The 72,089-nt window shown below is 45.6% G+C and overlaps 1 protein-coding gene across 7 annotated transcripts; it reads left to right on the top strand.

The window, feature by feature from the left end:
• The first annotated feature begins 515 nt into the window (after positions 1-515).
• LOC141088655 (DPY30 domain-containing protein 1-like) lies at positions 516-43,745 on the top strand. 7 transcript variants are annotated; one of them, XM_073574802.1, is made up of 5 exons: positions 516-654; positions 24,286-24,454; positions 27,749-27,871; positions 31,931-32,035; positions 43,236-43,745. In XM_073574802.1, exons 2-5 carry the CDS (start codon positions 24,308-24,310, stop codon positions 43,542-43,544), a joined length of 684 nt encoding a protein of 227 aa, XP_073430903.1. In that variant the 5' UTR covers positions 516-654; positions 24,286-24,307; the 3' UTR covers positions 43,545-43,745. The 7 variants fall into 7 exon arrangements, with proteins under 7 accessions (XP_073430903.1, XP_073430904.1, XP_073430905.1 ...); XM_073574803.1 differs by having other exon boundaries at positions 517-654; positions 24,282-24,454; XM_073574804.1 differs by lacking the exon at positions 516-654 and adding an exon at positions 960-1,144 and having other exon boundaries at positions 24,282-24,454.
• Positions 43,746-72,089: the final 28,344 nt, after the last annotated feature.

The following is a 72,089-nucleotide window of genomic DNA, read 5'->3' on the forward strand; positions in this document are numbered from 1 at the left end:
CCAGGCCGCTGCTGCGATCATGAGGCTGTGAAAGGGGTGTAACAAGGGGGTATAACGAGAGGGGTGTAATGAGAGGGTGCAATGAGGAGGGAGTATTGAGAGGGATGCCGCCGCCGAACCCCCACCAGGACCCACCGCCTGACTACACATGCCGGATTCCGCCGCTGCCTGCCCACACACCTCCGTGCAGTCACAGCGGGCAGGAAAGACCGCGGCTTGAGGCCTGTGCTGGAGATTGGGTGCGGCCACCTTCTCCAGCACAGGCCGCAAAACACCGACTTTCCTGCCGGTTGTGACTGCACAGAAGAGGGTGGGCCGCCACCCCCAGCGCCACAAAGCTGCCCCCATCGTGATGTTACTGCCCTCCCGATGCGATAGCATCGGGCACACATCTAGCGTCCTATAATAATGACCACCATTCTGTAATAATCGCTTATCCTGGACCCTACCCAGTAAAAATGTCCTCCATCTTGGCCCCCAGCTGTCACATGTATTTCAGTCTCAGCCCAAATTCGTAGGATTCTGAGAGCCAGCGGATGGGAGTAGTCATTTCCCTGCAAGACTCGATCGTGGTAGCATCTGACGAGAGTCTGGGTGTCAGATTCATGCCTGCATACGCCAAACACAAACTCGCCAGAATCTAGGAGGGTCCAGGTATGCCCACCTAGGCACGCTGGTATTTCCCTATAATCCCACAAAATTATTAGTTACTGTTTAGCTTATTTAGAAACATCCGTGTGGCTTGAAGCTTATAAGATTGTGGAGCTGCATCAAATTTTATTCATGCCAATGTGGCATGGGTTCTTGGTTTACTATTATTACCACTATTTTACAAGCATTATTTCACTGTCTTGCAATATTACATATGTCCACGAGAGGGCAGAAGCGTCCAGTCCTCAGTGAGACACGCACACAAACACACACACACCTCAGCTTGTCGATTTGACTCCAACAATATGGCGGAGTATGGTTTGTTTTCTGATACTTGATGAACGAGGCATCCCTCACAAAATGGTTTCCCCTGCCGCCGCTCATGAGGCCGCGCAAAGCATTGATGAGACGTAGACACATTCCTCCACGGTTGCTAGGAGACAAGAGACGCATTCAGCTGCTTATGAGGATAATAACAACGAGGTAAGCGCCGGTAAGTGACTACTGATAAGACTAATGCCCGTCATGGAGCTGCTTCATAGGAGCCGCAGGAAGTGGCAGAAGTCACCTCACTACACTCAGTGCCAGCAAATGTGCCCCCACACATAGTGCCAGAGTGCCCCCACACACATAGTGCCCCCACACATAGTGCCAGAGTGCCCCCACACACATAGTGCCCCCACACATAGTGCCAGAGTGCCCCCACACACATAGTGCCCCCACACATAGTGCCAGAGTGCCCCCACACACATAGTGCCCCCACACATAGTGCCAGAGTGCCCCCACACACATAGTGCCCCCACACATAGTGCCAGAGTGCCCCCACACACATAGTGCCCCCACACATAGTGCCAGAGTGCCCCCACACACATAGTGCCCCCACACATAGTGCCAGAGTGCCCCCATACAGAGTGCCCCCACACATAGTGCCAGAGTGTCCCCATACAGAGTGCCCCCATACAGAGTGCCCCCATACAGAGTGCCCCCACACATAGTGCCAGAGTGCTCCCATACATAGTGCCCCCATACATAGTGCCCCCACACATAGTGCCCCCACACATAGTGCCAGAGTGTCCCCATACAGAGTGTCCCCATACAGAGTGCCCCCATACATAGTGCCCCCATACATAGTGCCCCCACACATAGTGCCAGAGTGCCCCTATACATAGTGCCCCCACACATAGTGCCAGAGTGCCCCCCCCCACACATAGTGCCAGAGTGCCCCCCCCACACATAGTGCCAGAGTGCCCCCCCACACATAGTGCCAGAGTGCCCCCCCCACACATAGTGCCCCCACACACACAGTGCCCCCACACATAGTGCCAGAGTGCCCCCACACACATAGTGCCCCCACACATAGTGCCAGAGTGCCCCCACACATAGTGCCAGAGTGCCCCCATACATAGTGCCCCCACACATAGTGCCAGAGTGCCCCCATACAGAGTGCCCCCATACAGAGTGCCCCCACACATAGTGCCAGAGTGTCCCCACACATAGGGCCCCCATACAGAGTGCCCCCATACAGAGTGCCCCCATACATAGTGCCCCCACACATAGTGCCAGAGTGCCCCCATACAGAGTGCCCCCATACAGAGTGCCCCCACACATAGTGCCAGAGTGTCCCCATACAGAGTGCCCCCCCACACATAGTGCCCCCACACATAGTGCCAGAGTGCCCCCACACATAGTGCCAGAGTGCCCCCATACAGAGTGCCCCCACACATAGTGCCAGAGTGCCCCCACACATAGTGCCAGAGTGCCCCCACACATAGGGCCCCCACACATAGGGCCCCCACACATAGGGCCCCCATACAGAGTGCCCCCATACAGAGTGCCCCCATACAGAGTGCCCCCATACAGAGTGCCAGAGTGCCCCCATACATAGTGCCCCCACACATAGTGCCAGAGTGTCCCCACACATAGTGCCCCCATACATAGTGCCCCCACACATAGTGCCCCCACACATAGTGCCCCCATACATAGTGCCCCCACAAATAGTGCCAGAGTGTCCCCACACACAGTGCCAGAGTGCCCCCATACATAGTGCCCCCACACATAGTGCCAGAGTGCCCTCATACATAGTGCCCCCACACATAGTGCCAGAGTGCCCCCACACATAGTGCCCCCACACATAGTGCCAGAGTGCCCCCACACACATAGTGCCCCCACAAATAGTGCCAGAGTGCCCCCACACATAGTGCCCCCACACATAGTGTCAGAGTGCCCCCACACATAGTGTCAGAGTGTCCCCACACATAGTGCCAGAGTGCCCCCACACATAGTGCCCCCACAAATAGTGCCAGAGTGTCCCCACACATAGTGCCAGAGTGCCCCCATACATAGTGCCCCCACACATAGTGCCAGAGTGCCCCCACACATAGTGCCCCCACAAATAGTGCCAGAGTGTCCCCACACATAGTGCCAGAGTGCCCCCATACATAGTGCCCCCACACATAGTGCCAGAGTGTCCCCACACATAGTGCCAGAGTGCCCCCACACATAGTGCCCCCACACATAGTGCCAGACTGTCCCCACACATAGTGCCAGAGTGCCCCCAAACATAGTGCCCCCAAACATAGTGCCCCCACACATAGTGCCCCCATACATAGTGCCAGAGTGCCCCTATACATAGTGCCCCCACACATAGTGCCCCCACACATAGTGCCAGAGTGCCCCCACACATAGTGCCAGAGTGCCCCCATACAGAGTGCCCCCACACATAGTGCCAGAGTGCCCCCATACATAGTGCCCCCACACATAGTGCCCCCACACATAGTGCCAGAGTGTCCCCACACATAGTGCCCCCACACATAGTGCCAGAGTGTCCCCACACATAGTGCCAGAGTGCCCCCATACATAGTGCCCCCACACATAGTGCCAGAGTGCCCCCACACATAGTGCCAGAGTGCCCCCACACATAGTGCCCCCACACATAGTGCCCCCACACATAGTGCCAGAGTGCCCCCACACATAGTGCCAGAGTGCCCCCACACATAGTGCCAGAGTGCCCCCACACATAGTGCCAGAGTGCCCCCACACATAGTGCCCCCACACATAGTGCCAGAGTGCCCCCACACATAGTGCCCCCACACATAGTGCCAGAGTGCCCCCACACATACTGCCCCCACACATAGTGCCAGAGTGCCCCCATACATAGTGCCCCCATACATAGTGCCCCCACACATAGTGTCCCCACACATAGTGCAAGAGTGCCCCCACACACATAGTGCCCCCACACATAGTGCCCCCACACATAGTGCCAGAGTGTCCCCACACATAGTGCCAGAGTGCCCCCACACATAGTGTCCCCACACATAGTGCCAGAGTGTCCCCACACATAGTGCCAGAGTGTCCCCACACATAGTGCCAGAGTGTCCCCACACATAGTGCCAGAGTGCCCCCACACATAGTGCCCCCACACATAGTGCCCCCACACATAGTGCCCCCACACATAGTGCCAGAGTGTCCCCACACATAGTGCCAGAGTGTCCCCACACATAGTGCCAGAGTGTCCCCACACATAGTGCCTACACACATAGTGTCAGACAGAGTACTCCTACACATAGTGTCAGGCAGAGTGCTCCTACACATAGTGTCAGGCAGAGTGCTCCTACACATAGTGTCAGGCGGAGCGCCCCCTACACATAGTGTCAGGCAGAGTGCTCCTACATATAGTGTCAGGCATAGTGCCCCCTACACATAGAGTCAGGCAGAGTGCCCCCACACATAGTGCCTACACACATAGTGTCAGACAGAGCGCCCCCTGTGCTCCTACACATAGTGTCAGGCAGAGCGCCCCTACACATAGTGTCAGGCAGAGCGCCCCTACACATAGTGTCAGGCAGAGCGCCCCTACACATAGTGTCAGGCAGAGCGCCCCTACACATAGTGTCAGGCAGAGCGCCCCTACACATAGTGTCAGGCAGAGTGCCCCTACACATAGTGTCAGGCAGAGCGCCCCTACACATAGTGTCAGGCAGAGCGCCCCTACACATAGTGTCAGGCAGAGCGCCCCTACACATAGTGTCAGGCAGAGCGCCCCTACACATAGTGTCAGGCAGAGCGCCCCTACACATAGTGTCAGGCAGAGCACCCCTACACATAGTGTCAGGCAGAGCGCCCCTACACATAGTGTCAGGCAGAGTGCTCCTACATATAGTGTCAGGCAGAGTGTCCCCTACACATAGTGTCAGGCAGAGCGCCACTACACATAGTGTCAGGCAGAGCGCCACTACACATAGTGTCAGGCAGAGCGCCCCCTACACATAGTGTCAGGCAGAGCGCTCCTACACATAGTGTCAGGCAGAGTGCTCCTACACATAGTGTCAGGCAGAGCGCCCCTACACATAGTGTCAGGCAGAGCGCCCCTACACATAGTGTCAGGCAGAGCGCCCCTACACATAGTGTCAGGCAGAGCGCCCCTACACATAGTGTCAGGCAGAGCGCTCCTACACATAGTGTCAGGCAGAGTGCTCCTACATATAGTGTCAGGCAGAGTGTCCCCTACACATAGTGTCAGGCAGAGCGCCACTACACATAGTGTCAGGCAGAGCGCCACTACACATAGTGTCAGGCAGAGCGCCACTACACATAGTGTCAGGCAGAGCGCCCCCTACACATAGTGTCAGGCAGAGTGCTCCTACACATAGTGTCAGGCAGAGTGCCCCCTACACATAGTGTCAGGCAGAGTGCCCCCTACACATAGTGTCAGGCAGAGTGCTCCTACACATAGTGTCAGGCAGAGTGCTCCTACACATAGTGTCAGGCAGAGTGCCCCCCACACATAGTGTCAGGCAGAGTGCTCCTACACATAGTGTCAGGCAGAGTGCCCCCTACACATAGTGTCAGGCAGAGTGCCCCCTACACATAGTGTCAGGCAGAGTGCCCCCTACACATAGTGTCAGGCAGAGCGCCCCCTACACATAGTGTCAGGCAGAGCGCCCCCTACACATAGTGTCAGGCAGAGCGCCCCCTACACATAGTGTCAGGCAGAGCGCCCCCTACACATAGTGTCAGGCAGAGCGCCCCCTACACATAGTGTCAGACAGAGCGCCCCCTACACATAGTGTCAGGCAGAGCGCCCCCTACACATAGTGTCAGGCAGAGCGCCCCCTACACATAGTGTCAGGCAGAGTGCTCCTACACATAGTGTCAGGCAGAGTGCTCCTACACATAGTGTCAGGCAGAGTGCTCCTACACATAGTGTCAGGCAGAGTGCCCCCCACACATAGTGTCAGGCAGAGTGCCCCCCACACATAGTGTCAGGCAGAGTGCTCCTACACATAGTGTCAGGCAGAGTGCTCCTACATATAGTGTCAGGCAGAGTGCCCCCTACACATAGTGTCAGGCAGAGCGCTCCTACATACAGTTGTGGCCAAAAGTATTGACACCCCTGCAATTTTGTCAGATAATACTCAGTTTCTTCCTGAAAATGATTGCAAACACAAATTCTTTGGTATTATTATCTTCATTTAATTTGTCTTAAATGTAAAAACACAAAAGAGAATGAAGCAAAAAGCAAAACATTGATCATTTCACACAAAACTCCAAAAATGGGCCAGACAAAAGCAGGGCTGTGGAGTCGGAGTCGGTGCTCATTTTGGTGGAGTCGGAGTTGGAGTTTGCATAAAAAGGACTGACTCCTAAAATATATAATAAATTGGGTACAGTAGTTCAATGCAGAATGTGCTGAATATTTTTTCATAGGAATTTGGGAAAGTTATGAAATGTCCTATAAATGACTGTTCTATTCCTGATCTAAGGTTACATTCACACACAGCGTTTTTCCTGCGTTTTTTGAGGATATGTTTTTCAGTTGCAAAAGCAGATCAGCTTTTTAAAAAACCACAATAGTTCAAAAGGTAGGGCGCACCAACTGTGTAAATAAACCAATATACAGTTGAAAGGTACAGGTGCCGCAACAGTGGGATACACAGTCAACAAAAAAAAGGGGAAAGACACCACTGCAATGAGCTGACACTGAACCAAATAGAATTTAATTTTATTGATGCAAAAGGTTATACATGATAAAACATGGTAAGCAACCCACAATGTATATAAAGTCAAACATGACATGTACAACATATCAGACCTGACACGATAATCCATATATAGTCCATATGTAGTTCAACCCCACTATAATAACCATACCCAATACCCTATAGTTAGGCTCATGGAGACCAGGGACAAATGTTGCACAATAATCACATGCAATAATCAATGCAACAAACCCTGCATACTGCCTAATAGTAAATGTATGCCACAAGCGGCCACAAAGCAAGGTGGCCCAATTAACAACCAACACTCAATTGTGCCCCATCAAACAGTCAAGGTACCGCTAGGGGAAAATGAGGCTGCAACAAAAAATATAGAAAGCGGGTGCTAACCCAGGACCATACCATTTACTATTAGGCAGTATGCAGGGTTTGTTGCATTGATTATACATTTATATATACATTGTGGGTTGCTTACCATGTTTTATCATGTTTTTAATGTATAACCTTTTGCCTGACACTATAAGTAGGAGCGCTCTGCCTGACACTATGTGTAGGGGCGCTCTGCCTGACACTATATGTAAGGGTGCTCTGCCAGACACTGTGTGTAGGAGCGCTCTGCCTGACACTATGTGTAGAGGCGTTCTGCCTGACACTGTGTGTAGGGGTACTCTGCCTGACACTATATTTAGGGGCGCTCTGCCTGACACTATGTGTAGGAGAACTCTGCCTGACATTATGTGTAGGGGCGCTCTATGTGTAGGAGCGCTGTGCCTGACACTATGTGTAGGAGCGCTCTGCCTGACATTATGTGTAGGAGCACTCTGCGTGACACTATGTGTAGGAGCGCTCTGCCTGACATTATGTGAAAGGGTTGCTCTGCCTGACACTATGTGTAGGGGCTCTCTGCCTGACACTATGTGTAGAGGCGCTCTGTCTGACACTATATGTAGAGGCGCTCTGCCTGACACTGTGTAGGAGCACTCCGCCTGACACTATGTATAGGGGCGCTCTGCCTGACACCATGTGTAGGGGCGCTCTGCCTGACACCATGTGTAGGGGCGCTCTGCCTGACACCATGTGTAGGGGCGCTCTGCCTGACACCATGTGTAGGAGCACTCCGCCTGACACTATGTGAGGCGACGCTCTGCCTCACACTCTGTGTGGGGGCGCTCTTCCTGACACCATGTGTAGGGGGTGCTCTGCCTGACACTATATGTAGGAGCAATCTGCCTGACACTATGTGTGGGGGGGCTCTCTGCCTTACAGTCGGTGGGAGCACTATGTTTGTGGCCCTCTGCCTGACACTGTGTAGGGGCGCTCTGCATGACATTATGTGTAGTGGACGCTCTGCCTGACACTATGTGTAGGAGCATTCTGCCTGACACTATGTGTAGGGGGCACTCTGCCTGACACTGTGTAGGGGGCACTCTGCCTGACACTATACAGTTGTGGCCAAAAGTATTGACGCCCCTGCAATTCTGTCAGATAATACTTAGTTTCTTCCTGAAAATGATTGCAAACACAAATTCTTTGGTATTATTATCTTCATTTAATTTGTCTTAAATGAAAAAACACAAAAAGAATTGTCCTAAAGCCAAATTGGATATAATTCCACACCAAACATAAAAAAGAGGGTGGACAAAAGTATTGGCACTGTTCGAAAAATCATGTGATGCTTCTCTAATTTGTGTAAATAACAGCGCCTGTAACTTACCTGTGGCACCTAACAGGTGTTGGCAATAACTAAATCACACTTGCAGCCAGTTGACATGGATTAAAGTTGACTCAACCTCTGTCCTGTGTCCTTGTGTGTACCACATTGAGCATGGAGAAAAGAAAGAAGACCAACGAACTGTCTGAGGACTTGAGAAACCAAATTGTGAGGAAGCATGACCAATCTCAAGGCTACAAGTCCATCTCCAAAGACCTGAATGTTCCTGTGTCTACCGTGCGCAGGGTCATCAAGAAGTTTAAAGCCCATGGCACTGTGGCTAACCTCCCTAGATGTGGACGGAATAGAAAAATTGACAAGAGATTTCAACGCAAGATTGGTGCGGATGTTGGATAAAGAACCTCGACTAACATACAAACAAGTTCAAGCTGCCCTGCAGTCCGAGGGTACAACAGTGTCAACCCGTACTATCTGTCGGCGTCTGAATGAAAAGGAGACCCAGGAAGACCCCACTTCTTACCCCGAGACATAAAAAAGCCAGGCTGGAATTTGCCAAAACTTACCTGAAAAAGCCTAAAACGTTTTGGAAGAATGTTCTCTGGTCAGATGAGACAAAAGTAGAGCTTTTTGGGCAAAGGCATCAACATAGAGTTTACAAGAGAAAAGAAGAGGCATTCAAAGAAAAGAACACGGTCCCTACAGTCAAACATGACGGAAGTTCCCTGATGTTTTGGGGTTGCTTTGCTGCCTCTGGCACTGGACTGCCCTACATATAGTGTCAGGCAGAGCACCCCTGCACATAGTGTCAGGCAGAGGGCACCTACTTATAGTGTCAGGCAGAGCGCCCCTACACATAGTGTCAGGCAGAGCGCCCCTACACAGTGTCAGGCAGAGCGCTCCTACACATAGTGTCAGGCAGAGTGCTCCTACATATAGTGTCAGGCAGAGCACCTCCTACACATAGTGTCAGGCAGAGTGTCCCCTACACATAGTGTCAGGCAGAGTGTCCCCTACACATAGTGTCAGGCAGAGTGTCCCCTACACATAGTGTCAGGCAGAGTGTCCCCTACACATAGTGTCAGGCAGAGTGTCCCCTACACATAGTGTCAGGCAGAGCGCCCCCTACACATAGTGTCAGGCAGAGTGTCCCCTACACATAGTGTCAGGCAGAGCGCTCCTACATATAGTGTCAGTCAGAGCACCCCCTAAACATTGTGTCAGGCAGAGCGCCACTACACATAGTGTCAGGCAGAGTGCTCCCCTACACATAGTGTCAGGCAGAGTGCTCCCCTACACATAGTGTCAGGCGGAGTGCTCCTACATATAATGTCAGGCAGAGCGCCCCCCACATATAGTGTCAGGCAGAGTGCTCTTACATATAATGTCAGGCAGAGCGCCCCCTACACATAGTGTCAGGCAGAGCACCCCCTACACATAGTGTCAGGCAGAGCACCCCCTACACATAGTGTCAGGCAGAGTTCTCGTACACATAGTGTCAGGCAGAGCACCCCCCACACATAGTGTCAGGCAGAGTGCTCCTACATATAATGTCAGGCAGAGCGCCCCCCACACATAGTGTCAGGCAGAGTGCTCCTACATATAATGTCAGGCAGAGCGCCCCCTACACATAGTGTCAGGCAGAGTGCTCCTACACATAGTGTCAGGCAGAGCGCCCCTACACATAGTGTCAGGCAGAGCGCCCCTACACATAGTGTCAGGCAGAGTGTCCCCTACACATAGTGTCAGGCAGAGTGTCCCCTACACATAGTGTCAGGCAGAGTGTCCCCTACACATAGTGTCAGGCAGAGTGTCCCCTACACATAGTGTCAGGCAGAGTGTCCCCTACACATAGTGTCAGGCAGAGTGCTCCTACACATAGTGTCAGGCAGAGTGCCCCCTACACATAGTGTCAGGCAGAGTGCCCCACACATAGTGTCAGGCAGAGTGCCCCACACATAGTGTCAGGCAGAGTGCCCCCCACACATAGTGTCAGGCAGAGTGCTCCTACACATAGTGTCAGGCAGAGTGCCCCCCACACATAGTGTCAGGCAGAGTGCTCCTACACATAGTGTCAGGCAGAGTGCTCCTACACATAGTGTCAGGCAGAGTGCCCCCTACACATAGTGTCAGGCAGAGTGCTCCTACACATAGTGTCAGGCAGAGTGCTCCTACACATAGTGTCAGGCAGAGCGCCACTACACATAGTGTCAGGCAGAGCGCCCCCTACACATAGTGTCAGGCAGAGCGCCCCCTACACATAGTGTCAGGCAGAGTGCTCCTACATATAGTGTCAGGCAGAGTGCCCCCACACATAGTGTCAGGCAGAGTGCTCCTACACATTGTGTCAGGCAGAGTGCTCCTACACATAGTGTCAGACAGAGCGCCCCCTACACATAGAGTCAGGCAGAGTGCCCCCACACATAGTGCCTACACACATAGTGTCAGACAGAGCGCCCCCTACACATAGTGTCAGGCAGAGTGCTCCTACACATAGTGTCAGGCAGAGCGCTCCCTACACATAGTGTCAGGCAGAGTGCCTCCTACACATAGTGTCAGGCAGAGCGCCCCTACACATAGTGTCAGACAGAGTGCCCCCTACACATAGTGTCAGACAGAGTGCCCCCTACACATAGTGTCAGACAGAGTGCCCCCTACACATAGTGTCAGACAGAGTGCCCCCTACACATAGTGTCAGACAGAGTGCCCCCTACACATAGTGTCAGACAGAGTGCCCCCTACACATAGTGTCAGACAGAGTGCCCCCTACACATAGTGTCAGACAGAGTGCCCCCTACACAGTGTCAGACAGAGTGCCCCCTACACATAGTGTCAGACAGAGTGCCCCCTACACATAGTGTCAGACAGAGTGCCCCCTACACATAGTGTCAGACAGAGTGCCCCCTACACATAGTGTCAGACAGAGTGCCCCCTACACATAGTGTCAGACAGAGTGCCCCCTACACATAGTGTCAGACAGAGTGCCCCCTACACATAGTGTCAGACAGAGTGCCCCCTACACATAGTGTCAGACAGAGTGCCCCCTACACATAGTGTCAGACAGAGTGCCCCCTACACATAGTGTCAGACAGAGTGCCCCCTACACATAGTGTCAGACAGAGTGCCCCCTACACATAGTGTCAGACAGAGTGCCCCCTACACATAGTGTCAGACAGAGTGCCCCCTACACATAGTGTCAGACAGAGTGCCCCCCACACATAGTGTCAGGCAGAGTGCCCCCCACACATAGTGTCAGGCAGAGTGCCCCCTACACATAGTGTCAGGCAGAGTGCCCCCTACACATAGTGTCAGGCAGAGTGCCCCCTCATATAGTGTCAGGCAGAGTGCTCCTACACATAGTGTCAGGCAGAGTGCCCCCTACACATAGTGTCAGGCAGAGCGCTCCTACACATAGTGTCAGGCAGAGCGCCCCTACACATAGTGTCAGGCAGAGTGCCCCCTACACATAGTGTCAGGCAGAGTGCCCCCTACACATAGTGTCAGGCAGAGTGCCCCCTACACATAGTGTCAGGCAGAGTGCCCCCTACACATAGTGTCAGGCAGAGTGCCCCCTACACATAGTGTCAGGCAGAGTGCCCCCTACACATAGTGTCAGGCAGAGTGCCCCCTACACATAGTGTCAGGCAGAGTGCCCCCTACACATAGTGTCAGGCAGAGTGCCCCCTACACATAGTGTCAGGCAGAGTGCTCCTACATATACTGTAGTGTCAGGCAGAGTGCCCCCTACACATAGTGTCAGGCAGAGCGCTCCTACATACAGTTGTGGCCAAAAGTATTGACACCCCTGCAATTTTACATAGTAACATAGTAATTAAGGTTGAAGGGAGACTTTAAGTCCATCTAGTTCAACCCATATCCTATCCTAACTTGCCCTAACATGTTGATCCAGAGGAAGGCAAAAAAACCCCATGTGGCAACAGTAAGCTTCACATTGGGGAAAAAAATTCCTTCCCGACTCCACATACGGCAATCAGACTAGCTCCCTGGATCAACGCAATATTAAGGAAACTAGTGTATATACCCTGTAATATTATACTTTTCAAGAAAGGCATCCAGTCCCTTCTTAAATTTTAGTAGTGAATCACTCATTACAACATCATATGGCAGAGAGTTCCATAGTCTCACTGCTCTTACAGTAAAGAATCCGCGTCTGTGAGTATGCTTAAACCTTCTTTCCTCCAGACGTAGAGGATGCCCCCTTGTCCCCGTCACAGGTCTAAGAGTAAAAAGATCATTAGAAAGGTCTTTGTATTGTCCCCACATATATTTATACATTGTAATAAGATCACCCCTAAGCCTTCGATTCTCCAAACTAAATAACCCCAAGTGTAATAACCTGTCTTGGTATTGCAGACCCCCTAGTTCCCTAATAACCTTGGTCGCTCTTCTCTGCACCCGCTCCAGTTCAGCTATGTCTTTCTTATACACCGGAGACCAGAACTGTACACAGTATTCTAAGTGTGGTCGCACTAGTGACTTATATAGAGGTAAAATTATGTTCTCCTCATGAGCATCTATGCCTCTTTTAATGCATCCCATTATTTTATTTGCCTTTGCAGCAGCTGCTTGACTCTGGCCACTAAATGTGAGTTTGTCGTCCACCCATACACCCAGGTCTTTTTCAGTGACTGTTTTGCCCAGTGTTTTACAATTAAGCACATAATTATACAACTTGTTCGTTCTACCCAAGTGCATGACCTTACATTTATCCCCATTAAAGCTCATTTGCCATTTATCAGCCCAAGCTTCTAGTTTACATAAATCCTCCTGTAATATAAAATTGTCCTCCTCTGTATTAATTACCCTGCAGAGTTTAGTGTCATCTGCAAATATTGAAATTCTACTCTCTATGCCCCCTACAAGGTCATTAATAAATATGTTAAAAAGAAGCGGGCCCAAAACTGACCCCTGTGGTACCCCACTGCTAACCGTGACCCAGTCCGAGTGTGCTCCATTAATAACCACCCTTTGTTTCCTATCCCTGAGCCAGCTCTTAACCCACCTACACATATTTTCCCCTATCCCCATTGTTCTCATTTTATGTATCAACCTTTTGTGTGGCACAGTATCAAAAGCTTTTGAAAAGTCCATGTACACCACGTCCACTGCATTCCCTTGGTCCAGTCCGGAACTTACCTCTTCATAAAAGCTTATCAGATTAGTCTGACAGGAACGGTCTCTTGTAAACCCATGTTGATATTGGGTCAGAAGGTTATTCTTCTCCAGATACTCCAGTATAGTATCTCTTAGAAAACCCTCCAGGATTTTACCCACAGTTGAGGTTAAACTTACAGGCCTATAATTTCCAAGTTCAGTTTTTGTCCCCTTTTTGAATATTGGCACCACATTTGCTATACGCCAGTCCTGTGGCACAGACCCTGTTATTATGGAATCTTTAAAGATTAAAAATAGTGGTCTATCAATGACTGTGCTTAATTCCTGCAGTACTCGGGGGTGTATCCCATCCGGGCCCGGGGATTTGTCAATTTTAGTGATTTGTAGACGCCGCCGTACTTCCTGCTGGGTTAAGCAGGTGACATTTAATGGAGAATTTTTATCCCTGATCATGTTATCCATCATGGGATTTTCTTGTGTAAATACTGTTGAAAAAAAGTCATTTAGCATATTGGCTTTTTCCTCATCCTCATCCACCATTTCACCCAGACTATTTTTAAGGGGACCAACACTATCATTTTTTAGCTTCTTACTATTTATGTAGTTAAAGAATATTTTGGGATTATTTTTACTTTCTCTGGCAATGAGTCTCTCTGTCTCAATCTTTGCTGTCTTGATTTGCTTTTTACAGAATTTATTTAATCTTCTGTATTTATTTAATGCCTCATCACTACCTACTTGCTTTAATTCTCTAAATGCTTTATTTTTATCTCTTATTGCGCCCCTTACAGCTCTATTTAGCCATAGTGGTTTCCTCCTATTTCTCGCATGTTTATTCCCATACGGTATATATTGTGCACAGATCCTATTCAGGATGCTAATAAACGTCTCCCATTTTCTTTGTGTATTTTTATGTCTCAGGATATCGTCCCAGTTAATTGCACCAAGATCATCTCTCATCCGTTGGAAATTTGCCTTCCTGAAGTTTAGTGTCCTTGTAACCCCTCTACTACACATCTTATTAAAGGATACATGAAAACTTATTAATTTGTGATCACTATTACCCAAGTGACCCCCAACCCTTACATTTGATATGCGGTCTGGCCTGTTGGATAATATTAGGTCTAGCAGTGCCCCCCTCTTGTTGGGTCCTGAACCAGTTGTGAAAGGTAATGGTCTCTCATAGTAGTCAAAAACCTATTACCTTTGCTGGAACTGCAGGTTTCGGTTCCCCAATGTATTTCAGGGTAGTTGAAGTCCCCCATAATAATGACTTCTCCTTGAGACGCTGCTTCATCTATTTGCTTTATGAGGATATTCTCTGTAGCTTCCATTATTTTTGGAGATTTATAACAAACCCCTATCAGTAATTTATTATTTTTCCCCCCTCCCCTTATCTCTACCCACAGGGACTCTACATTTTCATTAGATTCATATATATTATCACGAAGGATGGGTTTTAAGGATGATTTTACATATAAACACACGCCTCCCCCTCGCTTATTTGTACGGTCATTTCTGAACAGACTATAGCCCTGTAAATTAACTGCCCAGTCATGGCTCTCATCCAGCCATGTCTCAGATATCCCCACCATGTCATAATTATGTTCCAACAACATTAACTCCAATTCCTCCATTTTGTTGGCGAGACTTCTGGCATTAGTATACATGCACTTTATGTATCTCTCTGTACCTCTATTCTTTCTTAAATTATTAACTGTTCTAACCCCACCCCCCATGCCACCCCCACCCCCAATGTCATTATTTGTGCCCAGGTCTCTATCTGCACTGTCTTCCCCTCCTATAAAAGGAATACCCTCCCCCCCCGTCCCTAGTTTAAACACTCCTCCAACCTTCTAGCCATTTTCTCCCCCAGCACAGCTGCACCCTCCCCATTGAGGTGCAGCCCGTCCCTAGCGTAGAACCTGTAGCCAACTGAGAAGTCGGCCCAGTTCTGCAGGAACCCAAACCCCTCCTTCCTACACCAATTCCTGAGCCACTTATTAACCTCCCTAATCTCCCGTTGCCTCTCTGGCGTGGCACGTGGTACAGGAAGTATTTCCGAAAATACCACCTTGGAGGTCCTTGCTTTAAGCTTACAGCCTAATTCCCTGAAATCATCTTTAAGGACCTTCCACCTACCTCTAACTTTGTCATTTGTGCCAATGTGCACCATGACCGCTGGATCCTCACCAGCCCCTCCCAGTAATCTGTCAACCCGATCAGCGATGTGTCGGACTCGAGCGCCAGGTAGGCAGCACACCGTTCGACGATCCCTGTCTTTGTGACAGATTGCCCTATCTGTTCCCCTAATAATTGAGTCTCCCACTACCAGAACCTGTCTGGCCTGCCCTGCTCTCCTTTTTCCCCCCTTACTGGAGAAGACACTCCTCCGGCTTTCAGAGGACATGCCTTGCTGCAGCAGTGCTACTCCTGCACTAACACTCCCCTCATCTGCCAACTTTGCAAACTTATTGGGGTGTGCCAGATCAGGACTAGCCTCCCTGGTGCTCTTCCCTCTACCCCGCCTTCTAACTGTCACCCAGCTAGCTGCTTCATTGTCCTGCAGCTCCAACCTAGCATCCCCCCCTCATCTATCCCATTGAGCGTCTGCTCAGTGAGCAGAAGACTCCTTTCCATATTGTCTATGGATCTCAGTGTTGCCAGCTGCACATTTAGATCCAGTATCTGGGCTTCCAAATGCACAACGTGCTCACATCTTGCACAGCAGTATGCACCCTCGACCGGCTGTTCAAGGACTGCATACATGCGGCAAGACGTGCACTGGATGGCATTGGCAATAGTGGAGCACATCCTAATGGGGATTGCACCAGACAATAAGATAAGCAAAAATAAATAAATAAATAAAAAAAAAAAAAGTATTACTATAACAGCAATTCAGTAAGACCTCCCTTGGAAACTCTCTGAATCTAAAGTTACTGAATTTCAAGTCACACACTTACCACAGTTCGCACTTACACTCAGGTCACACTCAGCTCGTTCACACTCGCTCAGGAAGAAGATTTAAAAGAGTTTTTTTTTTTTTGTTTTTTTTTCCCCTTTCACCAGCACACCACCTTGCTGCTCAATGCACTTCCAAAAGGAGTTGAGCCCCAACCAGCTGCCCCTTATAAACCCTTAATTACTGTATGAACTCCCACCCTTAATTAACCCCTTGTGAATATAGTTACACCTCTAGATTTAAATGCAATATAGTTTACCCTTAAAAACACAGATAGTAAAAGAAGAGATTAACCCTGAAGAGAGAAAATATAGGTTAAACAAGCCCCCAAAGCCCCCCAAAAAATTGAACAGGTAGAAAGCACTCAGCAACCTACAATTCAGCAACTCACACAGGTATTTGTTATAGGTTTTCCAAATACCTCTTCACTGAATTTCAAGTCACACACTTACCACAGTTCGCACTTACGCTCAGATAATACTCAGTTTCTTCCTGAAAATGATTGCAAACACAAATTCTTTGGTATTATTATCTTCATTTAATTTGTCTTAAATGAAAAAACACAAAAAGAATTGTCCTAAAGCCAAATTGGATATAATTCCACACCAAACATAAAAAAGAGGGTGGACAAAAGTATTGGCACTGTTCGAAAAATCATGTGATGCTTCTCTAATTTGTGTAATTAACAGCGCCTGTAACTTACCTGTGGCACCTAACAGGTGTTGGCAATAACTAAATCACACTTGCAGCCAGTTGACATGGATTAAAGTTGACTCAACCTCTGTCCTGTGTCCTTGTGTGTACCACATTGAGCATGGAGAAAAGAAAGAAGACCAACGAACTGTCTGAGGACTTGAGAAACCAAATTGTGAGGAAGCATGACCAATCTCAAGGCTACAAGTCCATCTCCAAAGACCTGAATGTTCCTGTGTCTACCGTGCGCAGGGTCATCAAGAAGTTTAAAGCCCATGGCACTGTGGCTAACCTCCCTAGATGTGGACGGAATAGAAAAATTGACAAGAGATTTCAACGCAAGATTGGTGCGGATGTTGGATAAAGAACCTCGACTAACATCCAAACAAGTTCAAGCTGCCCTGCAGTCCGAGGGTACAACAGTGTCAACCCGTACTATCTGTCGGCGTCTGAATGAAAAGGGACTGTATGGAAGGAGACCCAGGAAGACCCCACTTCTTACCCCGAGACATAAAAAAGCCAGGCTGGAATTTGCCAAAACTTACTTGAAAAAGCCTAAAACGTTTTGGAAGAATGTTCTCTGGTCAGATGAGACAAAAGTAGAGCTTTTTGGGCAAAGGCATCAACATAGAGTTTACAAGAGAAAAAAGAGGCATTCAAAGAAAAGAACACGGTCCCTACAGTCAAACATGACGGAAGTTCCCTGATGTTTTGGGGTTGCTTTGCTGCCTCTGGCACTGGACTGCCCTACATATAGTGTCAGGCAGAGCACCCCTGCACATAGTGTCAGGCAGAGGGCACCTACTTATAGTGTCAGGCAGAGCACCTCCTACACATAGTGTCAGGCAGAGCGCTCCTACACATAGTGTCAGATAGAGAACCCCTACACATGTCAGGCAGAGCGCCCCTACACATAGTGTCAGGCAGAGCACCTCTACACATAGTGTCAGGCAGAGCGCTCCTACACATAGTGTCAGGCAGAGCACCCCCTACACATAGTGTCAGGCAGAGTGTCCCCTACACATAGTGTCAGGCAGAGTGTCCCCTACACATAGTGTCAGGCAGAGTGTCCCCTACACATAGTGTCAGGCAGAGTGTCCCCTACACATAGTGTCAGGCAGAGTGTCCCCTACACATAGTGTCAGGCAGAGTGTCCCCTACACATAGTGTCAGGCAGAGTGTCCCCTACACATAGTGTCAGGCAGAGTGTCCCCTACACATAGTGTCAGGCAGAGTGTCCCCTACACATAGTGTCAGGCAGAGTGTCCCCTACACATAGTGTCAGGCAGAGTGTCCCCTACACATAGTGTCAGGCAGAGTGTCCCCTACACATAGTGTCAGGCAGAGTGTCCCCTACACATAGTGTCAGGCAGAGTGTCCCCTACACATAGTGTCAGGCAGAGCGCCCCCTACACATAGTGTCAGGCAGAGCGCCCCCTACACATAGTGTCAGGCAGAGCGCCCCCTACACATAGTGTCAGGCAGAGCACCCCCTAAACATTGTGTCAGGCAGAACGCCCCTACATATAGTGTCAGGCAGAGCGCCCCTACATATAGTGTCAGGCAGAGCGCCCCTACACATAATGTCAGGAGGAGCGCCCCTACACATAGTGTCAGGCGGAGTGCTCCTACACATAGTGTCAGGCAGAGCTCCCCTACATAAAGTGTCAGACAGAGCGCCCCTACACATAGTGTCAGGCAGAGCGCCCCTACACATAGTGTCAGGCAGAGTGTCCCCTACACATAGTGTCAGGCAGAGTGTCCCCTACACATAGTGTCAGGCAGAGTGTCCCCTACACATAGTGTCAGGCAGAGTGTCCCCTACACATAGTGTCAGGCAGAGTGTCCCCTACACATAGTGTCAGGCAGAGTGTCCCCTACACATAGTGTCAGGCAGAGCGTCCCCTACACATAGTGTCAGGCAGAGCGCCCCCTACACATAGTGTCAGGCAGAGCGCCCCCTACACATAGTGTCAGGCAGAGCGCCCCCTACACATAGTGTCAGGCAGAGCACCCCCTAAACATTGTGTCAGGCAGAGCGCCCCCTACACATAGTGTCAGGCAGAACGCCCCTACATATAGTGTCAGGCAGAGCGCCCCTACATATAGTGTCAGGCAGAGCGCCCCTACACATAATGTCAGGAGGAGCGCCCCTACACATAGTGTCAGGCGGAGTGCTCCTACACATAGTGTCAGGCAGAGCTCCCCTACATAAAGTGTCAGACAGAGCGCCCCTACACATAGTGTCAGGCAGAGCGCCCCTACACATAGTGTCAGGCAGAGTGTCCCCTACACATAGTGTCAGGCAGAGTGTCCCCTACACATAGTGTCAGGCAGAGTGTCCCCTACACATAGTGTCAGGCAGAGTGTCCCCTACACATAGTGTCAGGCAGAGTGTCCCCTACACATAGTGTCAGGCAGAGTGTCCCCTACACATAGTGTCAGGCAGAGTGTCCCCTACACATAGTGTCAGGCAGAGTGTCCCCTACACATAGTGTCAGGCAGAGCGTCCCTACACATAGTGTCAGGCAGAGCGCTCCTACACATAGTGTCAGGCAGAGTGCTCCTACATATAATGTCAGGCAGAGCGCCCCCCACATATAGTGTCAGGCAGAGTGCTCCTACATATAATGTCAGGCAGAGCGCCCCCTACACATAGTGTCAGGCAGAGCACCCCCTACACATAGTGTCAGGCAGAGCACCCCCTACACATAGTGTCAGGCAGAGTTCTCGTACACATAGTGTCAGGCAGAGCACCCCCCACACATAGTGTCAGGCAGAGTGCTCCTACATATAATGTCAGGCAGAGCGCCCCCCACACATAGTGTCAGGCAGAGCGCCCCCTACATATAATGTCAGGCAGAGCGCCCCCTACACATAGTGTCAGGCAGAGCACCCCCTACACATAGTGTTAGGCAGAGCACCCCCTACACATAGTGTCAGGCAGAGCACCCCCTACACATAGTGTCAGGCAGAGCGCCCCCTACACATAGTGTCAGGCAGAGCGCCCCCTACACATAGTGTCAGGCAGAGCGCCCCCTACACATAGTGTCAGGCAGAGCGCCCCCTACACATAGTGTCAGGCAGTGCGCTCCTACATATAGTGTCAGGCAGAACACCCCTACACATAATGTCAGGCAGTGCGCTCCTACATATAGTGTGAGGCAGTGCGCTCCTACACATAGTGTCAGGCAGTGCGCCCCTACACATAGTGTCAGGCAGAGCGCCCCTACACATAGTGTCAGGCAGAGCGCCCCTACACATAGTGTCAGGCAGAGCGCCCCTACACATAGTGTCAGGCAGAGCGCCCCTACACATAGTGTCAGGCAGAGCGCCCCTACACATAGTGTCAGGCAGAGCGCCCCTACACATAGTGTCAGGCAGAGTGCCCCCTACACATAGTGTCAGGCAGAGTGCACTTAGCACTTCTAGATTTGGGTTGTAGGTGACTACTAGAGGCACCCGGTTTTTTTCTTCTTTAGCTTTGTAATGTAGCAGGTGATTCCTTGACATTCTGGTGGCTCTGTGGCAAAACATTTTTGTATGCCTGATCACAGCAACATGGATATGAAATTACTGGTATTGAAAGGTAACTTCACATCTCAGAGAGAGAGAAGAGTCTGTGAGTATAAATTTATGACGACCTTTGACACTCTCAATGCTGGAATGAATGTGTCGCATGGATTTATGTCTTTTTTACATCAATTAAGGAATTTGCTCCTAAGACCATGTGGGGGCATCACAACACATTAGGAGACCCCAATCAGAGGACAATAAAACATCCAGACTCCTTATCTATGAACTGGTCCAATATTTATGTTTCTCCGTCTCCCTTCATGATAATTCTGCTTCACGTCACTTGTCTCATCTATTGCATTTTTTCTGTGCTGTATTGTGCATAAATATGTGATTCTTCAGATTCTGTATTAGTCAATGCCTGATGAAGAGACCTGAGTAGTCTCAAAAGCTTGTAATGTGTTACCATCTTTTCAGTTAGCCATTAAAAGGTATCAACCACTGAGGACTCTCAATTCTGAATATTTTTCTGCTAAGGTAATGGCAACCGGGCGCTCCGTGCTGCTGCAGGTGACGGAGGAGGGATGGGAGGGGGGCATAAACTTGTTATTGTCTGGCACTGTGTCACTGCGCTGCCTACTTGTTGATATGCAGGAGGAGGGGAGGGAGCTGTCACCCTGCCTGTCACAGTGCTGTCACCCTGCCCCTGCCTGTCACAGCGCTGTCACCCTGCCTGTCACAGCGCTGTCACCCTGCCTGTCACAGCGCTGTCACCCTGCCTGTCACAGCGCTGTCACCCTGCCTGTCACAGCGCTGTCACCCTGCCTGTCACAGCGCTGTCACCCTGCCTGTCACAGCGCTGTCACCCTGCCTATCACGCTGCCTGCACCGCACTGTCACCCTGCCTGTCATAGCATTGTCACCCTGCCCCTGTCTGTCACCCTGCATGTCACAGCGCCGTCACCCTGCCTGTCACAGCGCTGTCTCCCTGCCCTGGCTGTCACTGCACTGTCACTCTACCCCTGCCTGTCGCCCTGCCTGCACCGCACTGTCACCCTACCTGTCATAGCATTGTCACCCTGCCCCTGGCTGTCATAGTGCTGTCACCCTGCCTGGACTCATGGTTGTTATACCTGTCTGCCGCTTCTCTCCCTCCCTTCCTGTCCTCCTTGTCTTGCCTATCTGCATGTCACCCCGCTGTCCAAATGCTTATCCTGCCTTATCTGCCTGTCACTCTTCTTTCCACCTGCTGAATTTTTTTCTGCTACCTGCTTCTCTACTTTTCACTGTAGCTGTTACCTGTCCTGTCTGTCATCCTGCTGTGCACCTGTTGATCCTGATTCTGCTGCCGGCCCTACTACATTTCATCCAACCAATTACCAGTGCCTACCCTGTCTATCCTCCTGCCTGCTTGTTCTGACTGCCTGTCACTCTGCTGTTCACTTGCTTATCTTTGTTCTGTTATTTCTACTTTTACAATGTCAGTGCACAACATATCTGCCTGTTTGTCTGTCACTGGTGTCTGTCTGCCTGTTACTTGTACCTGTGTTTTTTTTTAATTCTGCTACCTGCTTTTCTACATTTCACTGGTGCCTGAGCCTTTTCTGCCTGCCTGTCCTGCTGCTATCCATCTGAGAATCCTGCTTATTTTGATGCTCGTCCTTCTACTTTTCATCCTGCCTGTCACCAGTGCCTGCTCCCCCATTTGCCTGCCTGTCACCAGTGCCTGCTCCCCCATTTGCCTGCCTGTCACCAGTGCCTGCTCCCCCATTTGCCTGCCTGTCACCAGTGCCTGCTCCCCCATTTGCCTGCCTGTCACCAGTGCCTGCTCCCCCATTTGCCTGCCTGTCACCAGTGCCTGCTCCCCCATTTGCCTGCCCGTCACCAGTGCCTGCTCCCCCATTTGCCTGCCCGTCACCAGTGCCTGCTCCCCCATTTTCCTGCCCGTCACCAGTGCCTGCTCCCCCATTTGCCTGCCTGTCACCAGTGCCTGCTCCCCCATTTGTCTGCCTGCCACCAGTGCCTGCTCCCCCATTTTCCTGCCCGTCACCAGTGCCTGCTCCCCCATTTGCCTGCCTGTCACCAGTGCCTGCTCCCCCATTCTCCTGCCTGTCACCAGTGCCTGCTCCCCCATTCTCCTGCCTGTCACCAGTGCCTGCTCCCCCATTTTCCTGCCTGTCACTAGTGCCTGCTCCCCCATTTGTCTGCCTGTCACCAGTGCCTGCTCCCCCATTTGCCTGCCTGTCACCAGTGCCTGCTCCCCCATTTGCCTGCCTGTCACCAGTGCCTGCTCCCCCATTCTCCTGCCTGTCACCAGTGCCTGCTCCCCCATTTGCCTGCCTGTCACCAGTGCCTGCTTCCCCATTTGCCTGCCTGTCACCAGTGCCTGCTCCCCCATTTGCCTGCCTGTCACCAGTGCCTGCTCCCTCATTTGCCTGCCTGTCACCAGTGCCTGCTCCCCCATTTGCCTGCCTGTCACCAGTGCCTGCTCCCCCATTTGCCTGCCTGTCACCAGTGCCTGCTCCCCCATTTGCCTGCCTGTCACCAGTGCCTGCTCCCCTATTTGCCTGCCTGTTACCAGTGCCTGCCCCTATGTTAAGCTACACATGTGTACATCTGGTGTTATATGCACACATGAAGGTAGAGAGGGGGGAGTCTGTGTGTCTGAAATGTTGGGGTGCATAAACTTACTGGTGATGTATCTAGATCACAATCAGTCTTGGCCACCATTTTCCATTTTTTTCTTTGCTCACACAGTAAGGGCTTGTTCAGACGTATAATTGGGCAGTGTGCTGTCTGTGTGCGCCATGGACCATACATGGGCTCTTCGGATGCTTCCGGATTATCAATGACCAAAGGGGCGGCAAATTTTTCGACCGCCCAGGGCGCCACAAACAGTTGCTACGCCACTGGTGATAGAGGTCTGCATTGTAGGGTCATTCAGTGCCCCTCATGAATGGTGCAAGCTAGAGCTCACCGTGAATGGTTGTCAGACAATTCCCTACAGGGAACTAATGTGATGTCTGCAGGCTTTTAGTACCAGGCAGCAGTCTTCTTTTGTGGCTTTGTTAATAGTTTAGTGTTAGGACTTGCAAGCATGAGGACCCGTGACGTGGGTTGTGATCTTGCATATTTTGGCCAAAATGTTGACCAATCAATACCTCACTATTTCTGTATATTTTGTGCACTATATTTTTCGGGGTGCAGCCAAGCCCAAACACGACTGGTCTCGTATGAGGGGTGTTCACACTGGGATGCATTGAGAGTGTGCTGGCCAGCCCGCCTAATTGAAAAGTAGGGGCGTGACTATTAGGCTGTGAACCAGACACTATGCAGTACCCTTGTGTGAACAGCACCCTATGCGATCCTTTATTGTGCATTTGTATACTGGGCAGTCACCCCCTCCAGGAATGGGTAGGTGGAGAGGGCCGTTGATCTGGTATTTTGCACCTGGGTTGCTAACATCTTGCTTTATGGGCTGGCTGCGCCCTGTAGTGCATTTTTTGTATGATCTGGGCAGGTAAGCTGTGCTGCCTTTTTTCTGCTGTTTAATTTGAATTTTTGGAGGCTTTCAGTCTTCTTTGGTGGCTTTGCTAATAGTTTACTTTTAGTGTGAGGCCATAAATCATCCCTTGTAATAATATTTTTTTTTCTTAAGATAGGTTTTAAATTTCGTGGTCATAAATGGACTCTGAATATGTGAAGAGATCGTTAGGAAAATGCTTGTCAGAGGGTCTGGCAGAAATAGTGGAGAAAAGACCTTCGGACCCTATCGAGTACCTGGCACACTTCATTTACAAGTACAGAAGCAATCTGGATGAACATGAGAAGGTAACGTGCCGATTCCATGAATGACTCGCCTTCTCCCATAGAATGCTTGTGGCAGGACATTGCTACTATGGTGGACTCAGAGGCCGCCTGTGTAATCCACTCTATAAGGACGATACAGCTGCAGATAACCATAACCTCAGACGAAAGCATGGAGACAAAAGAAAAGAGTCAAGAAATCTGTACTCTCACATAGAGTACAGCACCGGTATTTACATATGTAAACTGCAATCACTTACAGGGAACCTGTCACCTCCATAAATGAGTTATACCTGTAGACACTGTGCCTGGTTTACTGGTTTTGTCAATCAATGGACCAGCGAGTGATTGTAGCACACTCACTGAGTAGTGTGAAGTGATAGTTCCACGCATCGCCCTAATCACTGGAAATTAGCAGCTGCAGGGTGAATATAACGTCATTTTCTCCCTGTAGCCGCTGCTCCAGTATGCCAGCCAACATGCTGTTTATGTGCAGATTCCCACTATGTCTGCAGATAAATAGCTTATATGGAGGTGATCGATTCACTTTAGCTACGCTTAGCTTTCACTATAACACTAACATATAACCACCCAGTGAGGCTGTGTGCACACGCTGCGGATTAGGTGCGGATTCATCCGCGCGGATTTTGTAAAATCCGCAGGTGAAACCGCAGATCAAAATACCTGCGGTTTTACCTGCGGATTGGCCTGCGGTTTTGCCCTGCGGTTTTTCATCTCCTCAATGGAGGAGATGGCAAACTGCAGGAGAATCCGCAGAAAGAATTTACATGTCAATTCTTTCTGCGGATTGAAAACCGCAGATAATCCGCGCGGAAAATTCCGCACCGTCTACTGCGGTTTTTGATTCCCATAGGGAATCATGGTACTGTACACCGCAGCAGAAACTGCTGCGGGTCCGCAGCGGCCAAAACCGCTGCGGAACCGCAGCAAAATCCGCAGCGTGTGCACACAGCCTTAGAGCTAGAGGTGCGCTCCCCTGCAGTCTCCATTATCTGAGTGTGAGGAGCGCTGATAAGTAACCCACCATCAGTCCTCCTTATAGCTCCGGCTGGCAGTGAATGCACAAGACGTACTACCAGCTTCTGTGCCCTCACGCTACAGATAGTACATGTGGACACACTTCTTGCATTTCAGAATTGTCTTCCTTTGTCAGGGACAAGGAGCGTCCACAAAATTGCTGTTTACATAGAAGACTATAGTAAAGTGATAGGAAAGGACACTAACCGGGGACTTGTTGTGCCATACCAGTTTTAGTTTAGGTGTGAGTGCGTTTCACAAATTTCGCAGCTGGTTCGTTTGTGTGAGTCAGCATAGGAATATGTAAGCTGATTATAATCCATTAAATACAGGGTCTCACTTCACTCTATACATGCGATTACAGATTTCTTTTGTTTTATTGAACAAATCTATCTGTTATACCAGGTAACATGTGATGGTGTCTCCGCAGTGTTGGATGTTGATCTCCATGAGTTCATTCATCCTCATTTTTCACAGTCTTTTACTAGGCATTGCTCCTACTGGCCAGTTTCCTACTCTACACTGATGAGGGGCAATACCCTGAAACAGCTGTCTGTGGATGGATACCATGTTTTGTCATAGGTGGTTTCCTTCATTGGAGACTGCCCTTCCCGTGGTTGTTTCTTCCCGGAGAAAGACCTGGCTAGTCATTGCTTGCATTGAGAAACATGTGATGGTGTCTCCGCGGCTTGTGTTTTGCATGTTTTTGCATATTTCCCATAAGGGATGGGGTCATAGAATCATAGAATCGTAGAGTTGGAAGGGACCTCCTGGGCCATCTGGTCCAACCCCCTGCTCAAAGCAGGATTTGCTAAATCATCCCAGTGAGATGTCTGTCCAGCCTCTGTTTGAAGACTTCCATTGAAGGAGAACTCACCACTTCTCGTGGCAGCCTGTTCCACTCATTGATCACTCTAACTGTCAAAAAGTTTTTTCTAATATCTAATCTGTGTCTCTTCCCATTCAGTTTCATCCCATTGCTTCTAGTCTTTCCTTGTGCAAATGAGAATAAAGTTGATCCTTCTACAATGTGACAGCCCTTTAGATATTTGTAGACAGCTATTAAGTCTCCTCTCAGTCTTCTCTTTTGCAAACTAAACATTCCCAAATCCTGCAACCTTTCCTCATAAGACAGGGTTTGCAGACCGGTCACCATTCTGGTCGCTCTTTTCTGAACTTGCTCCAGTTTGTTGATGTCTTTTTTAAAATGTGGTGCCCAAAACTGGACACAATATTCCAGATGAGGTCTGACCAAAGAGGAGTAGAGGGAAATAATGACTTCACGTGATCTAGACTGTATGCTTTACTGCTCTAGAATCACTGCGTTGAGAAACATGCGTTGAGAAACATGTGATGGTGTCTCCGCAGTGTTGGATGTTGATCTCCATGAGTTCATTCATCCTCATTTTTCATAGTCTTCTACTAGGCATTGCTCCTACTAGCCAGTTTCCTACTCCACACTGATGAGGGGCAATACCCCGAAACAGCTGTCTGTGGATGGATACCATGTCTTGGCATAGGTGGTTTCCTTCATTGGAGACTGCGCTTCCCGTGGTTGTTCCTTCCCGGGGAAAGACCTGGCTAGTCATTGCTTGCGTTGAGAAACATGTGATGGTGTCTCCGCGGCTTGTGTTTTGCATACCAGGTAACAGACCAGTTAACAAATGTCTGATTCCATGGCCGAACATTATAGAAAAGCAATGCCGAAGTTAAAAAGTTAATCATGGTGGCTTCTAGTACAGTAACGCCAAGATAAATTTGGGTTGGCATCAATCCACAGCAGAGCCGCTAACCTTGGAGGATGTGTTCCAGGGGGGGGGGGGCAGTTTATCAAAACAATACCAGGCCGCATGTTGCATGTCAGCCTGCATGGCCTCCGGACTTGTCTCCCATCAAGCAGGTCTGGGATGTCATTAGTCAGCAATAGCACAGGGAGCTGCCAGCAGAGGATCTTGATGATTTGTCCAACTGCATTCAATGTGGCAGAACACTCCTCAGACAAACATTAATAACCTCATTATAGCAAACAATGCTGTGAGTGCAGGGATTTCTGTACCTCGTGCTCATACTCTATACTGAATAAATCGAGATGTTTCGAAAATGTTGTTTTCATATTTTCATAATTTCCATATCAGTAACATGTCTATCCATCCTGTGATTTCCACAATTCAACGACTATTCCTTTTTTGTCTTACAAATTCAATGTATAATTGTATTAATAATTTTTAATTTAGTTTTGCCACTTAGAAATATTTAGATTTTTGTCTTTATATTTTTAAGAGGAGACTGGAAAGAGAACAGCTGGAAAGAGAGAAAGAAGAGGCACGACAGGAGCTTGAGGCAATTGAAAAACTAAAGCAAGAAGAACTTTTGATCCAGCAGAAAATTGAAGAGCAACAAAAGGTGAGATCTGACAAGGCCTCTGAATCACTCAAGTTTATTTGATATGTGACTTAAAGAGGACCTATCGCTTCTGAGGAAAACACAAAAAGTGAAAGAAGGTGAAATTAGAAAGACTTTTCAGAAAACATGTCATTAGCAAAGCATATGATTTCCCTCAGTATTACTGCAACACTGGTTATATATTCACTAGCTATGAACACGTTTCAAGCCCGGGTGGCGAGCATTTTTATTGGTATATGGTCTCCCATCCTGGTATGTGCTGCACCCCTCATCCCTATCCTGGTATCCATGGTACCCCTCATCCCTATCCTGGTATGTATGGTACTCCTCATCCCTATCCTGCTATGCATGGCCCCGTCATCCCTATAATAGTATGCATGGCCCTCTCATCCTCATCCCTATTCTGGTATGTATGGTCCTCTCACCCCCCACCCCAATCCTGGTATGCATGGCAACCCATTCCTCATCCTGGTATACATGGTCCCCTCACCCCCCCAATCCTGGTATGCATGGTACCCCCTCATCGCTTTCCTGGTATGCATGGTACCCCCTCATCCCTATGCTGGTATGTGTGGTCCCCTCACCCCCCCAGTCCTGGTATGGATGGTACCCCCTCATCCATATCCTGGTATTCATGGTTCCCTCACCCCCCAATCCTGGTATGCATGGTACCCCCTCATACCTATCATGGTATGCATGGTCCCCTCACCCCGCCAATCCTGGAATGCATGGTCCCCTCACCCCGCCCAGTCCTGGTATGCATGGTTCCTTCACCCCCCAATCCTGGTATACATGGTCCCCTCACCCCCTGTCCTCGTATGCATGGTCCCCTCACCCCCTGTCCTGGTATGCATGGTCCCCTCACCCCCCCTATCCTGGTATGCATGGTCCTCTCGCCCCCTATCCTGGTATTCATGGTCCTTTCACTCCCCTTTCCTGGTATGCATGGTCCTCTCACCCCCCAATCCTGGTATACATGGTCCTCTCACCCCCCAATCCTGGTATGCTTGTTCCCCTCACCTCCCCAATCCTGGTATACATGGTCCCCTCACCCCCCAATCCTGGTATGCATGGTCCCCTCAACCCCCAATCCTGGTATGCATGGTCCCCTCAACCCCCAATCCTGGTATGCATGGTCCCTGAACCCCCCTATCCTGGTATGCATGGTCCTCTCACCCCCCAATCCTGGTATGCATGGTCCCCTCAACCCCCAATCCTGGTATGCATGGTCCCCTCAACCCCCAATCCTGGTATGCATGGTCCCTGAACCCCCCTATCCTGGTATGCATGGTCCTCTCACCCCCCTTTCCTGGTATGCATGGTCCCCCTCACCCCCCCAATCCTGGTATGTATGGTCCTCTCACCCCCTATCCTAGTATGCATGATCTTCTCACCCCCCTTTCCTGATATGCATGGTCCCCTCACCACCCAATCTTGGTATACGTGGTCCCCTCACCCCTCCTTTCCTGGTATACATGGTCCCCTCACCCCCCCTTTCCTGGTATGCATGCTACCTCTCACCCACCTATCCTGGTATGCATGGTCTCCGAACCCCCCTTTCCTGGTATGCATGGTCCCCCTCACCCCCCAATCCTGGTATGTATGGTCCATCTCACCCCCCTATCCTAGTATGTATGATCCTCTCACCCCCCTTTCCTGATATGCATGGTCCCCTCACCCCCCAATCTTGGTATACGTGGTCCCCCTCACCCCTCCTTTCCTGGTATACATAGTCCCCTCACCCCCCCCTTTCCTGGTATGCATGCTACCTTTCACCCCCCTATCCTGATATGTATGGTCCCCCTCACCCCTACTAAACTGCACACATACAAAAAGGAAAAAACATTTATACTCACCCTTCTTTCCTGTGTTCCTGCGCTGTCCCGTTCTGTCGGATGCCGGGGGAGGAGTGTGGCAACGGAGTACGCGCATGCCCATACCGCGCTGTCCGGCGCCATATTGCTGAAGACACACTGCAAATGTGTCTTCAGGAAAATGGCGCTGGATAGTGCTATGCGCATGCGCGATTCTCACTCGCACTCCTGCCCCGGTCTCCAGAAGAAGAGAAGCGCCGCTGCAACGCTCCTGCGGGTGATGTAAGTATGGCGCCAGATATTGCGGTATGCTGTGTCTACGCGTAACACCATCTCTGGCGCCATACCCGTTACCTGTAACGCTGGATGCCTCATTCTGTCTGGAGCCAGACTGCACAGGCGCGTCGCGCTTACGCAGTCTATAAAGGCTTCAGACAGAGTGACGCTTACTGCGTTATACTATAGATTTATTCAGAATCAGCACAAAATTTTGTGATATTCTCTTCTCTTGAAACTACTAGCTGAGAAGGGGCTAATTCTACAGAGAACCTGAGTGGTGAATTAAGTCTTATTGTTGGGTCTGGTCACGATCCAGGGTAAACAAATGTCGCATTATTGAATCCTAAAATACAACAGAACGTCAGAAAAAAGGAATTGGTGGACGGTTTCCGCGCTGCTGAAAGTAGACGTATATCCCTGTAAAAATTGAAAAGGTGGTGGTTTATTCAACGCGTTTCAAAGTACAAAATTACTTCTTCCTCAGGAATGACCACATGTATGATACTTTTTCATTATAATAGATGCAAAAATATGAAATCTTAAACCGCATAACTGAGTATTTCCAAAAATAACAAAATGTCTAAATGACTCCAAAGAGCAGACGTGACACAGTATGGCCTGCCGGCCGCATTCATAAGCTGTTCCAGTTTGGCACATAGGCCTTGACAGCCAAAGGGCTGGATACCGTGGCATCCGGGATCATGCAGTTGCCCCTGTCCAGCCTTTTTACTTTCGCTGTTATTTACATATTTGGGATGCAGATTACGCTGAAAACATTGTTGGAACAAGGAGCCATCAACTTGCTTTTCCATCATTGAGCCTTTGCTTCTGAGAAAGCAGCAGGCGTGATGACATCATGACAATACAGACCGGAGCAGTGGATGAACTGGGTTAGGTGAGTAGCATCCACTGCACAAAGCCGAGAGAAGACCAAGTCGAGGGAGTTTCCGTCTTCATGCGTTGGAGAATTAGTAAGCTGCAAAAGGCCAAACGAGGAGGTTAGAGATGAAAAGTGAGTAGCAGATGGGGAGAGGGGAAGAGCAATGGGGATGTTGAAATCTCCCATGATGAGGGTAGGGATGTCACAGGAGAGAAAATGTGGAAGCCAAGTGGCAAAATGATCCAGGAACTGATGGGAGGGGCCGGAAGGACGATACACTACCGCCACTCGCATGGAGAAGGGGGTGTAGAGTCTGACGGCATGGACCTCAAAAGAAGGGAAGACTAGTGAGGGTAGTTCAGGGATAACCTGAAAGGTACAAGTGTTTGTGCAAGAGTGTAAGTATGCATGTGTATATCTACATTTATACTTCATAATACACCTCAGCTCCTGCAGAACCTCAGTCTATAGTGATGTGGATGGATGAAGGAGGGGATGGATGTATGCAGCACATTATACTCACCTAAGGTATGTAAAAGCATATTCCTTTCTGGTTACTCCAATCAGCTGAGTAATTCCCCAGCTGCCTGGCACTGTGTACTGCATGGGGAGGCTGGAGCAGGGTGAGTGTCTAGCACAGACGGGGCGTGATATCTGTTGTGATGTTGCTGACCAGTCTCTGCCAGACTGGAAAACACAAGTTTGGCATGAGCAGCTCCTCCAGAATCAGGAGACAGCTGCTCACCAGACAAAGTGTGATACCTAGGACGCCATGCAGAATGCTGACTGAGTATATGGGCTCACGTCAATACCGACACTGCCGCCAGCACTCGGGAGCGGAGCGTGCGGCTGCATAGAAATACATGCAGCTAAACGTTCCGATCCGAGTGCCTGCAACAGTGGCGGGTATTGACGTACGAGACTTGTCAGAGTTTCTCGCATGTGAGTATGAGCCTTATTACAGACTGTCAGCATTCTGCAGCATAGGAACACACATAAATTATACAGAAAGCCCAGACAACCCCTTTAACAGTAAGAACATACATTATATATGCAATTTTTAAATCATATATTATTTTATTTCAGATGAAAGCTTCAGAGGAGCCTACCCACAAAACTATAGCAGAGCTTACAGAGAAGTTTGGTGCACCTCACCTTCCTACTGTGGAAGAGACAGATGAAAGTTTAGCTGTAAGTATTCCTCAAGGATCGTGTACAGTCTGTGCATATTTCTGGAGAAATCTTACTTGCTACTTCCTTTGGTTTGACACCTTATAAGATGAATAATACCTCTGCTGAAGCTGTTATTCCAGATTTTACATATTTAATTCTTCACTTCAGGCTACAATAGCAGATTGTACATCATGGTCTGTTCTTTATGGAGCAGACACGGATCTCCTAACCCGAACTGAAATGCTTCAGAGGCATATATGATGTTGCCAAATTCAGGTCAGGAGAGCCTCGGCCCGTCCATGGATCGCATTGTGCACTCAGACCGCTATTAATGTATTAATGGATGTGTATTCAGCCTCACTTTCATGTTCTGTCACTCTTTATTTGCAGTAATAATTTGTGATATGAAAACCTTAACTAGGCTTTTATGTGAAGACTTATATCTTTCTAAACTTGGTAAAATCATGAGCCACTTTCCAGATGCCAATTAGTATAACATAACAATGCTTTTGAGTATTATAATTTAAAAGCTAAGGAGCTGTTCTCTATTAAGGTATAGTTTTGTGGAAAAGTGTTTGCCCCTCTCTGATTTCCTGTTCTTTTGCATGTTGTCACACTTAAATGTTTCAGTTCGCCAAACCAATTTAAATATTAGACAAAGATAGCACAAGTAAACACAAAATGTAGTTTTTACATGAAGTTCTTTGTTAGTAAAGGAAAGAGAAACCCAAAACTACAGAGCCTTGTGTGAAGAAGTAATTGCCCCCCACTTCCCAATCTTAAAATACAAATTACCTGTGGTTTATCACATCTTTGGGAAGCTGAGTTCAAATTCCCTAGCCACACCCAGGCCTGATTACTGCCACATCTGGTCTCAATCAAAAAATTACTTAAACAAGACCTGCCACACAAAGTGAAGAAGACCAAAATATCCTTAAAAGCTAAACATCGGGCTGCAATCCAAAGGCATTCTGGAATAAATGAGAAACAAAGTAATTGAGATCTATCAGTTTGGACAAGGTTATAATCCCATTTCTAAAACTTTGGGACAAGCGAACCACAGTGAAAGCCATTATTAGTCCGGTCAAAATACGGTTTGACCCGGAACAAATTCCAAGAAAGCGTTTTATGATTTTTTTATTACTATTATATGTGGGGAACAACATATTAAACGTTTTCCAAAAATTGATCACCACAAAGGTCCTAACTATGACGTCATAAGACGATGACAGCCATCGCACTAAAAATAACAAATATTTCCCTATATCAAAGCTGTAGCTTTAGGTTACAGAAGAGTTTGCATTTTGTATACTATATATTTTCATATAACAATTTTTATACAAAGTTTTATACTAACTACATGGACAGGCGAGGTCATGACGTCATCAATGACATCATGACATATGTACATTTCTAGAAATTATAGAATTAAGACACAGTGCATTTTAAGACCTACTTTATCACTGAATAAGCGTGTCAGGTCAATAGTCACTATTTTCATCATCAGACACTGCTTCCTCACTCATATTGTCACAATGCTCTTCTTGACATGGTCCGCATACCCGTGAACAGGTAAGTCCGTGTCTTTTGTAAGTGCACCGAAGTGTACTACAACCACGAGAACAATTGCAGTGAATTATTTTCAGAAGTGTTTCTGGTGCGGGTGAAGTATCCATCATCACTGGAACTAGACTGTTGTTCTGCAATTCCCATCCCCATTCAGTAGTGTCCATGACCTAACCATTGTCCATCCAAAGCATCACTTGGAGGTAACTCTGAAGGGCATGATACTTCGTTGCAGAGGAGGTCGGTGGCAGTCGTTCAGGTGTAACAAAGATTTTGGCTGAACCCAACTTTTTTCCAGAGAGTAGAATACCTCATTGCAGACAGATTGTCTCCAGGTTTGCCCCCGAACAATGCCACCATCGCTTTACACCCAGCGTCTTCAATCTCAGCTCTGTTTTTGTTAGGTGTGGAAAAGATTTTAGCACAGCTATTTAAGACCGAGTCTCCCTTCAAAACCTTGTGTAGACCGAGTTTTTTTCCGATTCCAAAAACCGCGGAAGTGGTATCGCAACCCGTGAATGCATGAAGGAACTGAAGACTGCTGCAGACATGGTTTCCCAGGAACTTCTTCATAACCTTAATGTCGTATACTGTTGCAGGGCTCCCTTTATCCGAGTAGAAATAAAGCTTGTTGCCATCGCTGGTTGACGCGTGATGAAGTAACAACACCAAAAGATCTGTATCTTCGCCAATGAGACTAATACTTTTGTTGGATGACATTGACACTGCTGCCTTAACAATCTCCACATCTGCATCCCCCTCTGATTGTATTACGTAGCAACCTCTGTCATTCATGCGCTGTGAAACGAGATTGATAAGAGACTGTTCTCCACATTCGAAAGGAAGTCCTCCTATTTCCCGACAAATTTCGTTCCTTCAGCAATGTTCACTTTGTTACTTGTTCTTTTTTTGCGCCGTCGCTGATGGGTAATGTCCTTAGTGTTTGGTCCTCCAATGTAACCATCAAATACTATCGTAGCCTTACCATAGTGCTTTAGTGTGAAAGATGCATAGTCTTCAGCGATTGAACAATATGTCTTTCCTTCTGACCACTTCAGTCGATGGAGAAGAGAACCTTCGTCAAGAACATAATGTTCCACTTCTGGTACATCCTTGAGTACTGCGTCATCTGAACTCTGTTCTTTTATAGCAGCCATCAGTTGTGCTTTGTTTGGTTTGCGTAAGAGATGTTTTACCTCAAAGATGGATGGTGGGTATGGTGAAAGTTCATAGGCCATCACCTCATCAAGGGAAAGATCAGCAGTTTGAGACACCACAAGAAACCTTTGGAACAAAAGAGCGGGGTCTATTGTTTTGTCCTTAGCAACGTCAATAGCCTCACTGGATGCCAGGGTCTTGGCTTTCATTGACCGCTTGTACTTAACTGAAAACAGTGATTGACCCTACATTGTTGCCACTATTTCTCTGCCAATGGTGAACAGGTTATGGACATTCACATCCTTATTTGCATTAACACCGGTGATAATGTTGCGAAGAGACACTTCATCAGAGAAAGGTGAAAAGGTCTCGAGTTTATATGCTATTTTCTCCAGGTCTTCACGATCTCTTCTCGTCCTTGACGTTCTTGCCTCCTTGTGTTGTTCACTGGTGACAAAGCTCTGGCGAGTGAAACCCTGCATTGCATCACTGTAGGAAGAGGACACTGGCACAGACAGAGTCCACAAGGCCCTCTGATGTTCGGACATTCCACTTCCTCTGGTGAGTCCTCCTGCAGTTTTTAGGGAGCGCATCAGAGCTTGCTCGATGACTAGGTCGCAACCCAGGCCTGTCCAGTACTGATCAGTCCGCCTTACAACATGCAAGCCATTCATAAATCTATGGAAGACTGATGGCATATCATCTTCCAGAGTGGTCATAGACTGGAGGTAAAGGTAGGCGGCCTTCACATAGTTCCCATGCCCAGCAGCTGCAAGAATGGGCAAACATTCGGCTACAGCATGAAGGTGCATCAGCCATGATCCTGTACGATCGGCCTCGATAAGCTCCCTTGCAATTCCAACCATCTGTTGGTAATTCAGCCATAGTTTACTGGTGCGAGAGTGAGCGGATAATCCATTTCTTTTGGTGGACAAGAAGTTGACAATTTCACTAAGGCAGGTAGAAGTGATGACCGAATTCAAGTCACTCTCCCCTGTCAGTGTCCGAGCATACAACTGCTCAGGTTCTTGCAACAGGTCTGCAAAACCGGGATGGTCGCAAAGTACTTTGTCTGCAACTTGCTGAGTAAGACACTGATCAAGGAGGAGATGGCCACGAACTGCACGCTGAACTGTCTTTCCAGTCATGATGTGTTACACAGCATTGTCACCGTAAATTGTTCCCAAGATCTCTTTGATTCCACTCCCATCCATCAACGTTCCTATGGCACCCATAAGATTCATCAATGTGTGGAAGCTCCCGAGCATCAGGACAACATCTCGAACCAGGCTGTCTTCAGGCACCTCGTGTTTGATTTCTGACGCTTTCCAGTAGAGTGGCTGATCGAATGTAACAACTGCAGCGGATCGGTGTTTATCAGCAAGGTTGCACAGATACTCAAGAGTAGAGAAGATGCATGACTTGTCTCCGGAATACATGTCAATGATGGGCAGGAAGATTACCGAAGATGACCCTGGATGATCACAGTCTTTATGTAGCATGTGCATCATTCCATTCCAGGTCGGTGCAGGCTGTTTGAAGCGTAAAGACATCTCCCACAATACATCAACACGATGGTCAATGGCGTCGAGAAATGGCAAGGGCTTGAATTTTATGTTTCAGCGAGTGTGCTTTGCGAAACGGTATTCCCTTACATCAACTCTGCTTCGTTCAACTATCTCCAAGTCCGCAGTCTTCCATCTGAGAACAGTGCGACTGACCTTCCTTCCTGGAGTCACAGTAGCTACCATCCCCATGCCGTGGAAAGTCCGCTTCCCATCTAACGTGATGATATTATAATCGACGTTGTCCGCAGCGAACAGCAGTGCCGTATCCAGTCTGTCTATGGTACCACCGAGTACATCCTGGCCAACAGAAGCGGCAGCGTTTTCCTCGAATCCCTGAACTTCCGAATATGATGAACAATATCCCATGGCTGAGAGACTGTCTACAAGAAATCGAGACCTGAAATGATGATGGAGCTGGACTGCTAACCCAAGCTGCAATGGAGCTACTACAGCCCTGGGACGTACAGCCTGAACAACTGATTGTCCAATGCTTGCGACCTTCCTGTGAATGTCCTTTCCAACGAAGAGGGTTTCAAGCAAGCAAAGCAAACTCAGGGGGAGATAATCTAAGGCAGACTGACATTCAAGCGAAGAAGTCTTAGGATATTCATCGGTTGAAGATGGGATCTTAGACTTGATATCGCTCTTGATTAGTTTGGCCGCAGTCTCTCTTCTGGGCTTCTTCATCCATTTCCTGACTACGGAAATAGTCCCTCAGGATTATTCTGGTCTTTTCACGGAACGTTACAATGTTAGGCAGCCCTTCACACTCTGCTATGAATAGCGAAACGTCATACCTCTCCTCCAGCCTATACCGCAGCCATTTATTCCTATAGGCAGCACTGTCTCCTTCTACAAGATACTCCATCATTTTTTTTGCAAGATCTGTGACAGTCAGTTGCTCTTCATCCTTGTCCTCGAGAAATGCACACATTCTCAAGAACGCTTGCTCTTGGTCCATGTTCATCGGCCTCCCTACCTTCCGCGGTTTCTTTGTAGTAGATCCACCACCATGACGCATAGGAATTCCGTAATTTGTCCGAAAGTTTATGTCACATGAACGATAATACAGACAGTCTGAAGCATGTAAGTCCTTCCCAAAGTACGCGATTCTCCCTTGAATGGTGATTGCCCAGTCATCATTACGCTGTTTGCAATGTGACAAGATGGACCTTACAAATCCATCCGTTTTAACAAAGCTATAGTCATCGAAATCACTACTAGATCTTGTCTTCACCACTTCATGTCCACAGAACAAACACTGCGTTGTGCTATCATAGGATCCAGTAGATACCCGTGTACCTCTCTTGGCAGGTGAACGATGAATGGAATTAGCTTTCTTATGCAAGTCTATTTGCTTCTTGTTTATGTAGTTTATACGACATCTCTTGTGCACCACTGCTCCAGCAGCTACCACAGTGCTAACGCCCCTCTCAATACTGGCTTTATTGATCCCTTCAGCTCCTTTCGCACCAATCACCACTCTTTCTCCGTCATCTTCTACTTCATGGCTGCATAAGGGGCAAGTTTCTTGACTTTCCATCATTTTCAGCTCTGTAAAAGAAGATAAATAAATCGTTAAATAATAAATATAATAATAGTAGTAATTGTAAAAGAAATATGATAGACACTGAAAGGCGAGTCGCATTTAACATTTTACATCTTTGGAGGCCATATTCTTTGACGTCACATTTGGACCCTTTGTGGTAACCCTATCTTGGTAAACTTTTAGTATGTTTTTCCCTACATGTAATACTACCAAAAAAAGCAATAAAACGCTTTCTTGGAATTTGTTCAGGGTAAAGGATTTTTTTTTTCGTATTTTGACTGGACTATATCCACAAATGGCAAAAACATAGAACAGTGGTGAACCTTCCGAGGAGTGTCGGGCCTCACTTGCCTCAGTTAAGGTTAGTGTTCATGACTCCACCATAAGAAAGAGACTGAGCAAAAATGGCCTGCATGGCAGAGTTCCAAGATGAAAAGCACTGCTGAGCACACTGCTGAGAAATAACATAAAATCTCATCTCAGTTTTGCCAGAAAACATCTTGATGATCCCAGGGAGAATACTCTCTTGACTTCTAAGGCAGAAGTTGATCTTTTTGGAAAGTGTATGTACCATTACATGTGGCGTAGAAGTAACACAGCATTTCAGAAATGGAATATCATACCAGCAGTCAAATATGGTGGTAGCGTGGTGGTCTCAGGCTGTTTTGCTGCTTCGGAACCTGGAAGACTTGCTGTGGTAAATGGAACCATGAATTCTGCTGTCTACCAAAAAATCCTGAAGGCGAATGTCCGTCCATCTGTTTGTGACCTCAAGCTGAAGCACACTTGGGTTATGCAGCAGGACAATGATCCAAAACATACCAGCAAGTCCACCTCTGAATGGCTTAAGAAAAACAAAATTAAGAGTTTGGAGTGGCATAGTCAAAGCCCTGACCTTAATCTGATTGAGATGCTGCGGCATGACCTTAAAAAGGTGGTTCTCTCTCAGAAACCCTACATTGTGGCTGAATTACAACAATTCTACAAAAATGAGTGGGCCAATAATCCTCCAGAGCATTGTAAAAGACTCATTGCCAGTTGTCACATACGCTTGATTGCAGTTGTTGCTGCTAAGGGTGGCCCAACCAATTATTAGGGGACAATCACTTTTTCACACAGGGCCCTTTAGGTTTGTAATTCTTTTTCCATTAATAATAAAAGCCTTCATTTAAAAACTGCATTTTGTGATTACTTGTGTTATTTTTGTCTAATATTTAAATTTGTTTGGTGATCTGAAACATTTAAGTGTGACAAACATACAAAACAATAGGAAATCAGGAAGGGGCAAACACTTTTTCACACAACTATATATTAAACAGAGGATATAGTAACAAATAGGGACTTGGTACAGTTATGTATTACATGGATGCCCATTCTTTTGAATGGTTATTGTGTAGTACTACATTCCCCAGGAATCATTTACAGCATTTTGCAGCTTTCCCTGGAAATACCAATGTACTGTTTCAGAATCTAAACCTGCCTCTTAAAGTACACCTTGGGTATCTTTAAAAGGACGTCTGGTCATATAATGTTAATGATGTATTCGTAGGTGATCCATAGAATAGGTAATCAATATGAGATAGGTGGGGATGGGACCATATATTTTGGAGCCAGATGAAGCCAGTGGTGTTCCCTCTCCCGATGAAGCCTCAGCCCCCAAGTAAAGGAATGGTTCGGAGACTAAGGTAACAGGTCACTTAACGCCCCCTCCTCCCCCTCTGATGATCATTTGCACTAGAATTGTTACCTTTTTCACCAAAAAAATACAAGCAAACGTAAAAAAAAGTGGTGTATTTTAGGGGCAAACTAATATAGCTTAACTATAATGGGGCCATTTGGTTTCAATTAAGGTGTTCAGCATTTGGTGCATATCCTAATGGAAACTAAACAAACCTCATTATAGATAAAGGGGTAGTTCTGTTGGTTTTACATCTGTCTTGTGATAAATACAGTTTGCAACAAAACTGATGTGGTTCTGGTGCCATACGCTTGTATGGATAGTGGTTCTGGGGCCATGCTCTTGTACAGATAGTGGTTCAGGTGCTATATTCATGTATGGATGGTGATTCTTTAACGTGTTCATGTAGTGATTGTTGTTCTGGTGATGTATTCATCACTAGAACCATCATCTGTACATGAATATGAAACCAAAATCATCATCAGGACATAAGTCGAACACTAGAGCCATCAATAGCACATAAATACAGCACCAGAAGTATCATCGATACATGAATACGAAAAGAGAATCATGATCATTACATAAACAGAACACCACAGTCATCAATAGTGCATAAATACAGTACCAAAACCATCATCAGTAAATAAATAGGTCACTAGAACCATGTCATGATCCATGCTGGATCAGGACTGAGATAAAAGCACAGGTAACCTTTTTTTTCCTAAGCTGTGAGCTTAGGGTTGGTTTTTGCCCCGGTGGCCATTAGGATTATTGCACTGTGGTGTCGTTTGTTCTAAGTTCCCCCCGGTGGTGGTGAGTGTCATTGCACTCTGGTTTATTAGTTAGTGCACATGATTAGAATGCAGGTGTGATTGCTGGCTCTGCTGTAAAAGAGTCACAGGTGTTGCAATCAGTGTTGATGATCAGTGTTGATGATAGTGTTCATTTCAACCATCCTTGGTGGAGGAAGGAGCTGGAGAGCAGCTCTGACAGAGCCTGGTGTGAAAGGAGTCATAGGGGATTTCCTTAGCTCTGACAGAGCTTGGTGGCAGCGATTCAGGAGGAGAGCTGCATGCTGGTGGTGGACTCTGCTGCCAGGAGCAAGTGCAACAGAGTAAAGCTAAGTGGTGTTTCCCTGTTTGTGTTTTTTCCTTAGTGTGTATTAGTGCAGCGGTGGGGCCAGTGCCTGGGCCACCCAGCTCCCTAGCAAGGGATAGGTGTAGGGTGTGCTAGGGCGATAGGTTCGTGATCAGCGCCCGGTGGGGAACCGGCATAGGGAACATTAGGAGCGTTAGGGACACTGACTCAGGAGTGCAGGAGGTCTCCACGTCCCCTGTCCCTATCGCAGGGCCCACCGTTGTAACTGTTTCCCTACCCCTTGTCTTGTTGTTTTAGTTACCGGACTGCGAGCCGTGTCACACAGGACATCACGTGCCGCGTCTTGTTACCGGCCTGCTGGTCGCGTCACACAGGACGGGTCCACGTGACAAACCATCATCAGTACGTGAATACAGCACCAGAACCACCATCAGTATATTAACGCACTGCTAGAACCTTCATCAGTATGTGAATGCACCACCAGAACCATAATCCGTACATATATATTTGTATATATACATACATAATCAGGCCCATATATATTTGTATCTCAAGAACCTACAGCTCTTCATATGTCTTTAACAATGGTAAGGAGATGCTGGGATTTGTTATAAGTCATTATTAGACTGCAGACAATAAAAGAACCACAGTACTGATGAGACATATAAGTATCAACAAGTAAACATTTACATCCAGGTACCTTATAGGTGACCTCTTCTCTGATTTAGTTGTTTCTTTCTTTTTGTCTCCATCTTATCCAGATGCCATGATGACTTTTCACATTCATAGCTCTTATCTGCAGATTTCCCTCTTTCCGTTCTTCTATAGCAAAGCCCAACTTAGTGCCCTTAAAAATAAAAGTGTTATTAAAATGCTCTCTGCATAAAGTTATCTGTCAATGCTATGCCCTAAATAAACCTCCTATGGTATATGACCTCCACACTGTCTGCCATTATGAGCAATAACTACCCCACTGTCAGCCATTATCAGCTATAACTGCCACACCATCCACCATTTTGAACCTCCGCCTATAGTTTCTGCCTCTACACTCTATCTCCACACTGTCCCCCCCGCCATGCTAACCTCTCTCCATAGTGTCCTCACATTTCACACTGACCCCTCTCCATATCCATTCTGTGCCCCCTCTTCATGATATGCCCTCGCTTCGCACCACATTGGCCTCTCCAAACTGTACAACCTCCTCATCACACTGTCCCCCTACAAGGTTTGTGATGGTCACCATAGCCACCCTTACAGTTTGATATCAACAAAAGCCCTACACTATGTACACTATGATATCCACCACAGACCCCCATTATATAGTATGGTATCCACCACAACACCTCATATATCGTATGATGTTCACCACAGCCCTGTATTTACAATATAATGCCCCCCCCCCACAGCCCCTATTGTGATGTTCCCAAGAGCCACTTTTGTAATGTCCCCACAGTCAGCCCCACTTGTAATGTCCCCATAGTGAGCCCCACTTGTAATTGCCCCACTTGTAATTTCTCCACAGTCAGCCCCACTTGTAATGTCCCCACAGTCAGCCCCACTTGTAATGACCCCACGATCAGCCCCACTTGTAATGTCCCCACGGTCAGCCCCACTTGTAAGGTCCCCACATCCAACCCCTCGTAATGTTCGCGCAGCCAGCCCCTCGTAATTCCCCCACAGCTAGCCCCTCGTAATGTCCACATAACAAGTTTCTTAAAAGGGTTATCACACCAACAAAGTGCATTTTAAATTTTTAATTATGGTAATAGATCTTGGAATAAGAATAATTGGCCATTGGATGTGTTAAAAAATTTTTTTTCCTGTGCTGAGATATTATAAATGTGCCCCTGCTTTGTACTGTGTAATGGCTGTGTCTGACTGTACAGGAACATGGTCTGATCATATGCAGGGGAGGAAGCAAGAAAGTATACAGGCATTACAGCACGGGATCACAGCTTATTCTTTTTGTGAGTCAAAACAATTCACTGCCTATGAGCTCAAAGAAAGGGAGGCCTTACTCTTTCGTGCCGGAGTGCAAAACCAAAGACATGAACTGGAGTAAAGGTTGATATACATTCAATGTGTAGGAGCATGTTCACACTGGCCATTAAACAGACCTTATCTATGATAGAAACAAAAGGCACATATACCATGCTGTAAGTAAGTAAAAAGCAATAGTGCATATAAATAACATAGGATACTTAGTAAACACTGTTTTTGAATATAAAAAAAGCATAAAAGCCATTCCACCAGCGACAAGGTGCACTCAATCGGGACGGGCCTAACCTCTAGTATTAAAACCTTACCATGTGTCAAAAATGGTATTCTTACTCACAATGAGGTAATTTATGACACGTGGTAAAATGCTTCAACGTTGACTCTACGCAGTGAAGGTCACATGATAGAAATTCTGTCTTGGGAAGTACACTCTTTTATCTATGATTGTTATGTATAATTCTATTCATAATGAATTTCTATCAGCGACTGTTTTTTACTGTATCCTCACAACAGAACCAGAATTGGTTTGAGGACCCTTTGGTGCTTTGTAATTTTCCTTTGAACTTCAAATAATTACTATACTTCTTTAATCCCACATAAAAGGGCGTTAAACAGAAGAGCCCAGATATTCCTCCTGAGACTGAGGACACAGAACTTTCAGATGATGTGGAAAGAGCAGATGAAAGTCAGTTAAAATATGGCTCAGGAGAGAATCAGGAAAACTCTGAAATTCTAGGACAGGAATCGGTACACGTACCCGCTGAAGACATTCCTGCGGGTGATGATGTACATGTAGATGACCATGTCCCATCTGCGGATACATCAAACACAAATACAGAGAAGAATGAAACTGGTACGGAGGCATCAGAAGAAAAGGAAAGCACAGCTGATGCAGGCGAACAAGATGCTTAACCTTCTTCTCAGAGAATCTGTTACTATCATGGACAGTTGGAAACCACTTACTACATGGGTGGGCTTCTTAATATGCAGCAATCTTATCTTGCATATGAACTGGATCATGAATTAGTATGAAAAGCATGAACACAAAACTCGGCAGAACGTGTCAAATGTGACTGTGATCTCTATTAAATCCCTTTTGTTTTTATTGCCTGAGCTTGTTTTATTATGTTGTGTTATTCGCAGTTTGTGTGTTTCTGTTTTTCGCAGTTACAGCCGCCGCTCTATATACTCTATATACTATCGTGTATATACAATGACAGAAACAGTGCCGCCCCTGCGACTGAAATCGAATGCTACCAAATGTTAGTAGCCTTTTTCTTTATTTTGTAACACTCTTAACATGACATGCATTTTTTCTGACATTTTTTAAAGAGTAACCGACATTTAATTTTTTGCTTTCATAAGTCAATAAGACAAAAACAAGTGAAAAATAAGCTTTTTAATATATTTTTTAGAGAAATTAGATTATTCCTACTCCAGGACTGAGCATTCATTCTCAGAATTCTCACTTCACAAATAAAATCTGTTTTCAGTTAAGGGCCTGTCACACTAAGCGATATCTCTAGCAATATCACTATAACTTGTGACGTTATAGCGTTATTGCTAGCGATATCGCTGTGTGTGATACTTACCTACGACCCGCTCCCCCGCTGGTTATCGCTGATCGCGCGAGAACGTCCTGGACCGTTTCTCGTCGTCAGCTTCCTGCGGTGCTTCCTGTGGAGAGACGAGTGTGGAGCCGGGCGGGAGGACGCAGGATCGCCTAGTGTGACAGGTAAGTAGCGACCCCCGTCCCCAGCGATGTCGATGGTGAGATCTGCCTGTGTGGCAGCTCACTAGCGACCACTTAGCGATGCACCAGCGATCCTGACAGCGTCATATCGCTGGTCGGGATCACTCGTGCATCGCTAAGTGTGACAGTACCTTAAATGTGGATTTAGCCATTACTGAGATAGAAGCTGATAGTTGTTGCTCAGAAGGTTTTATGAAGGACAGTAATTGTTACTTTAGGAGAACTTGCAGCACAATCTCAGTGTCTGCATCTAGCATATCCCTCCTCCTTTCTCCATAGAATTTTAACCCCTTCACCCCCAAGGGTGGTTTGCACGTTCATGACCGGGCCAATTTTTACAATTCTCACCACTGTCCCTTTATGAGGCAATAACTCTGAAACGCTTCCATGGATCCCGGTGATTCTGACATTGTTTTCTCGTGACATATTGTACTTCATGTTAGTGGTAAAATTTCATTCATATAACTTAGGTTTATTTGTGAAAAAGCGGAAATTTGGTGAAAATTTTGCAATTTTCCAACTTTGAATTTTTATGCCCCTAAATCACAGTGATATGGCACACAAAAAACTTAATAAGTAACATTTCCCACATGTTTACTTTACATCAGCACAATTTTGGAACTAAAATTTTTTTTTGTTAGGAAGTTATAAGGGTTAAAAGTTGACCAGCGATTTCTCATTTTTACAACACCATCTTATTTTTAACAATTTCGCTGAGCTCCCAACATTATGTGTCTGCCGTGATAATCAAAGACAGAGCTAACTAATCCTTAATGGAGTAATCACAATGCGTTAATGCTCAAATAGTAGCGACTTTTGTTCTCAGCGTTTCTTTTAATCAATTGCAAATACTTACAAACAAAGATACATGATTGATGCATAAGCTTACTCAATTGTAGACAGCGCCGTTTCACCATACTGGCTTCCTCAATAGGGGGCGTATATGTATGCTAAACACATGTCCATCTATAAATGGCACTAGTTACAGCTGCAGCTCATGTCGGTCCACCTGGCTTGTAATTGCGCATGCGTGATTACCAAGGACTTACCATATAAAAAAGGTTTCCTAAGTTACCGCTCATGGGACCCAAGCTTAGTTTAGGGTCTCATTAAGACCCTGTGGTGTCATTGTTCCCAGCAGGTAGATCCATCTACTCTCTTTTTGTGCTAAGATTTTTCCCAAATTACCCCCTCTACAGTCTAAATTAACCTGATGAATGGCTTGAATCTTTAAACAGTTTAAAATGCCTCTGTAATGTTTTCAGGGTACCAACATCTTCAATCTCTACTGCTTTTTGGATATCTCTAACGTGTTCCCTCGTACGTATTCTCAATTCCCTAGTTGTGAGTCCTACATAGATTTTATTACAGGGACACCGTGCATGATAGATAACTCCCCTGGAGGCACACGTAAGTGATTTACGTATATCATATATTCTTGAATTGTCATGATTCTGAAAGGATTTATTTTTAATGTGGTTGGCACAAGCTTTACACAAATTGCAGGGGAAAAAACCATTGAGCTGAGGATTTTTTACTGAGGGAGAACTAGAGTAATGACTATGTACTAGAAGATCTTTAAGATTTTTTGAACATCTGGGTACCATCAGAGGGTAGTTGGGCAAGATTTTTCTATGTATTGGGTCAGTTTGCAAAATGCCCCAATGTTTTCGCATAATAATGCCTAATTCTGCCCATTGCTTATTATATCCTGTAATGAATCTCACATGATTAGTAGTCTCTGACTTATCGAGCTTCTTCTTATACAGCAACTGCTCTCTGGAGAATTGTTCTGCTTTCTTATATCCTTTTCTTTATTTGTCTGTTGCTATATCCCCTATCACTAAATCTTCTTACTAAATCCGACGCCTGTTGCTCATAATCCTCTTCCCTAGTACAAATTCTTTTGACTCTTAGAAATTGCCCTGTGGGGATGCCATTAATTGTCGATCTATGATGAGAAGAGGTAGCATGCAGCAAACTATTCGTTGCTGTCTTTTTTCTAAAGACATTAGTAATTATACTACCATCTGAGAGAGCCTCTATTTTCAAATCCAAAAACTCAACAGTTCTACCATAATTATAGGTCAATTTAATATTGCAATTATTTTGATTTAACCTTTTCATCAAAAATGACAGGTTATCAACAGAGTCTTCCCAAATAAATAGGATGTCGTCGATGAATCAACTCCATCCATGTACAGCCTCACATCCCAGAATGCCATCTTCTTGAAATATTGTTCTTTCCCAGTACCCCATGAATAAATTAGCATAACTGGGGGCACAAGTGGCCCCCATCGCTGTACCCTGTTGCTGCAGAAAAATGTCACCATTAAATGTGAAAACATTATGTTCTAATACAAATTTAAGCAACAACAGGATCAGCTCATTCAGTGTAGGTTCAAGATTGCTTTCATACAGGTAGTGGGAAACAGCATTCAAACCATCAATATGTCTTATAGAAGAATATAATGCTTCAACATTGCTGTTACTAAGATGGCTCCCTCTTCTATCTGCAAAGAATCCAACCTTTGCAACATCATAGTCGTATCTTTTATGTATGAGGGTAATGTTTGAACTAATGGTTGAAGATAATAGTCAATTACCGTACATACAATCTCACAAAGGCTACCCAGACCAGACACTATTGGCCTACCAGGTGGATCTAACGGGTCTTTATGTAATTTCGGCAACAAATAAAAAGTTGCCAACCTTGGCTGCAATTTGCTTATAACATCCACCAATTTTTTTGGGATAATCCCATCTTGATATGCTGTCTCTAAGATATCAACTAAATTTTGCTGAAATTGTGTTAAAGGGTTACATTGCAACCTTTTATAACAGCCACCATTGTTCAATATTTTAGCTGCCTGCCTCTCGTACATGGAATTCGGCCATACCTGTTTTATGACCACATCATCCCACAATTGTAATTCCTTCAAGGCCCTGTTCTCATCACTATTTAAATTAGATACCCAAGTGGGAACCAGCGGCAACGACTCAACCTCTTCTGTGACTATTTTGGTGAAAATCTCCAATGCCGAACAAGTACTTAAATTTGGGAACTTATTACTTTTTCCAATCAGATGGGTTGGAAGCTTACCATCCTCACTCACTTCATTCTCCTCCATAAGTTCCTCCAAATTTCTCAAGGCTTCTCTTTCCATCTCAGTTGGAAACTTTACATCCATATCCTTCCTATAATGCAGCTTTTGCAATATGATTTTACGTGCAAATAAGTGGAGATCTTTCACTACTTGAAATTTGTCTAAATGTGAGGAAGGGGAAAATGTCAAACCCTTTTCTAACAAATTTATTTGTATCAAACTCAAAACGTGTAGACAAATTAATCACCTTTGTTTTATCAGCATTTTGTCTATTCATCCTCTTATTGGAAAAAATCTCCGGATATTTCCTATTGTCACAGTTTTCCCTGTTACTTGTCCTTGTATGGACCCGGTATTCATGATTACTCTCTGCTTCATTACAGGAAGTGCTGCTTTCAGCATAGGAAGGCTGATCTCGTTCTATATCGTGTGATTTATTCATGGCTTACACCTTTCGTTTCTTAGGTAACTGCCATTTAAAAATCTTCTCAGTCTCAAAATCCGTTGAGTCTATTACAAATTTCTTTACTTTTAATTCACTCATGTCCTTTTCCCATTTATCAATATCCTGCTCAATGGATTTGATGAATTTTTCCATTTTATCTGTCACCAATTGTTTTTTTTTAAAATCTTATGAAGTTCATCAATCTCCACATCTAGGGCGTTCATACTGGCCTTGTTCTTATCAATAATAATTTTGATGAACTCCAAAGAGCATGAAATTGCAGCCTTCTTCCATCTCTGAATGAGATCAGAATCCTCCAATTCAAAAGATGGATATACCTGCATTCTTAAACCTCTGGGAACAATGTTTAGAGCCAAGTAATTTTCCAAAGTGGTCCTATTCCACCATAGTTTAGTTTTTTTATACATGGCATTTCTATATTGTAAAGAAAGGTCCCTATTTTCCACCGTAAAATCCTGTAATCCAGAAGAAATTCCTTGCTTGAATAAACCTGAAGCTTTGGATCGCCAAGTAGTTTCCCTGGCTTTCAGATCCATTTTAATGTAAACGGACAATCTGTTAAAAAACAGAGTAGCAATTTTATACATAACAAAATAGTCCAAAAAATAATAGCCACCTCAATTCAGTATATTATATCTCAATTTCTGCCACAAATTTGTGCAGACATAACAAAGGCAAATAGGCAAAAATAGATGAATCAATAAAACCAATCATTTATTAAAAAAATTTCATTAAAAATTTTTTTTTACAAGGAAATTTCTAAAAAAAAAACAAGGTACAAATGTAATGATAAATGCTCACAGAGTTTAACCCCTTCACCCCCAAGGGTGGTTTGCACGTTCATGACTGGGCCAATTTTTACAATTCTGACCACTGTACCTTTATGAGGTCATAACTCTGGAACGCTTCCATGGATCCCGGTGATTCTGACATTGTTTTCTCGTGACACATTGTACTTCATGTTAGTGGTAAAATTTCATTCAAATAACTTGCGTTTATTTGTGAGAAAAACGGAAATTTGGCGAAAATTTTGAAAATTTCGCGATTTTCCAACTTTGAATTTTTATGCCCTTAAATCACAGAGATACGGCACACAAAAAACTTGATAACTAACATTTCTCACATGTTTACTTTACATCAGCACAATTTTGGAACCAAAATTTTTTTTTGTTAGGAAGTTATAAGGGTTAAAAGTTGACCAGCGATTTCTCATTTTTACAACACCATTTTATTTTTAGGACCACATCACATTTGAAGCCACTTTGAGGGGTCTATATGATAGAAAATACCCAAAAGTGACACCATTCTAAAAACTGCACCCCTTAAAGTGCTCAAAACCACATTCAAGAAGTTTATTAACCCTTTAGGTGCGTCACAGGAATTTTTTTGAATATTTAAAAAAAAATGAACATCTAACTTTTTTTCATAAAAAAAATACTTCAGGTTCAATTTTTTTTATTTTACCAAGGGTAACAGGAGAAATTGGACTGCAAAAGTTATTGTGCAATTTGTCCTGAGTACGCAGATACCTGATATGTGGGGGGGAACCACTGTTTCGGTGCATGGCAGAGCTCAGAATGGAAGGAGCGCCGTTTGACTTTTTCAATGCAAAATTGGCTGGAATTCAGATTGGACGCCATGTCACGTTTGGAGAGTCCCTGATGTTCCTAAACAGTGGAAACCCCCTACAAGTGACCCCATTTTAGAAACTAGACCCCCCAAGGAACTTATCTAGATATGTGGTGAGAACTTTGAACCCACAAGGGCTTTACAGAAGTTTATACCGTACAGCTGTACAATTAAAAAATCATATTTTTTCCACAAAAATGATCTTTTCACCCCAATTTTTATTTTCCCAAGGGTAACAGGACCCTAAAAGTTATTGTGCAATTTGTCCTGAGTACGCTGATACCCCACATGTGGGGGTAAACCACTATTTGGGCGCATGGCAGAGCTCGGAAGGGAAGCAGCGCCATTTGACGTTTTTGGCTGGAATTGAGATCGGACACCATGTCGCGTTTGGAAAACCCCTGATGTACCAAAACAGTGGAAAACCCCCACAAATGACACCATTTTGGAAACTAGACCCCCTAAGGAACTTATCTAGATGTGTGGTGAGCACTTTGACCCCCCCAGTGCTTCACAGAAGTTTATAATGCCCGGGCGTGAAAATAAAAAATTCGTATTTTTTCCACAAACATGATCTTTTAGTCACCATTTTTTTATTTTCCCAAGGGTACCAGGAGAAATTGGACCCCAAAAGTTGTTGTCCAATTTGTCCTGAGTATGCTGATACCCCATATGTGGGAGAAAACTACTGTATGGGCACACGTCGGGGCTCGGAAGGGAAGTAGTGACGTTTTGGAATGCAGACTTTGATGGAATGGTCTGCGGGTGTCATGTTGCCTTTGGAGAGCCCCTAATGTACCTAAACAGTGGAAACCCCCCACAAATGACCCCATTTTGAAAACTAGACCCACTAAGGAACTTATCTAGATGTGAGGTGAGCACTTTGAACCCCCAAGAGCTTCACAGAAGTTTATAATGCCAGGGCATGAAAATAAAAAAATCGTATTTTTTCCAGAAACATGATCAATTAGTCCCCAATTTTTTTATTTTCCCAAGGGTACCAGGAGAAATTGGACCCCCAAAAGTTGTTGTCCAATTTGGCCTGAGTCCGCTGACACCCCATATGTGGGAGAAAACTACTGTATGGACACACGTCGGGGCTCGGAAGGGAAGCAGTGACGTTTTGGAATGCAGACTTTGATGGAATGGTCTGCGGGTGTCATGTGCGTTTGGAGAGCCCCTTTTGGACACTAGACCCCCCACGGAACTTATCTAGATGTGTGGTGAGCACTTTGAACCCCCAAGTGCTTCACAGAAGTTTATAACACTCGGACGTGAAAATAAAAAAATCATTTTTTTCCACAAAAATGATATTTTTGCCCCCAATTTTTTATTTTCCTAAGGGTAACAGGAGAAAAATTGTTTTGCAATTTGTCCTGAGTAGGTTGATACATGTGGGGTAAAACACTGTTTGGGCGCATGGCAGAGCTTGGAAGGGAAGGAGCAACATTTGACTTTTTCAACTCAGAATTGGCTGGAATTGAGATCAGACGCCATGTTGCATTTGGAGAGCCCCTGATGTGCCCAAACAGTGGAAACCCCCCAATTCTAACTCCAACCCTAACCCCAACACACCCCTAACCCTAATCTGAGCCCTAACCCTAGCCCTAACCCTAATGGGAAAATGGAGATAAATACTTTTTTTTTAATTTTATTATTTTTCCCTAACTAAGGGGGTGATGACGGGGGGTTTGATTTACTATTTATGGCGGTTTTTATGTTTGGCAGCTGTCGCACGCTAAAAGACGCTTTTTATTGTAAAAATAGTTTTTGCATCACCACATATTGAGAGATATAATTTTTCCATATTTTGACCCACCGAGTCATGTGAGGTCTTATTTTTTGCGGGACGAGTTGACGTTTTTATTGGTACCATTTTCGGGCACGTGACATTTTTTGATCGCTTTTTATTCCTATTTTTGGGACACAGAATGAACAAAAACCAGCGTTTCATGAATTTCTTTTGGGGGGTGCGTTTACACCGTTCCGCGTGCGGTAAAATTGATAAAGCGGCTTTATTCTTCAGGTCAGTACGGTTACAGCGATACCTCATTTATGTCATTTTTTATGTTTTTGTCGGTTTTATGCAATGAAAACTATTTTATATAAAAAATAATTATTTTTGCATCGCTTTATTCTGCGAGCTATAACTTTTTTATTTTTCCGCTGATGATGCTGTATGGCGTCTCGTTTTTTGCGGGACAAGATGACGTTTTCAGCGGTACCATGGATATTTATATGCGTCTTTTTGATCGCGCGTTATTACACTTTTTGTTTGGCGGTATGATAATAAATCATTATTTTTTGCTTCGTTTTTTATTTTTATTTTTTAAGGGGTTCACTAAAGGGGTTAACTAATGGGACAGTTTTATAGGGCGGGTCATTACGGACGCGGCGATACCTAATATGTGTACTTTTATTGTTTGTTTTTTTTTATTATTTCCAAAAAATTGATTTATTGGGGGAATATTTTTTTTTTTTTCTAATTTATTTGGCGATTTTTTTTTTAATTATTTTAACACTTTTTTTTATTTTTTTTTTTACTTTATTAAATAGTCCCAGGTGGGACATCACTGTCCTGTGACAGATCGCTGATCTGTCACATCACAGATCACTGTGACAGATCAGCGATCTGACACAGGCACTGCAGAAGGCTTCCTCATGCCTGCGCTTTGCAGGCACTGAGGAAGCCAGCTTCCTCAGGCCCCCGAAGGCCCCCGTCGCCATCTTGGATTCAGGAGCCTGGAGGAAAGGAGCCCCCCGCAGCAGCGCTGCACATTGCGCTGCCGTGGGGGGCTCAGGGAAGCACGGAGGGAGCCCCCTCCCTGCCGATGCTTCCCTTTAACCCCCGGTACACCGCGATCATGTTTGATCTCGGTGTACAAGGGGTTAACGTGTCGGGGGCGGTCCGTGACCGCCCCTGACACATTGTGCCGGGTGTCAGCTGTGATAATCAGCTGACACCTGGCCGCGATCAGCGGCGCTCACCACGTGGGCGCCGCTGATCGCGCTAGACGTACTATCCCGTCCATGGGCATAGGGGCCCGGGTCCCATGGACAGGATAGTACGTCTCATGTCAGGAAGGGGTTAAGCTTTATGCAACATAATCACATATCATACAAACATTTTTTTCCTCTTTTTTTTTCCCATACAAAATATCTTCAAATAATGTTCATTACTTAGGCATAAACTCATATAGCTATATATATTAAACTTTCGTCTGAATATTTAAGGAAAAAGCCCAATAGTTCTAAAAGCAGAAGGAACACATCCTTAATTAAATAGTGTAAAATACTCACTACTGAAAGTAAGTAACAATTTCGCTGAGCTCCCTACATTATGTGTCTGCCGTGATAATCAAAGACAGAGCTAACTAATCTTTAATGGAGTAATCACAATGCGTTAATGGTCAAATAGTAGCGACTTTTGTTCTCAGCGTTTCTTTTAATCAATTGCAAATACTTACAAACAAAGATACATGATTGATGCATAAGCTTACTCAATTGTAGACAGCGCCGTTTCGCCATACTGGCTTCCTCAATAGGGGGCGTATATGTGTGCTAAACACATGTCCATCTATAAATAGCACTAGTTACAGCTGCAGCTCATGTCGGTCCACCTGGCTTGTAATTGCGCATGTGTGATTACCAAGGACTTGCCATATAAATATGGTTTCCTAAGTTACCGCTCATGGGACCCAAGCGTAGTTCGCTATAAGTCCCTTCGTTGAGCAGACAGACTTGGAAGCCGTGGGTCGTCCCGAACTGCGCATGCGCTAGCCAGATGCCGAAACCGAACTGTATTAGGCAAGAAAATTTATAAATTAACAAGTGCGGTGCCAAAAAATCCTGAGTGTATAATCTTGTAAAGATAAAAGTAAACATAAAAAATAATATCAATATAACCATAATAGAAAAATACTCATATCATTTATACAGTGAAAAACTGCCACAATATCACCAATATTTTAACTAAATAAGTACAAAATTAATAATATTCGATACAAAACCAATATCAGTGTAATAGACATTACAATTAATCAAAAATAACAATAAAAGTGAACAATTATCCACCCCACTACAATAAATATATTGCACCTTATCCCTCAATATATCAGACAAACACCATATATATTTATATTACAAAAATAATATGTTATAATAACTTAATAAAAATTATAAAGAATTATACACTTATAATTGTGATTACAAGAATCTATTACAAAGAATTATATAATTATGATTATAAAAATCCATTATAAAATCTTCATTCTTTTCCACATGATGAAAGACCACTCCACAGGATATATATAAAAAGATGTTCCGACACCATCACTTGATAAATTCACATGTACTGTAAATAATTCCTTGCTATATAAATGGACAAAAAGAAAATGTTAAAAACAATTTAAAAACAAACATATACAAACCAAAAATTTGTACAAAATTAAAATTAAAAAGGACCCAAAATTACAGAAGGAACTTATCTAGATGTGTGGTGAGCACTTTGAACTCCCCCAGTGCTTCAAAGAAGTTTATAACGCTCGGGCGTGAAAATAAAAAAATCGTATTTTTTCCACAAACATGATCATTTAGTCCCCAATTTTTTTATTTTCCCAAGGGTACCAGGAGAAAATGGACCCCAAAAGTTGTTGTCCAATTTGTCCTGGGTACCCTGACACCCCATAGGTGGGAGAAAACTACTGTATGCGCCCACGTTGGGGCTCGGAAGGGAAGTAGTGACGTTTTGGAATGCAGGCTTTGATGGAATGCTCTTCCGGTGTCACGTTGCCTTTGGAGAGTCCCTGATGTACCTAAACAGTGGAAACCCCCCACAAATGACACCATTTTGGAAACTAGACCCCCTAAGGAACTTATCTAGATGTGTGGTGAACACTTTGAACCCCCAAGGGCTTCACAGAAGTTTTTAACGCCCGGGCGTGAAAATAAAAAAATCATATTTTTTTCCCATAAAAATGATATTTTTGCCCCCAATTTTTTATTTTCCTAAGGGTAACAGGAGAAATAGGACCCCAGAAGTTATTTTGCAATTTGTCCTGAGTAGGCTGATACCCCATATGTGGGGGTAAAACACTGTTTGGGCGCATGGCAGTGCTTGGAAGGGAAGGAGCACCATTTGACTTTTTCAACACAGAATTGGCTGGAATTGAGATCAGACGCCATGTTGCGTTTGGAGAGCACCTGATGTGCCCAAACAGTGGAAACCCCCCAATTATAACTCCAACCCTAACCCCAACACACCCCTAACCCTAGCCCTAACCCTAATGGGAAATGGAAATAAATACATTTTTTTTAATTTTAATATTTTTCCCTATCTAAGGGGGTGATAACGGGGGGTTTGATTTACTATTTATGGCGGTTTTTATTTTTGGCAACTGTCACATGCTAAAAGACGCTTTTAATTGTAAAAATAGTTTTTGCATCACCACATATTGAGAGCTATAATTTTTCCATATTTTGACCCACTGAGTCATGTGAGGTCTTATTTTTTGCGGGACGAGTTGACGTTTTTATTGGGACCATTTTCAGGCATGTGACATTTTTTGATCGCTTTTTATTCCGATTCCGATTGGGACGCAGAATGAACAAAAACCAGCGTTTCATGAATTTCTTTTGGTGGGTGCGTTTACACCGTTCCGCGTGCGGTAAAACTGATAAAGCGGTTTTATTCTTCGGGTCAGTACGGTTACAGCGATACCTCATTTATGTCTTTTTTTATGTTTTGGCGCTTTTATGCAATAAAAACAATTTTATATAAAAAATAATTATTTTTGCATCGCTTTATTCTGCGAGCTATAACTTTTTTATTTTTTCTCTGATGATGCTGTGTGGCAGCTCGTTTTTTGCGGGACAAGATGACGTTTTCAGTGGTACCATGGATATTTACATGCGTCTTTTTGATTGCGTGTTATTGAACTTTTTGTTCGGCGGTATGATAATAAATCATTATTTTTTACTTAGTTTTTTATTTTTATTTTTTAAGGGATTCGCTAAAGGGGTTAACTAATGGGACAGTTTTATAGGGCAGGCCGTTACGGATGCAGCGATACCAAATATGTGTACTTTTATTGTTTATTTTATTTCCAAAAAATGAATTTATTAGGGAATTTTTTTTTTTTTTATTTATTTAGCGATTTTTTTCTAAATTATTATTTATTTATTTTTTTTTACTTTTTTTTAGGTTGTCCCAGGGGGGACATCACTATCCTGTGATAGATCGCTGATCTGTCACATCACAGATCACTGTGACAGATCAGCAATCTGTCACAGGCAGTGTGCAGGTTTCCTCCTTGCCTGCACTTTGCAGGCACTGAGGAAGCCAGCTCCCTGCAGGCCCCTGAAGGTCCCCATCGCCATCTTGGATCCGGGGACCTGCAGGGAACGTGCCCCCCGCAGCAGCGTTGCACATTGCACTGCTGTGGGGGGCTCAGGGAAGCAGGGAGGGAGCCCCCTCCCTGCCGATGCTTCCCTTTAACCCCTGGTACACCGCGATCGTGTTTGATCGCGGTGTGCAAGGGGTTAACGTGTCGGGGGCGGTCCGTGACCGCCCCTGACACATAGTGCCGGGTGTCAGCGGTGATAATCAGCTGACACCCGGCCGCGATCAGCGGCGCACACCACGTTGGCGCCGCTGATCGAGCTAGACGTACTATCCCATCCATGGGCATAGGGGCCCGGGTCCCATGGACGGGATAGTACATCTGATGTCAGAAAGGGGTTAAAAGTTCCAATTGTTGTCTCTTATTAACCCCTTTCTGACATCTGACGTAATAATCTGTTCATGTGCCGTGGGCCAACTTGACCAGGGACTGATGATTACGTTATCGCGATCGCCCATGCACTCGGGTGGTGCGCGGGCATTTGCTGCAGGGTGTCAGCTGAATCTGACAGCTGACATCTTGCACTAAGTAACTCTGCTGCCTCATAGTGAATGGATCCCTCAGGAGTTTCATCAGAATCATGTCACTCAGAGATGTGAATGTTATGTAAAATGTTCCCAATAAAAGCTTCAACTCACTCCACAAAAAAAGCAAGTCCCCACTCAAGTTCATTATCTGTTAACGGAAATATAGGGAGCTTCCACGTTACTGGTAGTACAAAGGCTGTGGAAAAGCTAAATGGCTCCATAACCCTCCAAAAGAAATTCAGCAAATTCTGCACTCCCAAATCCCAATACTCCCCTCCCTTCTGAGCCCCATAGTGTACCTAAACCACATCTAGCATCCACATGTTTGGCATTTCTGAAGCGATGAGAGCTCGCCGAACTTACGGGTGCATGTCTCCAGAAGCATTAGCTGGGCATAACGTACTGGTCACTACAACGGCAGTTTGCAATTTTAACTCGACAACATTCATTGTTGCTTGTTTCTGGAAAATACTCATGGAGTCAAAATCGTCACTACACCTGTAGATAAATTCCCAAAGGGGTTTCATTTCCAAAATGGGGTCTCTTGAGGGGGGTTTCTGCTCTTCCAGCAATTAGGGGCTCTGTATATAGAGTCCTCAAACTGTCCTAGGAAAATTTGCACTCCAGGAGGCAAATACCATTCCTCCCAAGTCTCTCCATATGGCTAAGTAGTACTGTACAGCCACTTATGGGGTATTGCCACATTCAGTAGAAATTGCGGAACAAATTATGGTACCATTTATACCCACTTCTTGTGTGAAAATGTAAAATCTGGAGCTAAAACAAAATTTTCCTGGTAAAAATGTAGTTATTTTTTCTTCACTGCCCAATGGTATAAAATTCTGTGACACACCCGTCGTGTTAATATGATCAGTGCACCCCTAGATGAATTCATTGAGAGGTGTAGTTTCTAAATTGGGGGCACCTTTCCAAAATTGTAGGTGAACACCAAGCATGGAGAATAGAAAGAGAAGAGAACTGTCTGAGGACTTGAGAACCAAAGTTATTGAACAATATCAACAATCTCAAGGTTACAAGTTCATTCCCAGAGATTTTGGTGTTCCCTTGTAAATGATGCCCAACATAATCAAGTAGTTTACAACCCATGGCACTGTAGCCAATCTCCCTGGATGTGGATGGCAGAGAAAAAATTTATAAAACGTTGCACACAGGATAATTATGAAGGTGGATAAGCAGCCCCAATCATGTTCCAAAGAAATTCAAGCTGTCCTGCAGGCTCAGAGTGCATCAGTGTCAGTGCAAACTATCTGTCGACATTTGAATGAAATGAAACGCTATGGTAAGAGACTTAGGAGGACCCCACTGCTAACACAGAGACATAAAAAAGCTAGACTGCAGTTTTCCAAAATGTACATGAGTAAGCCAAAATCATTCTTTGAAAAAATCTTGCAGATAAATCAGAGCGAAAACAAAATGAGGTCTACAAAGAAAATAACTGCCTAGAGTCAAATATAGTGGAGATTTAAAAATGTTTGGGGTTGTTTTGCTGCCTCTGGAACTGGGTGTCTTGATGTGTGCAAGGCATCATGAAATCTGAAGATTACCAAAGGATTTTTTTGTCACAATGTAGTGCCCAGTGTCAGAAAACTGGGTTTGCGTCCTAGGTCATGGGCCTTCCAACAGGACAGTGACCCCAAACATACTTCAAGAAGCACCCAGAAATGGATGAAAGCAAATTGCTGAAAAGTTCTAAAGTGGTCAGCAATGAGTCCAGATCTAAATGCCATTGAACACTGTGTAGAAATCTTAAAATTGTTGTTAGGAGAAGACACCCTTTAAATATGAGAGACATTGAGCAGTTTGTTAAAGAAGAGTGGTCCAAAATTCCATTTGAAAGGTGAAAGAAGGTCGTTGATGTTTATGGGAAGCGATTGATTCCAATTATCTATTCCAAAGGGTGTGCAACCAAATATTAAGTTGAGAGTGCCAACAATTTTGGGGTTTTGTGTGAAATTATATCTAATTTGCCTTTTTTCTCATTTTTTTTATGTTGTTCCAATACTTGCAAAGGAAATAAACATGTGTAAAGCAAAACTTGTATAATTGCAATTGTGACGAGGTCATCTTATGCTGAGTCGATTTCTTTAGAGTGGACCCTCTGGGTCGTGGCACCCACCCACCTAGGGTGAGTTGACCTTGTGAGGAACCAGCCCCTATACAGGGAGTGTCAGGGGCAAGACCATGGGGGTGAGCCACCACGACTGCTGGCACCAGACGGCCAGCTCAAGGAAGACACAATGTGAGTGTCTGACGACCAGGGACAAGCAGGAGACAAGACAAGATGTAAGTTCAAGGTATCTTCATTAAGACAAATTCAGGATAACACTAGGTGCAAAACGTGATAATAGGCAAAACACAGCAAGGTGCGTTCGTGGCCCGCCAAGGTCCATGGCATGGTACGTGCTAGAAGGCAAGCCCGATACTGGCAAGGAAACGATGGCATCGGACTCCAGACAGCTGGCAAGGATCAAGGCATCAGGCTGTAGTCTTCATGCTTACGATCTCTGGCAGTGATGGCAGGTTCCGGGAATCCAGCAGGCAAACCAAGGTACAGGCAAGGAGGCACGACAGATCTTCAGACATGGTGCGTGTTAGGGAACACGCCGAGGTCCAAGGCAAGATTCCAGGCAGGGTGCGTGCTAGGGGCACAACAGGGTCCAGGGCAAGGTGCAAGGCAAGGTGCGTGTGTAGGGACACGCCAGGTTCAACGTGCAAAGTACGGTGCGTGTGTAGGGGACACATCAGGGTTCAAAGTTCAACATACAAGACAGGGTGCGTGTGTAGAGACACGCCAGAGCTCAAGGTACAAGGCAGAATCCTGCGCGTGCCATGGGGCACGCCAGGGTCAGGTTCAACATACAAGACAGGACAGGGTCCTGCGCGTGCAGAGGGGCACGCCAGGGTCAGGGTTCAAGGCAGAGTCCTGCGCGTGTAGAGGGCACGCCAGGGTCAGGATTCAAGTCAGAGTCCTGCGCGTGCAGAGGGCATGTCAGGGTTCAAGGCAGAGTCCTGCACGTGCAGAGGGCATGCCAGGGTCAGGGTTCAAGGCAGAGTCCTGCGCATGCAGAGGGACACGCCAGGGTATAGGCTAGGACTTGTGCGTGCAAGAGGGCACGACAGGGTACATGGCAAAACGTGTGCGTACTTTCACAAAAGCACGGGGAGGTATGCCACAGGGCAGGCGAGGGGCACGCAAACACAATGCAGAGACAGCGTGGGTGCAAGGAAGCACAGAGAGCATGACTGGGCACTGGCTAGCTGGTCGGGCTGCAGCACAAACAGGCGGGCAAGACTCCAGCGAACCCGGCTGGGGCATAGCAGGTGACACAGCTGTCACTGACCATCGAGCACGGCTGAGGCACAAGCAGGCGGGCACGGCTAGGGCGGGCACGGCTGAGGCACAAGCAGGAGGTTAGGAAGGCCAGGCGCATGCAAAGGGCACACGAAGAAGCAAGGCAAAGCAAGGAACAAGGCAAAGCTAGACAGGGTACGGAACCAGAGTCAGGTTAGAGCGAGAACAGAGCTAGCAGCGGAGCGTAGGCCGAAGCCCAGAGCCGGGTCAAGGCAGAGCCTTGAGACTAGCCTGGAAACGTGCAAGAGACCACCAAAGGTAAGAGAGGAGGAATGGTATGTGCACCAGGAGGCACTACAGAGCACCATAGGGAAGAGAGGAGGAATGGTGCGTGTGCCAGGAGGCACAACAGAGCACCATAGGTAAGAGCAAGGAAGAACAAGCAAAGACAGAGTACATAGGAAGGACCACAAGGCAAAGCATAGCAAAGGTAAGACATGGCAAAGCAGGCAAGGCAGAGAACACCAGAAGGACTACAAGTCAAAGCATGACAAGGAGAAAACATGACACAATGGACAAACACGAGACAAGAGGCAGAGTACAAGCATAGAGCATGTGCAGAGACGCACTACAGGGCAGAGTGCAGGGGCACAGAATACAGAGAGAGACCGAGCAGACCAAGCAGCCATGCAGGGAAGCAACACGATACTCAGACCCTGACCATAGGAAGGGGAAGTCTGATATAGGGCATTAGCACCTGCACTTCCGGGTCAGAACCAGGAGAGGACTTCCGGTTCAGATCCTCCAGGATCATAGAGAGCATTGCTAGATCAGACTGGGCTGGACCATAGAGAAGGTCACATGATCAGGGGCTCCACAAACACAGAGGTTAGCTGGGTCAGGCAGTGCTGGAACATAGGAAAGGTCACATGATCAGGGGCTCCAGGAATACAGAGAGGATTCCAGAATCAGAGCAGAGACGGATGGTTACCTAGCAACGGCGTGCAGCCATGAGGTAAGGCATGCGTGCACACTGCTCCAGGCATCTTGCAGCACAACAGTCACGAGGCGCGCGTGCACACTGCTCCAGGCATCTTGCAGCATGAGACATAACAGGCATGAGAATTCAGTGCACGTGCACACTGCTCCAGGGGTCATGTGGCACAACAGACATGGCGGGCATGACAGCAATCAATTTCTGGGGAAAATACTTCATCCTCTGGAACAATTTCAACGGTGCCAACACTTTGACAAAACGATGACCACTGGAAACGGCAATCAGAGCCGAATCCTGACAGTGAGTATGTTACGCATTGTTAACAATTGGCATGCTTCAGTGCTTGTGTTTGTTATAGTCCTATATGTCCTGGCATAAATGTTAAAGGTAACCTGAGAGCTGATACATGCTTCCCCACCTATGGGCAGCATGTATCATCCATTAGCTGTATGATTTTAGCCTTCTATGTTTGACTCTGAAATGCAACAATGGAGAGGCAATGCTGCACCTACAGAGGATGCACAAAATCTGAGTTTGTTTTTTATATATGGTTGCAAAACTATAGAATAAGCAAAAAACTCTTGGAATGTTCTGTATTCATATGTGTGAAGGAACTATATAATTATAAGGTAAACTAATGTCAGTAGAACAAATGGTTAAGGCTGCATCCATATATTGTCCCTACATAAAGGTCATCACTTCTGTGGATCTACTGGGAGTATGCTAGAGGTGTCAAATATAGCAACTTCAAAGAGCTGGCAAATGATGTGTAACTAGAAAAGAATATGTCCTATTGTCTGTTATATGTAGGAAGAAAAGGACGCAGTACACAGGATATTTAAAACTTAGCCTGTTATCCATTCACAAACAACATCTTTTAAAGGGGCCAGTCCAGGTCAACCTGGAAATATGAGCCTATGGTCAAGACTATAAAAAGCTTGGTGACACAAAGAGAAGGGATTCACTTGTGAGGCCTTCGTATGCTGATGTGCTCCTAAATCCACTTCTCCTTCCCTCAGGGAAACAGAAAATAACTGTAAATAGAAACGTTTAGGTATTTCTGCTATTTCTCTCTTTTTATTTTATAACTGTTTTGCATATTTGTTTTATTTTATTTTTACTTTTTTATATATATATGTATTGTAATCACTGTATATTTTTGTATTAGAACTTAAAATCTTTAATAAGCTTGATCTTTGTATTCCCTAAAAGAACAATAGCTTTTCAAAGAGTTTGTGACCTTTTTGGATTATACTCTACCCAGTATTCCATTTATTTGGTCTAATTTACTTACACCAATAGCAAAATGTATCTAGTATGCTAAGCATAGCAAATGCTGTGTTTTTTATGTGCACCCACGTTGTGGCTAGTATGCATGAGTGTATGCTTGCCCCTGTGTGCTATCACTTTGACATCTAGTCTCCTGCCCATGTTCTGGTATTTTCCTCCCCACTACAATGAATATCTTACCTACGACAGAGAATATTACCAGTAACATATACAGGTCAACTGGCCCTTTGTTTCATCCTATACATCTGGTTATGGGCTGATACAGGAGCACAGGGGCAGTCGATGTACGAGCGGGGGCTCCACTTCTCGCCATCTTAGGGTGCCAACCTTCGCAAATAGAAAGGTGAACAGCAGGGGTGTCATGTAGGGTCAGTTCACCCGTTAGGGACGGCGGAACGCACTAAATATTAAATAATAGAAAATGCGTTCGCCGCCCGGGGTCCACCGTGCAGTAGGTGTTAAAACCGCTGCTAGACAATGGCAGACGTGCTATATGGCGGTATAACGCACGTGTGTTGAACGTCACCCAGGTGCGCTGAGCGATCTGTTTTACTCACAGCGATGCCTTAAGTGCAAAACAAAAGCGCTGAGCCTGTTAGTGTCACAGGTCTCAGAGGAGTGCACGCATGGTATATGGTCACAGGAGCTGGGCCCTAGGCAGAGGGTCAGCGTCCGTCTAGACCTACCGTGCGTGTGGCGTCGCAACTTGGACGCCAAAAGGAGCTGCAGACTGCAGCGCGGCAACAGACACTGCTGCTAGTCGACAATGCCCAAGAGGGGGCGCACTGTCGGACGCTAGTACTGTGTAGATGCTTATTGTGGCTATAGCTTGCCACTGGCTGGCGCAGACTCTAAAGCTAAGACCCGATACACACTCGGAATATCAGAGGGAGGGGATCTTAATGAGTCATTCGCAGGTTCATGCATGCATCCATCATCATTCACACAGTAGCAACTAGAGACTATACTAGCGCATGGCTGAGCGGCCATGCGAACCTTTTATAGCCAGGACCTTCTGGAAGCTTCCAGATCCCTGAGATGGACCAATCAGATCTGGAGAAGGACCTGGACATGTGGCTCCCGATCTCCAATGGGAGATCGTCTCATGAGCATGCTCAGTAGAGCTACGGAGGGACTTAGCCTCTGGAGTGATTTGCTGCTGAGCAGCCTGCATTGCCATTGCTGACCCAAAGGTGGCAGCAATAGCCAACCCCGCAGAGCAGGTCTGGACAGAGCCGAGATTGCTGAGCAATGTCCTCTGCGGTCGAAAGATAATGGGAGACCGCAGAATGTGAGGCTCTGGATTCCTGTTGAACTGCTGCAGGAACCCGACACCTAACAACCCTTTCTTCTCTTTAGCTGAGTATGATTGACTATCTATGTTAACACAGTTACTGTAGACGCTGGAACAGTAGAATATATTATAACTTTATATAGGTAGCATAAGTTGCATTTATGGGTTCGCTGGGCAACTAGTTATATTACGTCCATTGATGAGGTGTTGTGTTGCAGGACTAATGGTCGCCTTTCACGTCATATCTGCACCCGACATCTTTAGCAGTGAGAATTAAGTATACTACTGCAATTTACATAGGGCCATGGGGCTAGATCTCTATACATTACACTAGCCTACCTTCTGGTTATATTAGCCTCCTACCACCATCTTTATATATCTTTTTTTGCACATTGCACTTTCTCCTTGTTGTGGGTTTATAAGTTTATTTTTTAACGAAACTTAGTAAAAGTTATATTTTAAAAGTTTTTTTTTTCTCAGTGAGCCTCATATAAAGAAAAGAGTAAAATGACAGACACGTGGTAAGATACAACTTGCACATTTCAGTACACAGTATGTTTAAAAATTAGAATAAATGTTAAAGACATTCCCTTTAAAGATAAAAGGAATTAGAATGAACAAAAACAGTATCAAGTTAGGAAGCTACCCAAATATGTAAGATAGAGCCTAAATTGTCCAGCAGAGGGCAGCATGTTCTAAATTGCTCTATAAAATGGGATCTAAGCGCTAACATTTCTCCTTGTGGACAGTGACAAGCCAAGTTCTCTTCCTCTCTAAAGAGGCAATTTTCATCTATAAAATGGGAAAGACTCAGGACTTATCAGAACATTCCCAAAAAGATTTGTTTATTACTGGAAGTTTTGGAGTTCCTATGAAAATAATGTCTGATCTTTTTATTCTAGTAATTATACATTAGTTACACATCCGATAGTGAAATTAACATACCATCACTATATTTTTCCTGTATTGGATGTATTGTAGCAGACTTTGCTTATAGCTCTAGGTATTCCCATCAACCTTTCCTCTATGTTCTGTGGCCTGCTTTTTCCAATCTGAAAAATTATAGAAAACAGAAAGGTTTTACTAAAATGGAAACATTGGATTTTCATATACTATATATATTGTAGGGTTTCATGCTCAGGAAGTAGGCAATGTTCACACAGTAATGCAGTTTCTTTGTCCAAGCAGACAAATTTATTAAAGTTCATAAATATTTTCCAAAAAACAGATAAACAGCCTTCTGGCAAAAAACAAAACAAAATAGTCCATACAGCGGTACAGGGCTCACCTCTTCACAATATTGTCCTGATTCTCACCACACACTCTGACCAGAGCTTCCACAGAGACCATATCAGGGATGTTTCCACCTCAACACACAGACCCAAACACCATAGATGTTAACACCTCTATTCCCAGCCAAGGAACAAACAACTCACCTTCCCTTTTAAACCAGCTGTAACTCCTGGATTGGAGAGTGGGAATGACTACTTCCGCCCATCTCATCTAATCATTCCTAACAAACCTGGACTCGTATATTGGTCGTATTAACCCTCTCAGCACCTCTTATCCAGCTGCCTGTCTACATACTCTCCCCCTCTGCCCAAAGCCAGGGGCTGGGCACCTTCACCCAATCAATCATAAGCCCATCCCGCCAAGGCTTGACTAAGCTGATATGACAAAATCCTACAAAAAATGGAAGCATATGCCAAGTTTTCAGAAAAGATTTAAGCACATTTTATTAAACATTCATGATACAATACACTTAAAGGGAATCTGTCACCAGTTTTTTGGCCTATCAACTAAAAATATGATCTAATAGAGCGTGAGCTATACATTCCTCAACTACTTGTGAAACCCCCTGACTCCCCATGAATCCCCCCATAGAAACCTTTTATATTGCTCCCGCGTTGTATGTAAATATCATCGGTCCAGTCTGATGGGCGTTGGTTCTGGTCCTTCTCTCCACCCCAAATCGATTTGCTGTTCGCATTACATTCTGTGAATAGCATTGTTCTGTACTGGTACCGCACGTGTGCAGTCAAAGTGCCTCCCGCGCGTGCGCAATATGCTTTGCCCAACTGCTTTCAAAGCTGAAAAGCATTAGGGCGCATGCGCCGGTGAACTGTGTCCAAAAACACAGCAAAATACTTCCAGGACATAGTTCACTAGCGCATTTGCACTAATGCTTTTCGGCTTTGCCCAGAGTTGGACAAAGCATACTGCGCACGCGCGGGAGGCAATTTGAATGCGCATGCGCGGGACCTGTACGGAACAATGCTATTCACAGAACGGACTGCATACAGCTCGACGATTTGGGGTGGAGAGAGAGAGACCAGAACCAACGCCATCGTACCAGACCGGGGATATTTACATACAGCGTGGGAGCAATATAAAAGGTTTCTATGGGGGATTTATAGCAAGTCATGGGGTTTCACAAGTAGTTGGGGAATGCATAGCTCACACTCCATTAGATAATATTTTTAGTTGATAGGCAAAAAAACTGGTGGCAGATTCCCTTTAAAATGGTGGGGATACAAAACAAAAGCAGAAAACACAGGATATTGCAATCTAATCAAAAAATAAATAATTATATGAGTTCAAACTCTATATAGAAAATTAGTAGATCTCAAAACAGTAATAAGTACTAAAGGAATTCCAAAGGAAAGTAAATTAGCTAGTAGCCATTATTATCTTAATTAAACTCAAAGCTGACCCTTGACTAATCCTAAGCCAACCTATTATTAATCATGTTCATACATAAATATTGGACTGCTCTATTTAACTGATTGGTGTAAAGTGCAAGAAAAGTGCCAAAGTGCATGCAGTAGATTAAATACCCCAATTAGAGGAAAATAAAACTGCAAAGTGCAAGTATGGGGTATTAACCATTCATATCCTCATATCCTGTTAAAGTGACTAGTGCATTGGTACAGATTCAACAACAAAGTGAAAAAACTGTAAAAATAATATATAATGAGCTAGGAGTAATGATGCAAATATATGGGCACTGAGGTTAATTTGCAAATCCTTATGCTTCAAGCTAAAAATGCCAGTAATACTGCATTAGGGTTAAATGCCCCAGCATGGAAACAAACAATAAATACTGCATAGAGCAGAAAACCAATATAAATACACTTAGTATAAATTACTAAAGTGCTGTGTGCTTCACATCATAGGTATAAAATAAAAGGCAAATGACACTGCACAGTGAAGATGAACAAAAAGTGCAAAAAAAGAGGGGAGGCTTAGTAAGATAGATTATACATGAACTGTGGTTGCTGCATGGAGTCCCGACGTGCGTTTCGCCTAAGCTTCTTCTTGGGGGGGTTTGAGGGGGAATGGATTTTATGGTCCTTTTATACCTGTTTTTAAATTGGTGGCAGTAGCATGGTTGCGGCGCTTCCATCGTCCAGACCCGCATTTGACGTCTCCACAGACCAGCGTCTCGCATCATCAGTCCACACCCCCCTCCGACGTGTCTTTAATGAAGCAACTATGTACTTTATAGAATGTACATTTCAATCTAGTGATGGTAAACATACCTATACCATCACACAACATATTACATGCAATAGCATCGGTGTGGTTTGCTGTGCTGTATGTCCCTGTAGAAAGATATATGTAGGTCTGACATCTAGACCTTTGAAGGTACGTGTAAGAGAACACTACAGGGACATTGTAAATTCAAAGGATGTTATTGACATTTCAAACTTAAAACCGATACCCAGACATTTCAGGCTAAACCATGACTGCAACACTAAACTTCTCAAGGTAACATGTTATGAATGGGTCACCGAGGAGGATAGCAGGAACAGGCTAAGCCACCAGAAAACCAGAGAGGTTGGCAACTAAGCGGATTGCAGACCCCTGATCCTATCCACACAACTAGCAGTAGCCGTGGAGCATACCTACGATGTCCTAGACGCCTCGGCACAGCCGGAGAGCTAACTAAGCCTAAAGCAAGAAAGGTGAAATCTAAACTGCCCCGGAGCAGACCCCAAATGGAATAGATAGCCCCCAAACATATATTGTTGGTGAGACTAAATGAAACTCAAACACAGGCAGAAAAATAGACTGAGCAAATGATGGGGCCCAAACTGACTAGACCGGATAGGAAAGGAAAGACACTGTCTGCAATCACGCAAAAACCCTGAAAAATCCAACACGTCTGATGTACAAAAAAACACTGAAGTCACACGACTTCGCCCCCACTATATCAGCACTCAGGTATGAACTGGCAGCAAAGCAAAAGAGACTAATATAACAGGGGACTGAACAAACTAATTCAGGCTGTAACATATGGGCGGTGGTCCAGCACAGCCGCCTGAGGAGCAAGCTGAACCCGCACAGCATGAATAGAGAGACAAAACCAGATCAGATGCAAGGATTAGAAAATGAACCACTTAACTGAACAAATGCAGGATCAGGGCAGGAGATATCAGACCTCTGAATGAACAGGAAAGCAATCTGTTGTGAGTTCATTTTCTAGAGCTAGTTCTGCCACTTTGATGTCACCTTTTTTTTGTAACTTTGGGTTTCATCCTCGATTTTCTTGAGGGCAAGTGGAGCCTTCTGCCTGCCCAGGTGTTGACACTGTGGTGGAGAGAATGCACCAGATCTGGGACCAAGTGGTGGATAAGTTATCTCTCTCCCAGGAAAAGGCCCAGCGGTTTTCCAATCGACATAGGACCATTGGTCCCCAGTTTAAGGTTGGTGATATGGTTTGGTTATCATCAAAAAATATCGCTATGAAGGTGGCTTCTCCTAAGTTTAAGCCTAGATTTATTGGACCTTACAAGATTTTGGAGATTATTAATCCGGTCTCTTTTCGTTTGGCTCTTCCTGTCACATTTAAAATCCATAATGTGTTTCATAAGTCCTTGTTGAAGAGGTTTGTTGAACCAGTTGTTCCTGGGGTGGCACCTCCGGACCCTGTATTGGTTGAAGGTAACATGGAATATGAGGTAGAGAAGATACTGGATTCCCGTCTGGCTAGACGGAGACTCCAATATTTGGTTAAGTGGAAGGGTTATGGTCAGGAGGATAATTCCTGGGTCTCTGCCTCTGATATTCATGCCATGGATGAGGGTTCGGTGACCCGTCCTCAAGGGGGAGGTACTGTTGTGAGTTAATTTTCCCCTTCACCATTGAGGTCTTATGAACTCCCTCTTCTGGTGAAGGAAGGTAGTGAGACTGATTACCAAGCACCTCAGCAGGATGATGATGACTGGGTGACTGTAATTGCTGACTGGATATAAGGCAGCCGACGCCCTTCTGCCTTGCTGGTGATTTCTCAGAGGGATTCTAGGAGACCAGTCTGATTCCTGCTCCTCAAAAGCTAAGTTTTCTGCTCTGCTTTTTGCATTTGTGTTTTGGTTTTGTTTTGTCTTGTTTTTCTGGATTTCTGCCATTCCCTGCTGGGGTGAGCTGAATTCCTTTTTGCTCTGTCTTCAGAAAATACCTGAGTACTGATATAGTCTTTTTGAAGCATAGCGTCTTCAGGGCTTTTTTCCCTATCAGTCTGTTGGCTCTTGTTTTGATAGGGTTTTGGCGGATTGCAGACAGCAGCTTTTCTATCCTGTCCTATTTAGTTAGCTTGGGCCCCATCATTTACTCAGCCTATCTTTCTATCTGTGTGAGTGTTTTTTCATCTTGCTTCACCATCATTATATGTTGGGGGCTGCCTATTGCTTTGGGGTCTGCTCTGGGGTAGTTCTCCGGCTGTGATCGAGGGGTCTAGGGCACCGTAGAAACCCCCCACGGCTACTGCTAGTTGTTGTTGATAGGTTCAGGGGTCTGCAATCCGATAGCTGCCAACTTCTCTGGTTTTCTGGACTTAGCTAGTATTTCTGTTTTTGCGTCCTACGGTGACTCATTCATAACAGCAATCACCAGCCAGGATTGCAGGAAGTCTGCAGACTTAAATAATCCAATCGGTAACCCCAGATCTCCAATCGTCATCATCATCACCAGGTGGCAGACCTCTGTCAGTCTGGCCAGCTCCACTACCTCCAGTGACAACCGGAGGGAGTAGGGGGAGCTTTGGCTCAGAAGTCTGAGCCAGGGAATTCACAACAGTACAGGTATTGACAAGGTCTACATTGACCAGAGAGGTGGCAACTGGCGAAAGAATCATGGGACTATGGGATGGAGGATGTGTGATGGGTATATGAGCATGGGACTATGGGATGGAGGATGTGTGATGGGTATATGGGCACTCGACTATGGGATAGAGGATATGTATGATGGGTATATGGGCACGGGCCTATGGGTGTCATGTCGGACACTGTTTGCACCAGGGTGTCCGGCAGACAGCGGTAATACCCCATCCCACCACTTGGTTCTCAGCGGCGCTGGTTGGTCTCTGATCCGACTTGGATTGGGTTAAGCAGGTTGTCATTCTGGCTGAGGGCTTAGCCACACCCTCTGGCTTTAAATTGCCCTGCGTGACTATGGGCGTCGCCGACTATAGCTCTTGCCTTGTGCTAGCGATACCGGTCTGGAGTGGTGGTCTAAGGAGCATACGGTTGCTGGTGTAGTATATTCAGTTGTTGCCATTTTGCCTCCCTGTGTTGTATTATTTGGTTGCCCTTGCACATTACTGTATTCCCCTGTGTGTACGCGGTGTGGTGCATTTCCGTTATCCCTGTCCATACTTATCTGTGGGGTCTGGTGTTTGGTCTCCTCACTGGGTGGAGGGTGGTGGGTTCAGCTTAGGGCTGGACAGGAGACAGGGACAGGGTGGAGGCCCAGGCAGGCACACCTTCAGTGTAAACCCTGGGTTGAGGGACAGACAGGGTTTCCCCTAGTCTGAGGGACACCGCAGGGGCCCCCGGGGTTTCAGCCTAAAGTTACCTAGGCTTCCCATGACAATGGGATCGTGGATATGTATGATGGGTATATGGGCACGGGACTATGGGATGGAGGATAATTATAATTTGCTATAACTAACCACAGTTAGTTACTATGCCCGGGCAGCGCCGGGCTCTTCAGCTAGTATTTAATGTTTATTAAAGTCTTTTTGCTTCACATTCAGGCCTTCACTCTTCACTTCTATTATGGGTATTTGCTCACTTCCTAATCTTGCCCCAGTTTAGGGGTCACTGTTTCACTATTGAATACGGGTTTAATTAATTTCAAACTCTTTAATAAAGCAACTATGTACTTTATATAAAAAAAAATTTTAAGGAAATTAAAAAAAATCTTATTTTTATTTTTATTATTTTTATTTATTATTTTTTATTAATGTATTTAAATTTATTCACATTTTATTCCTTATCTTTTCATTATTTAACAATTTTTCTTTTATTTTTTTATTTATTTTTATTTCCATTGTTTTTCATGATTTATTTATTATTATTATCATTCTAATTTTCACTTATTTATCCACTCACTCATGTATATTCCTGTATATTAATTTATTCACTTGAGGCACATTTTGTTTACTTTTCACGCTCCTTATATATATTTACATCAAACTTTATTTCCTCAGTGTTTTCTTAGTGTGCACAATGCACTTTTTAACACAGACTCAGTACATTTCCGCGCTTCAAGAGTCTAATCCCCACACACATGTGAGATAAGTTTCCACTCACTCTTTATGCAGCACGCAGCCCACCAGTAATTACACAGCCAGGCTTAATCCCCCCTCTACCCACGGTGTGCGCTTCCTGAGTCACCAGTATGTGGGTCTGGGCTGTCATTAGCTCCGCCCCCTTCTCTGACGCATCAGAGGGGGTGTGGACTGATGACACGAGACACCGGTCTGTGGAGACGTCACATCTGGCTCTGGACGACGGAATCACCACAGCCATGCTGCTGCCACCAATGTAAAAACAGGTATAAAAATGACCATAAAATCCATTCCCCCTCATACAAACCCCCTCAGGAAGAAGCTTATTCGAAACGCGCATCGGTGCTCCGTGCATCAACCACAACCACCATTATTTTCCTCTAATTGGGGTATTTAATCTACTGCATGCACTTTGGCACTTTTCTTGCAAACGAAATTCAGCAAATTCTGCACTCCCAAATCCGAATGCCTTCCTCCCTTCTGAGCCCCAATGTGCCTAAACCACATTTAGTGTCCGCATGTTTGAAATTTCTGTAGCGATAAGAGCCCACCTAATTTACTGGTGCATGTCTCCAGAAGCATAAGCTGAGCACTACAACGTAAAGGGGAATACAACGTATTGAGGACTACAATGGCAGTTTGCAATTTTCACTCAGCAACATCCACTGCTGCTTGCTTCTGAAAAACACCCACGGAGTCAAAATTGTCACTACACCTGTAAATAAATTCCAACAGGGGGATAATTTAAAAAATGGGATCATGTGAGGGGGGATTCTGCTCTTCTAGCATTTAGGGGCTCTGTATATAGAGTTCCCAAGCTATTCTAGGAAAATCTGTGCTCAGTGAGGCAAATAGCGCTCCATCTCTCCCGAGTCTCGCCATATAGCAGCATTGTACAGCCACATATGGGGTATTGCCACCTTTAGCAGAAATTGTTGGACAAATTTTGGTGCCATTTTTAATCATTTTCCAATGTAAAATATGGGGCTAAAACATTTTGGTATTAAAAATGTAATTATTTTTTCTTCATTGCCCAATGGTATAAAAATATGTTACACAACCGTGGTGTCAATGCAAGGGCAAATATTTTGTCCTTGCTTTCTTGCT

The sequence above is a fragment of the Dendrobates tinctorius genome, unplaced genomic scaffold (assembly GCF_039654945.1).
Source record: "Dendrobates tinctorius isolate UK_male_01 unplaced genomic scaffold, ASM3965494v1 ptg000040l, whole genome shotgun sequence".
Lineage (NCBI taxonomy): Eukaryota > Metazoa > Chordata > Amphibia > Anura > Dendrobatidae > Dendrobates > Dendrobates tinctorius.

Bases quoted from the DNA above. Each gene is read 5' to 3' on its own strand.
- LOC141088655 (XM_073574802.1), top strand. From the start codon at position 24,308: ATGGACTCTGAATATGTGAAGAGATCGTTAGGAAAATGCTTGTCAGAG. The intron at 24,455-27,748 runs GTAACGTGCCGA...TATATTTTTAAG, and splicing joins ATCTGGATGAACATGAGAAG to AGGAGACTGGAAAGAGAACA. The intron at 32,036-43,235 runs GTAAGTATTCCT...CCCACATAAAAG, and splicing joins AGACAGATGAAAGTTTAGCT to GGCGTTAAACAGAAGAGCCC.